Source organism: Pongo abelii, chromosome 4 (assembly GCF_028885655.2).
Source record: "Pongo abelii isolate AG06213 chromosome 4, NHGRI_mPonAbe1-v2.0_pri, whole genome shotgun sequence".
Taxonomy (NCBI): domain Eukaryota; kingdom Metazoa; phylum Chordata; class Mammalia; order Primates; family Hominidae; genus Pongo; species Pongo abelii.
Window position 1 is genome coordinate 55,478,642 of NC_071989.2, and position 72,089 is coordinate 55,550,730.

The window sequence follows — 72,089 nt, forward strand, 5'->3', positions numbered from 1 at the left end:
GTCTTCACATAAAAACTAGACAGAAGCATTCCAGGAAACTTCTGTATGATAAGTGCATTCAACTCACAGACTTGAACGTTCCTTTTGATAGAACTCTTTTGAAACACTCCTTTTGTAGAATTTGCAAGTGTTTATTTGGAGCGCTTTGAGGCCTCAGCTGGAAAAGGAAATATCTTCACGTAAGAACTAGACAGAAGCATTCTCAGAAACTTCTTTCTGATGAGTGCATTCAACACACAGACTTGAACCTTGCTTTTGAAAGAGCAGCTTTGAAACACTCTTTTCGTAGAATCTGCAAGTGGATATTTGGAGCGCTTTGAGGCCTATGCTGGGAAATGAAATCTCTTCACCTAAAAACTAGACAGAAGCATTCTGAGAAACTTCTGTCTGATGAGTGCATTCAACTCACAGACTTGAACGTTCCCTTTGATAGAAGAGTTTTGAAACACTCCTTTTGTAGAATCTGCAAGTGTTTATTCGGAGCACCTTGAGGCCTATGTTGGAAAAGGAAATATCTTCACATGAAAACTAGAGAGAAGGATTCTCAGAAACTTCTTTGTGATGAGTTCATTCAACTCACAGTGTTGAACCTACCAATTGATAGAGAAGTTTGGAAACACTCTTTTTGTAGAATCTGCAAGGGGATATTTGGAGCCGTTTGAGGCCTATGCTGGAAAAGGAAATATCTTCACATAAAAACTGAACAGAAGCATTCTCAGAAACTTCTTTGTGTTGAGTGCATTCAACTCGCAGACTTGAACTTACCTATAGAAAGAGCAGTTTTGAAACACTCCTTTTGTAGAATCTGCAAGTGTTTATTTGGAGCACTTTGAGGCCTATGTTGGAAAAGGAAAGATCTTCATATAGAAACTAGACGGAAGCATTCTCAGAAACTTCTTTGTGATGAGTGCATTCAACTCACAGAATTGAAGCTTCCTTTCGAAAGAGCAGTTTGGAAACACTCTTCTTATAGAATCTGCAAGTGGATATTTGGAGCGCTTTGTGGCCTATGCTGGGAAATGAAATCTCTTCACCTAAAAACTAGACGGAAGCATTCTGAGAATCTTCTTTGTGATGAGTGCATTCAACTCACAGACTTCAACGTTCCTTTTGATAGAACAGTTTTGAAACACTCCTTTTGTAGAGTCTGCAAGTGTTTATTCGGAGCACCTTGAGGCCTATGTTGGAAAAGGAAATATCCTCACATAAAAACTAGAGAGAAGGATTCTCAGAAACTTCTTTGTGATGAGTTCATTCAACTCACAGAGTTGAACCTACCAATTGATAGAGAAGTTTGGAAACACTCTTTTTGTAGAATCTGCAAGGGGATATTTGGAGCCGTTTGAGGCCTATGCTGGAAAAGGAAATATCGTCACATAAAAACTGAACAGAAGCATTCTCAGAAACTTCTTTGTGTTGAGTGCATTCAACTCACAGACTTGAACTTACCTATAGAAAGAGGAGTTTTGAAACACTCTTTTGGTAAAATCTGCAAGTGGTTATTTGGAGCACTTCGAGGCCTGTGCTGGGATATGGAATATCTTCACCTAAAAACTACAGAGAAGCATTCTCAGAAAGTTCTTCAGGATGCATTCATTCAACTCACAGAGTTGAACCTTCCTTTTGATAGAAGAGTTTTGAAACACTCTTTTTGTAGAATCTGCAAGAGGATATTTGGAGCGTTTTGAGGCCTATGCTGGAAAAGGAAATATCTTCACATAAAAACTAGACAGAAGCATTCTCAGAAACTTCTGTGTGATGAGTGCATTCAACTCACAGACTTGAACGTTCCTCTCGAAAGAGCAGTTTTGAAACACTCCTTTTGTAGAATCTGCAAGTGTTTATTTGGAGCGCTTTGAGGCCTATGTTGGAAAAGGAAATATCTTCACATAAAAACTAGACAGAAGCATTCTCAGAAACTTCTTTGTGATGAGTGCACTCTACTCACAGTGTTGAAGCTTGCTTTTGATAGAGCAGTTTTGAAACACTCTTTTGGTAGAATCTGCAAGTTGATACTTGGAGCGCTTTGAGGCCTATGCTGGAAAAGGAAATGTCTTCACATAAAAACTAGACAGAAGCATTCCAGGAAACTTCTGTATGATAAGTGCATTCAACTCACAGACTTGAACGTTCCTTTTGATAGAACTCTTTTGAAACACTCCTTTTGTAGAATTTGCAAGTGTTTATTGGGAGCGCTTTGAGGCCTCAGCTGGAAAAGGAAATATCTTCACGTAAGAACTAGACAGAAGCATTCTCAGAAACTTCTTTCCGATGAGTGCATTCAACACACAGACTTGAACCTTGCTTTTGAAAGAGCAGCTTTGCAACACTCTTTTCGTAGAATCTGCAAGTGGATATTTGGAGCGCTTTGAGGCCTATGCTGGGAAATGAAATCTCTTCACCTAAAAACTAGACAGAAGCATTCTGAGAAACTTCTGTGTGATGAGTGCATTCAACTCACAGACTTGAACGTTCCCTTTGATAGAACAGTTTTGAAACACTCCTTTTGTAGAATCTGCAAGTGTTTATTCGGAGCACCTTGAGGCCTATGTTGGAAAAGGAAATATCTTCACATGAAAACTAGAGAGAAGGATTCTCAGAAACTTCTTTGTGATGAGTTCATTCAACTCACAGTGTTGAACCTACCAATTGATAGAGAAGTTTGGAAACACTCTTTTTGTAGAATCTGCAAGGGGATATTTGGAGCCGTTTGAGGCCTATGCTGGAAAAGGAAATATCTTCACATAAAAACTGAACAGAAGCATTCTCAGAAACTTCTTTGTGTTGAGTGCATTCAACTCGCAGACTTGAACTTACCTATAGAAAGAGCAGTTTTGAAACACTCCTTTTCTAGAATCTGCAAGTGTTTATTTGGAGCACTTTGAGGCCTATGTTGGAAAAGGAAAGATCTTCATATAGAAACTAGACGGAAGCATTCTCAGAAACTTCTTTGTGATGAGTGCATTCAACTCACAGAATTGAAGCTTCCTTTCGAAAGAGCAGTTTGGAAACACTCTTCTTATAGAATCTGCAAGTGGATATTTGGAGCGCTTTGTGGCCTATGCTGGGAAATGAAATCTCTTCACCTAAAAACTAGACGGAAGCATTCTGAGAATCTTCTTTGTGATGAGTGCATTCAACTCACAGACTTCAACGTTCCTTTTGATAGAACAGTTTTGAAACACTCCTTTTGTAGAATCTGCAAGTGTTTATTCGGAGCACCTTGAGGCCTATGTTGGAAAAGGAAATATCCTCACATAAAAATTAGAGAGAAGGATTCTCAGAAACTTCTTTGTGATGAGTTCATTCAACTCACAGAGTTGAACCTACCAATTGATAGAGAAGTTTGGAAACACTCTTTTTGTAGAATCTGCAAGGGGATATTTGGAGCCGTTTGAGGCCTATGCTGGAAAAGGAAATATCTTCACATAAAAACTGAACAGAAGCATTCTCAGAAACTTCTTTGTGTTGAGTGCATTCAACTCACAGACTTGAACTTACCTATAGAAAGAGGAGTTTTGAAACACTCTTTTGGTAAAATCTGCAAGTGGTTATTTGGAGCACTTCGAGGCCTGTGCTGGGATATGGAATATCTTCACCTAAAAACTACAGAGAAGCATTCTCAGAAAGTTCTTCAGGATGCATTCATTCAACTCACAGAGTTGAACCTTCCTTTTGATAGAAGAGTTTTGAAACACTCTTTTTGTAGAATCTGCAAGAGGATATTTGGAGCGTTTTGAGGCCTATGCTGGAAAAGGAAATATCTTCACATAAAAACTAGACAGAAGCATTCTCAGAAACTTCTGTGTGATGAGTGCATTCAACTCACAGACTTGAACGTTCCTCTCGAAAGAGCAGTTTTGAAACACTCCTTTTGTAGAATCTGCAAGTGTTTATTTGGAGCGCTTTGAGGCCTATGTTGGAAAAGGAAATATCTTCACATAAAAACTAGACAGAAGCATTCTCAGAAACTTCTTTGTGATGAGTGCACTCTACTCACAGTGTTGAAGCTTGCTTTTGATAGAGCAGTTTTGAAACACTCTTTTGGTAGAATCTGCAAGTGGATACTTGGAGCGCTTTGAGGCCTATGCTGGAAAAGGAAATGTCTTCACATAAAAACTAGACAGAAGCATTCCAGGAAACTTCTGTATGATAAGTGCATTCAACTCACAGACTTGAACGTTCCTTTTGTTAGAACTCTTTTGAAACACTCCTTTTGTAGAATTTGCAAGTGTTTATTGGGAGCGCTTTGAGGCCTCAGCTGGAAAAGGAAATATCTTCACGTAAGAACTAGACAGAAGCATTCTCAGAAACTTCTTTCCGATGAGTGCATTCAACACACAGACTTGAACCTTGCTTTTGAAAGAGCAGCTTTGAAACACTCTTTTCGTAGAATCTGCAAGTGGATATTTGGAGCGCTTTGAGGCCTATGCTGGGAAATGAAATCTCTTCACCTAAAAACTAGACAGAAGCATTCTGAGAAACTTCTGTGTGATGAGTGCATTCAACTCACAGACTTGAACGTTCCCTTTGATAGAACAGTTTTGAAACACTCCTTTTGTAGAATCTGCAAGTGTTTATTCGGAGAACCTTGAGGCCTATGCTGGAAAAGGAAATATCTTCACATAAAAACTGAACAGAAGCATTCTGAGAAACTTCTTTGTGTTGAGTGCATTCAACTCACAGACTTGAACTTACCTACAGAAAGAGCAGTTTTGAAACACTCTTTTGGTAAAATCTGCAAGTGGTTATTTGGAGCACTTCGAGGCCTGTGCTGGGATATGGAATATCTTCACCTAAAAACTACAGAGAAGCATTCTTAGAAAGTTCTTCATGATGCATTCATTTAACTCACAGAGTGGAACCTTCCTTTTGATAGAACAGATTTGAAACACTCTTTTTGCAGAATCTGCAAGAAGATATATGGAGTGTTTTGAGGCCTATGCTGGAAATGGAATTATCTTCACATAAAATCTGGACAGAAGCATTCTCAGAAACTTCTGTGTGATGAGTGCATTCAACTCACAGACTTGAACGTTCCTCTCAAAAGAGCAGTTTTGAAACACTCCTTTTGTAGAATCTGTAAGTGTTTATTTGGAGCTCTTTGAGGCCTATGTTGGAAAAAGAAATATCTTCACATAAAAACTGGACAGAAGCATTCTCAGAAACTTCTTTGTGATGAGTGCATTCTACTCACAGTGTTGAAGCTTGCTTTTGATAGAGCAGTTTTGAAACACTCTTTTGGTAGAATCTGCAAGTGGATATTTGGAGCGCTTTGAGGCCTATGCTGGAAAAGGAAATGTCTTCACATAAAAACTAGACAGAAGCATTCCAGGAAACTTCTGTATGATAAGTGCATTCAACTCACAGACTTGAACGTTCCTTTTGATAGAACTCTTTTGAAACACTCCTTTTGTAGAATTTGCAAGTGTTTATTGGGAGCGCCTTGAGGCCTCAGCTGGAAAAGGAAATATCCTCACGTAAGAACTAGACAGAAGCATTCTCAGAAACTTCTTTCCGATGAGTGCATTCAACACACAGACTTGAACCTTGCTTTTGAAAGAGCAGCTTTGAAACACTCTTTTCGTAGAATCTGCAAGTGGATATTTGGAGCGCTTTGAGGCCTATGCTGGGAAATGAAATCTCTTCACCTAAAAACTAGACAGAAGCATTCTGAGAAACTTCTGTGTGATGAGTGCATTCAACTCACAGACTTGAACGTTCCCTTTGATAGAACAGTTTTGAAACACTCCTTTTGTAGAATCTGCAAGTGTTTATTCGGAGCACCTTGAGGCCTATGTTGGAAAAGGAAATATCTTCACATAAAAACTAGAGAGAAGGATTCTCAGAAACTTCTTTGTGATGAGTTCATTCAACTCACAGTGTTGAACCTACCAATTGATAGAGAAGTTTGGAAACACTCTTTTTGTAGAATCTGCAAGGGGATATTTGGAGCCGTTTGAGGCCTATGCTGGAAAAGGAAATATCTTCACATAAAAACTGAACAGAAGCATTCTCAGAAACTTCTTTGTGTTGAGTGCATTCAACTCGCAGACTTGAACTTACCTATAGAAAGAGCAGTTTTGAAACACTCCTTTTGTAGAATCTGCAAGTGTTTATTTGGAGCACTTTGAGGCCTATGTTGGAAAAGGAAAGATCTTCATATAGAAACTAGACGGAAGCATTCTCAGAAACTTCTTTGTGATGAGTGCATTCAACTCACAGAATTGAAGCTTCCTTTCGAAAGAGCAGTTTGGAAACACTCTTCTTATAGAATCTGCAAGTGGATATTTGGAGCGCTTTGTGGCCTATGCTGGGAAATGAAATCTCTTCACCTAAAAACTAGACGGAAGCATTCTGAGAATCTTCTTTGTGATGAGTGCATTCAACTCACAGACTTCAACGTTCCTTTTGATAGAACAGTTTTGAAACACTCCTTTTGTAGAATCTGCAAGTGTTTATTCGGAGCACCTTGAGGCCTATGTTGGAAAAGGAAATATCTTCACATAAAAACTAGAGAGAAGGATTCTCAGAAACTTCTTTGTGATGAGTTCATTCAACTCACAGAGTTGAACCTACCAATTGATAGAGAAGTTTGGAAACACTCTTTTTGTAGAATCTGCAAGGGGATATTTGGAGCCGTTTGAGGCCTATGCTGGAAAAGGAAATATCCTCACATAAAAACTGAACAGAAGCATTCTCAGAAACTTCTTTGGTTGAGTGCATTCAACTCACAGACTTGAACTTACGTATAGAAAGAGCAGTTTTGAAACACTCTTTTGGTAAAATCTGCAAGTGGTTATTTGGAGCACTTCGAGGCCTGTGCTGGGATATGGAATATCTTCACCTAAAAACTACAGAGAAGCATTCTCAGAAAGTTCTTCAGGATGCATTCATTCAACTCACAGAGTTGAACCTTCCTTTTGATAGAAGAGTTTTGAAACACTCTTTTTGTAGAATCTGCAAGAGGATATTTGGAGCGTTTTGAGGCCTATGCTGGAAAAGGAAATATCTTCACATAAAAACTAGACAGAAGCATTCTCAGAAACTTCTGTGTGATGAGTGCATTCAACTCACAGACTTGAACGTTCCTCTCAAAAGAGCAGTTTTGAAACACTCCTTTTGTAGAATCTGCAAGTGTTTATTTGGAGCGCTTTGAGGCCTATGTTGGAAAAGGAAATATCTTCACATAAAAACTAGACAGAAGCATTCTCAGAAACTTCTTTGTGATGAGTGCACTCTACTCACAGTGTTGAAGCTTGCTTTTGATAGAGCAGTTTTGAAACACTCTTTTGGTAGAATCTGCAAGTGGATACTTGGAGCGCTTTGAGGCCTATGCTGGAAAAGGAAATGTCTTCACATAAAAACTAGACAGAAGCATTCCAGGAAACTTCTGTATGATAAGTGCATTCAACTCACAGACTTGAACGTTCCTTTTGATAGAACTCTTTTGAAACACTCCTTTTGTAGAATTTGCAAGTGTTTATTGGGAGCGCTTTGAGGCCTCAGCTGGAAAAGGAAATATCTTCACGTAAGAACTAGACAGAAGCATTCTCAGAAACTTCTTTCCGATGAGTGCATTCAACACACAGACTTGAACCTTGCTTTTGAAAGAGCAGCTTTGAAACACTCTTTTCGTAGAATCTGCAAGTGGATATTTGGAGCGCTTTGAGGCCTATGCTGGGAAATGAAATCTCTTCACCTAAAAACTAGACAGAAGCATTCTGAGAAACTTCTGTGTGATGAGTGCATTCAACTCACAGACTTGAACGTTCCCTTTGATAGAACAGTTTTGAAACACTCCTTTTGTAGAATCTGCAAGTGTTTATTCGGAGCACCTTGAGGCCTATGCTGGAAAAGGAAATATCTTCACATAAAAACTGAACAGAAGCATTCTGAGAAACTTCTTTGTGTTGAGTGCATTCAACTCACAGACTTGAACTTACCTACAGAAAGAGCAGTTTTGAAACACTCTTTTGGTAAAATCTGCAAGTGGTTATTTGGAGCACTTCGAGGCCTGTGCTGGGATATGGAATATCTTCACCTAAAAACTACAGAGAAGCATTCTTAGAAACTTCTTCATGATGCATTCATTTAACTCACAGAGTGGAACCTTCCTTTTGATAGAACAGATTTGAAACACTCTTTTTGCAGAATCTGCAAGAAGATATTTGGAGTGTTTTGAGGCCTATGCTGGAAATGGAAATATCTTCACATAAAAACTAGACAGAAGCATTCTCAGAAACTTCTGTGTGATGAGTGCATTCAACTCACAGACTTGAACGTTCCTCTCAAAAGAGCAGTTTTGAAACACTCCTTTTGTAGAATCTGTAAGTGTTTATTTGGAGCTCTTTGAGGCCTATGTTGGAAAAAGAAATATCTTCACATAAAAACTGGACAGAAGCATTCTCAGAAACTTCTTTGTGATGAGTGCATTCTACTCACAGTGTTGAAGCTTGCTTTTGATAGAGCAGTTTTGAAACACTCTTTTGGTAGAATCTGCAAGTGGATATTTGGAGCGCTTTGAGGCCTATGCTGGAAAAGGAAATGTCTTCACATAAAAACTAGACAGAAGCATTCCAGGAAACTTCTGTATGATAAGTGCATTCAACTCACAGACTTGAACGTTCCTTTTGATAGAACTCTTTTGAAACACTCCTTTTGTAGAATTTGCAAGTGTTTATTGGGAGCGCTTTGAGGCCTCAGCTGGAAAAGGAAATATCTTCAGGTAAGAACTAGACAGAAGCATTCTCAGAAACTTCTTTCCGATGAGTGCATTCAACACACAGACTTGAACCTTGCTTTTGAAAGAGCAGCTTTGAAACACTCTTTTCGTAGAATCTGCAAGTGGATATTTGGAGCGCTTTGAGGCCTATGCTGGGAAATGAAATCTCTTCACCTAAAAACTAGACAGAAGCATTCTGAGAAACTTCTGTGTGATGAGTGCATTCAACTCACAGACTTGAACGTTCCCTTTGATAGAACAGTTTTGAAACACTCCTTTTGTAGAATCTGCAAGTGTTTATTCGGAGCACCTTGAGGCCTATGCTGGAAAAGGAAATATCTTCACATAAAAACTGAACAGAAGCATTCTGAGAAACTTCTTTGTGTTGAGTGCATTCAACTCACAGACTTGAACTTACCTACAGAAAGAGCAGTTTTGAAACACTCTTTTGGTAAAATCTGCAAGTGGTTATTTGGAGCACTTCGAGGCCTGTGCTGCGATATGGAATATCTTCACCTAAAAACTACAGAGAAGCATTCTTAGAAAGTTCTTCATGATGCATTCATTTAACTCACAGAGTGGAACCTTCCTTTTGATAGAACAGATTTGAAACACTCTTTTTGTAGAATCTGCAAGAGGATATTTGGAGTGTTTTCACTCCTACGCTGGAAATGGAAATATCGTCACATAAAAACTAGACAGAAGCATTCTCAGAAACTTCTGTGTGATGAGTGCATTCAACTCACAGACTTGAACGTTCCTCTCAAAAGAGCAGTTTTGAAACACTCCTTTTGTAGAATCTGCAAGTGTTTATTTGGAGCGCTTTGAGGCCTATGTTGGAAAAAGAAATATCTTCACATAAAAACTGGACAGAAGCATTCTCAGAAACTTCTTTGTGATGAGTGCATTCTACTCACAGTGTTGAAGCTTGCTTTTGATAGAGCAGTTTTGAAACACTCTTTTGGTAGAATCTGCAAGTGGATATTTGGAGCGCTTTGAGGCCTATGCTGGAAAAGGAAATGTCTTCACATAAAAACTAGACAGAAGCATTCCAGGAAACTTCTGTATGATAAGTGCATTCAACTCACAGACTTGAACGTTCCTTTTGATAGAACTCTTTTGAAACACTCCTTTTGTAGAATTTGCAAGTGTTTATTGGGAGCGCTTTGAGGCCTCAGCTGGAAAAGGAAATATCTTCACGTAAGAACTAGACAGAAGCATTCTCAGAAACTTCTTTCCGATGAGTGCATTCAACACACAGACTTGAACCTTGCTTTTGAAAGAGCAGCTTTGAAACACTCTTTTCGTAGAATCTGCAAGTGGATATTTGGGGCGCTTTGAGGCCTATGCTGGGAAATGAAATCTCTTCACCTAAAAACTAGACAGAAGCATTCTGAGAAACTTCTGTGTGATGAGTGCATTCAACTCACAGACTTGAACGTTCCCTTTGATAGAACAGTTTTGAAACACTCCTTTTGTAGAATCTGCAAGTGTTTATTCGGAGCACCTTGAGGCCTATGTTGGAAAAGGAAATATCTTCACATAAAAACTAGAGAGAAGGATTCTCAGAAACTTCTTTGTGATGAGTTCATTCAACTCACAGTGTTGAACCTACCAATTGATAGAGAAGTTTGGAAACACTCTTTTTGTAGAATCTGCAAGGGGATATTTGGAGCCGTTTGAGGCCTATGCTGGAAAAGGAAATATCTTCACATAAAAACTGAACAGAAGCATTCTCAGAAACTTCTTTGTGTTGAGTGCATTCAACTCGCAGACTTGAACTTACCTATAGAAAGAGCAGTTTTGAAACACTCCTTTTGTAGAATCTGCAAGTGTTTATTTGGAGCACTTTGAGGCCTATGTTGGAAAAGGAAAGATCTTCATATAGAAACTAGACGGAAGCATTCTCAGAAACTTCTTTGTGATGAGTGCATTCAACTCACAGAATTGAAGCTTCCTTTCGAAAGAGCAGTTTGGAAACACTCTTCTTATAGAATCTGCAAGTGGATATTTGCAGCGCTTTGTGGCCTATGCTGGGAAATGAAATCTCTTCACCTAAAAACTAGACGGAAGCATTCTGAGAATCTTCTTTGTGATGAGTGCATTCAACTCACAGACTTCAACGTTCCTTTTGATAGAACAGTTTTGAAACACTCCTTTTGTAGAATCTGCAAGTGTTTATTCGGAGCACCTTGAGGCCTATGTTGGAAAAGGAAATATCTTCACATAAAAACTAGAGAGAAGGATTCTCAGAAACTTCTTTGTGATGAGTTCATTCAACTCACAGTGTTGAACCTACCAATTGATAGAGAAGTTTGGAAACACTCTTTTTGTAGAATCTGCAAGGGGATATTTGGAGCCGTTTGAGGCCTATGCTGGAAAAGGAAATATCTTCACATAAAAACTGAACAGAAGCATTCTCAGAAACTTCTTTGTGTTGAGTGCATTCAACTCACAGACTTGAACTTACCTATAGAAAGAGCAGTTTTGAAACACTCTTTTGGTAAAATCTGCAAGTGGTTATTTGGAGCACTTCGAGGCCTGTGCTGGGATATGGAATATCTTCACCTAAAAACTACAGAGAAGCATTCTCAGAAAGTTCTTCAGGATGCATTCATTCAACTCACAGAGTTGAACCTTCCTTTTGATAGAAGAGTTTTGAAACACTCTTTTTGTAGAATCTGCAAGAGGATATTTGGAGCGTTTTGAGGCCTATGCTGGAAAAGGAAATATCTTCACATAAAAACTAGACAGAAGCATTCTCAGAAACTTCTGTGTGATGAGTGCATTCAACTCACAGACTTGAACGTTCCTCTCGAAAGAGCAGTTTTGAAACACTCCTTTTGTAGAATCTGCAAGTGTTTATTTGGAGCGCTTTGAGGCCTATGTTGGAAAAGGAAATATCTTCACATAAAAACTAGACAGAAGCATTCTCAGAAACTTCTTTGTGATGAGTGCACTCTACTCACAGTGTTGAAGCTTGCTTTTGATAGAGCAGTTTTGAAACACTCTTTTGGTAGAATCTGCAAGTGGATACTTGGAGCGCTTTGAGGCCTATGCTGGAAAAGGAAATGTCTTCACATAAAAACTAGACAGAAGCATTCCAGGAAACTTCTGTATGATAAGTGCATTCAACTCACAGACTTGAACGTTCCTTTTGATAGAACTCTTTTGAAACACTCCTTTTGTAGAATTTGCAAGTGTTTATTGGGAGCGCTTTGAGGCCTCAGCTGGAAAAGGAAATATCTTCACGTAAGAACTAGACAGAAGCATTCTCAGAAACTTCTTTCCGATGAGTGCATTCAACACACAGACTTGAACCTTGCTTTTGAAAGAGCAGCTTTGAAACACTCTTTTCGTAGAATCTGCAAGTGGATATTTGGAGCGCTTTGAGGCCTATGCTGGGAAATGAAATCTCTTCACCTAAAAACTAGACAAAAGCATTCTGAGAAACTTCTGTGTGATGAGTGCATTCAACTCACAGACTTGAACGTTCCCTTTGATAGAACAGTTTTGAAACACTCCTTTTGTAGAATCTGCAAGTGTTTATTCGGAGCACCTTGAGGCCTATGCTGGAAAAGGAAATATCTTCACATAAAAACTGAACAGAAGCATTCTGAGAAACTTCTTTGTGTTGAGTGCATTCAACTCACAGACTTGAACTTACCTACAGAAAGAGCAGTTTTGAAACACTCTTTTGGTAAAATCTGCAAGTGGTTATTTGGAGCACTTCGAGGCCTGTGCTGGGATATGGAATATCTTCACCTAAAAACTACAGAGAAGCATTCTTAGAAAGTTCTTCATGATGCATTCATTCAACTCACAGAGTGGAACCTTCCTTTTGATAGAACAGATTTGAAACACTCTTTTTGTAGAATCTGCAAGAGGATATTTGGAGTGTTTTGAGGCCTATGCTGGAAATGGAAATATCGTCACATAAAAACTAGACAGAAGCATTCTCAGAAACTTCTGTGTGATGAGTGCATTCAACTCACAGACTTGAACGTTCCTCTCAAAAGAGCAGTTTTGAAACACTCCTTTTGTAGAATCTGCAAGTGTTTATTTGGAGCGCTTTGAGGCCTATGTTGGAAAAAGAAATATCTTCCCATAAAAACTGGACAGAAGCATTCTCAGAAACTTCTTTGTGATGAGTGCATTCTACTCACAGTGTTGAAGCTTGCTTTTGATAGAGCAGTTTTGAAACACTCTTTTGGTAGAATCTGCAAGTGGATATTTGGAGCGCTTTGAGGCCTATGCTGGAAAAGGAAATGTCTTCACATAAAAACTAGACAGAAGCATTCCAGGAAACTTCTGTATGATAAGTGCATTCAACTCACAGACTTGAACGTTCCTTTTGATAGAACTCTTTTGAAACACTCCTTTTGTAGAATTTGCAAGTGTTTATTTGGAGCGCTTTGAGGCCTCAGCTGGAAAAGGAAATATCTTCACGTAAGAACTAGACAGAAGCATTCTCAGAAACTTCTTTCCGATGAGTGCATTCAACACACAGACTTGAACCTTGCTTTTGAAAGAGCAGCTTTGAAACACTCTTTTCGTAGAATCTGCAAGTGGACATTTGGAGCGCTTTGAGGCCTATGCTGGGAAATGAAATCTCTTCACCTAAAAACTAGACAGAAGCATTCTGAGAAACTTCTGTGTGATGAGTGCATTCAACTCACAGACTTGAACGTTCCCTTTGATAGAACAGTTTTGAAACACTCCTTTTGTAGAATCTGCAAGTGTTTATTCAGAGCACCTTGAGGCCTATGTTGGAAAAGGAAATATCTTCACATAAAAACTAGAGAGAAGGATTCTCAGAAACTTCTTTGTGATGAGTTCATTCAACTCACAGAGTTGAACCTACCAATTGATAGAGAAGTTTGGAAACACTCTTTTTGTAGAATCTGCAAGGGGATATTTGGAGCCGTTTGAGGCCTATGCTGGAAAAGGAAATATCTTCACATAAAAACTGAACAGAAGCATTCTCAGAAACTTCTTTGTGTTGAGTGCATTCAACTCACAGACTTGAACTTACCTATAGAAAGAGCAGTTTTGAAACACTCTTTTGGTAAAATCTGCAAGTGGTTATTTGGAGCACTTCGAGGCCTGTGCTGGGATATGGAATATCTTCACCTAAAAACTACAGAGAAGCATTCTCAGAAAGTTCTTCAGGATGCATTCATTCAACTCACAGAGTTGAACCTTCCTTTTGATAGAAGAGTTTTGAAACACTCTTTTTGTAGAATCTGCAAGAGGATATTTGGAGGGTTTTGAGGCCTATGCTGGAAAAGGAAATATCTTCACATAAAAACTAGACAGAAGCATTCTCAGAAACTTCTGTGTGATGAGTGCATTCAACTCACAGACTTGAACGTTCCTCTCGAAAGAGCAGTTTTGAAACACTCCTTTTGTAGAATCTGCAAGTGTTTATTTGGAGCGCTTTGAGGCCTATGTTGGAAAAGGAAATATCTTCACATAAAAACTAGACAGAAGCATTCTCAGAAACTTCTTTGTGATGAGTGCACTCTACTCACAGTGTTGAAGCTTGCTTTTGATAGAGCAGTTTTGAAACACTCTTTTGGTAGAATCTGCAAGTGGATACTTGGAGCGCTTTGAGGCCTATGCTGGAAAAGGAAATGTCTTCACATAAAAACTAGACAGAAGCATTCCAGGAAACTTCTGTATGATAAGTGCATTCAACTCACAGACTTGAACGTTCCTTTTGATAGAACTCTTTTGAAACACTCCTTTTGTAGAATTTGCAAGTGTTTATTGGGAGCGCTTTGAGGCCTCAGCTGGAAAAGGAAATATCTTCACGTAAGAACTAGACAGAAGCATTCTCAGAAACTTCTTTCCGATGAGTGCATTCAACACACAGACTTGAACCTTGCTTTTGAAAGAGCAGCTTTGAAACACTCTTTTCGTAGAATCTGCAAGTGGATATTTGGAGCGCTTTGAGGCCTATGCTGGGAAATGAAATCTCTTCACCTAAAAACTAGACAGAAGCATTCTGAGAAACTTCTGTGTGATGAGTGCATTCAACTCACAGACTTGAACGTTCCCTTTGATAGAACAGTTTTGAAACACTCCTTTTGTAGAATCTGCAAGTGTTTATTCGGAGCACCTTGAGGCCTATGCTGGAAAAGGAAATATCTTCACATAAAAACTGAACAGAAGCATTCTCAGAAACTTCTTCGTGTTGAGTGCATTCAACTCACAGACTTGAACTTACCTACAGAAAGAGCAGTTTTGAAACACTCTTTTGGTAAAATCTGCAAGTGGTTATTTGGAGCACTTCGAGGCCTGTGCTGGGATATGGAATATCTTCACCTAAAAACTACAGAGAAGCATTCTTAGAAAGTTCTTCATGATGCATTCATTTAACTCACAGAGTGGAACCTTCCTTTTGATAGAACAGATTTGAAACACTCTTTTTGTAGAATCTGCAAGAGGATATTTGGAGTGTTTTCACTCCTATGCTGGAAATGGAAATATCGTCACATAAAAACTAGACAGAAGCATTCTCAGAAACTTCTGTGTGATGAGTGCATTCAACTCACAGACTTGAACGTTCCTCTCAAAAGAGCAGTTTTGAAACACTCCTTTTGTAGAATCTGCAAGTGTTTATTTGGAGCGCTTTGAGGCCTATGTTGGAAAAAGAAATATCTTCACATAAAAACTGGACAGAAGCATTCTCAGAAACTTCTTTGTGATGAGTGCATTCTACTCACAGTGTTGAAGCTTGCTTTTGATAGAGCAGTTTTGAAACACTCTTTTGGTAGAATCTGCAAGTGGATATTTGGAGCGCTTTGAGGCCTATGCTGGAAAAGGAAATGTCTTCACATAAAAACTAGACAGAAGCATTCCAGGAAACTTCTGTATGATAAGTGCATTCAACTCACAGACTTGAACGTTCCTTTTGATAGAACTCTTTTGAAACACTCCTTTTGTAGAATTTGCAAGTGTTTATTTGGAGCGCTTTGAGGCCTCAGCTGGAAAAGGAAATATCTTCACGTAAGAACTAGACAGAAGCATTCTCAGAAACTTCTTTCTGATGAGTGCATTCAACACCCAGACTTGAACCTTGCTTTTGAAAGAGCAGCTTTGAAACACTCTTTTCGTAGAATCTGCAAGTGGATATTTGGGGCGCTTTGAGGCCTATGCTGGGAAATGAAATCTCTTCACCTAAAAACTAGACAGAAGCATTCTGAGAAACTTCTGTGTGATGAGTGCATTCAACTCACAGACTTGAACGTTCCCTTTGATAGAACAGTTTTGAAACACTCCTTTTGTAGAATCTGCAAGTGTTTATTCGGAGCACCTTGAGGCCTATGTTGGAAAAGGAAATATCTTCACATAAAAACTAGAGAGAAGGATTCTCAGAAACTTCTTTGTGATGAGTTCATTCAACTCACAGTGTTGAACCTACCAATTGATAGAGAAGTTTGGAAACACTCTTTTTGTAGAATCTGCAAGGGGATATTTGGAGCCGTTTGAGGCCTATGCTGGAAAAGGAAATATCTTCACATAAAAACTGAACAGAAGCATTCTCAGAAACTTCTTTGTGTTGAGTGCATTCAACTCGCAGACTTGAACTTACCTATAGAAAGAGCAGTTTTGAAACACTCCTTTTGTAGAATCTGCAAGTGTTTATTTGGAGCACTTTGAGGCCTATGTTGGAAAAGGAAAGATCTTCATATAGAAACTAGACGGAAGCATTCTCAGAAACTTCTTTGTGATGAGTGCATTCAACTCACAGAATTGAAGCTTCCTTTCAAAAGAGCAGTTTGGAAACACTCTTCTTATAGAATCTGCAAGTGGATATTTGGAGCGCTTTGTGGCCTATGCTGGGAAATGAAATCTCTTCACCTAAAAACTAGACGGAAGCATTCTGAGAATCTTCTTTGTGATGAGTGCATTCAACTCACAGACTTCAACGTTCCTTTTGATAGAACAGTTTTGAAACACTCCTTTTGTAGAATCTGCAAGTGTTTATTCGGAGCACCTTGAGGCCTATGTTGGAAAAGGAAATATCTTCACATAAAAACTAGAGAGAAGGATTCTCAGAAACTTCTTTGTGATGAGTTCATTCAACTCACAGAGTTGAACCTACCAATTGATAGAGAAGTTTGGAAACACTCTTTTTGTAGAATCTGCAAGTGGATATTTGGAGCCGTTTGAGGCCTATGCTGGAAAAGGAAATATCTTCACATAAAAACTGAACAGAAGCATTCTCAGAAACTTCTTTGTGTTGAGTGCATTCAACTCACAGACTTGAACTTACCTATAGAAAGAGCAGTTTTGAAACACTCTTTTGGTAAAATCTGCAAGTGGTTATTTGGAGCACTTCGAGGCCTGTGCTGGGATATGGAATATCTTCACCTAAAAACTACAGAGAAGCATTCTCAGAAAGTTCTTCAGGATGCATTCATTCAACTCACAGAGTTGAACCTTCCTTTTGATAGAAGAGTTTTGAAACACTCTTTTTCTAGAATCTGCAAGAGGATATTTGGAGCGTTTTGAGGCCTATGCTGGAAAAGGAAATATCTTCACATAAAAACTAGACAGAAGCATTCTCAGAAACTTCTGTGTGATGAGTGCATTCAACTCACAGACTTGAACGTTCCTCTCGAAAGAGCAGTTTTGAAACACTCCTTTTGTAGAATCTGCAAGTGTTTATTTGGAGCGCTTTGAGGCCTATGTTGGAAAAGGAAATATCTTCACATAAAAACTAGACAGAAGCATTCTCAGAAACTTCTTTGTGATGAGTGCACTCTACTCACAGTGTTGAAGCTTGCTTTTGATAGAGCAGTTTTGAAACACTCTTTTGGTAGAATCTGCAAGTGGATACTTGGAGCGCTTTGAGGCCTATGCTGGAAAAGGAAATGTCTTCACATAAAAACTAGACAGAAGCATTCCAGGAAACTTCTGTATGATAAGTGCATTCAACTCACAGACTTGAACGTTCCTTTTGATAGAACTCTTTTGAAACACTCCTTTTGTAGAATTTGCAAGTGTTTATTGGGAGCGCTTTGAGGCCTCAGCTGGAAAAGGAAATATCTTCACGTAAGAACTAGACAGAAGCATTCTCAGAAACTTCTTTCCGATGAGTGCATTCAACACACAGACTTGAACCTTGCTTTTGAAAGAGCAGCTTTGAAACACTCTTTTCGTAGAATCTGCAAGTGGATATTTGGAGCGCTTTGAGGCCTATGCTGGGAAATGAAATCTCTTCACCTAAAAACTAGACAAAAGCATTCTGAGAAACTTCTGTGTGATGAGTGCATTCAACTCACAGACTTGAACGTTCCCTTTGATAGAACAGTTTTGAAACACTCCTTTTGTAGAATCTGCAAGTGTTTATTCGGAGCACCTTGAGGCCTATGCTGGAAAAGGAAATATCTTCACATAAAAACTGAACAGAAGCATTCTGAGAAACTTCTTTGTGTTGAGTGCATTCAACTCACAGACTTGAACTTACCTACAGAAAGAGCAGTTTTGAAACACTCTTTTGGTAAAATCTGCAAGTGGTTATTTGGAGCACTTCGAGGCCTGTGCTGGGACATGGAATATCTTCACCTAAAAACTACAGAGAAGCATTCTTAGAAAGTTCTTCATGATGCATTCATTTAACTCACAGAGTGGAACCTTCCTTTTGATAGAACAGATTTGAAACACTCTTTTTGTAGAATCTGCAAGAGGATATTTGGAGTGTTTTGAGGCCTATGCTGGAAATGGAAATATCGTCACATAAAAACTAGACAGAAGCATTCTCAGAAACTTCTGTGTGATGAGTGCATTCAACTCACAGACTTGAACGTTCCTCTCAAAAGAGCAGTTTTGAAACACTCCTTTTGTAGAATCTGCAAGTGTTTATTTGGAGCGCTTTGAGGCCTATGTTGGAAAAAGAAATATTTTCCCATAAAAACTGGACAGAAGCATTCTCAGAAACTTCTTTGTGATGAGTGCATTCTACTCACAGTGTTGAAGCTTGCTTTTGATAGAGCAGTTTTGAAACACTCTTTTGGTAGAATCTGCAAGTGGATATTTGGAGCGCTTTGAGGCCTATGCTGGAAAAGGAAATGTCTTCACATAAAAACTAGACAGAAGCATTCCAGGAAACTTCTGTATGATAAGTGCATTCAACTCACAGACTTGAACGTTCCTTTTGATAGGACTCTTTTGAAACACTCCTTTTGTAGAATTTGCAAGTGTTTATTTGGAGCGCTTTGAGGCCTCAGCTGGAAAAGGAAATATCTTCACGTAAGAACTAGACAGAAGCATTCTCAGAAACTTCTTTCCGATGAGTGCATTCAACACACAGACTTGAACCTTGCTTTTGAAAGAGCAGCTTTGAAACACTCTTTTCGTAGAATCTGCAAGTGGACATTTGGAGCGCTTTGAGGCCTATGCTGGGAAATGAAATCTCTTCACCTAAAAACTAGACAGAAGCATTCTGAGAAACTTCTGTGTGATGAGTGCATTCAACTCACAGACTTGAACGTTCCCTTTGATAGAACAGTTTTGAAACACTCCTTTTGTAGAATCTGCAAGTGTTTATTCAGAGCACCTTGAGGCCTATGTTGGAAAAGGAAATATCTTCACATAAAAACTAGAGAGAAGGATTCTCAGAAACTTCTTTGTGATGAGTTCATTCAACTCACAGAGTTGAACCTACCAATTGATAGAGAAGTTTGGAAACACTCTTTTTGTAGAATCTGCAAGGGGATATTTGGAGCCGTTTGAGGCCTATGCTGGAAAAGGAAATATCTACACATAAAAACTGAACAGAAGCATTCTCAGAAACTTCTTTGTGTTGAGTGCATTCAACTCACAGACTTGAACTTACCTATAGAAAGAGCAGTTTTGAAACACTCTTTTGGTAAAATCTGCAAGTGGTTATTTGGAGCACTTCGAGGCCTGTGCTGGGATATGGAATATCTTCACCTAAAAACTACAGAGAAGCATTCTCAGAAAGTTCTTCAGGATGCATTCATTCAACTCACAGAGTTGAACCTTCCTTTTGATAGAAGAGTTTTGAAACACTCTTTTTGTAGAATCTGCAAGTGTTTATTTGGAGCGCTTTGAGGCCTATGTTGGAAAAGGAAATATCTTCACATAAAAACTAGACAGAAGCATTCTCAGAAACTTCTTTGTGATGAGTGCACTCTACTCACAGTGTTGAAGCTTGCTTTTGATAGAGCAGTTTTGAAACACTCTTTTGGTAGAATCTGCAAGTGGATACTTGGAGCGCTTTGAGGCCTATGCTGGAAAAGGAAATGTCTTCACATAAAAACTAGACAGAAGCATTCCAGGAAACTTCTGTATGATAAGGGCATTCAACTCACAGACTTGAACGTTCCTTTTGATAGAACTCTTTTGAAACACTCCTTTTGTAGAATTTGCAAGTGTTTATTGGGAGCGCTTTGAGGCCTCAGCTGGAAAAGGAAATATCTTCACGTAAGAACTAGACAGAAGCATTCTCAGAAACTTCTTTCCGATGAGTGCATTCAACACACAGACTTGAACCTTGCTTTTGAAAGAGCAGCTTTGCAACACTCTTTTCGTAGAATCTGCAAGTGGATATTTGGAGCGCTTTGAGGCCTATGCTGGGAAATGAAATCTCTTCACCTAAAAACTAGACAGAAGCATTCTGAGAAACTTCTGTGTGATGAGTGCATTCAACTCACAGACTTGAACGTTCCCTTTGATAGAACAGTTTTGAAACACTCCTTTTGTAGAATCTGCAAGTGTTTATTCGGAGAACCTTGAGGCCTATGCTGGAAAAGGAAATATCTTCACATAAAAACTGAACAGAAGCATTCTGAGAAACTTCTTTGTGTTGAGTGCATTCAACTCACAGACTTGAACTTACCTACAGAAAGAGCAGTTTTGAAACACTCTTTTGGTAAAATCTGCAAGTGGTTATTTGGAGCACTTCGAGGCCTGTGCTGGGATATGGAATATCTTCACCTAAAAACTACAGAGAAGCATTCTTAGAAAGTTCTTCATGATGCATTCATTTAACTCACAGAGTGGAACCTTCCTTTTGATAGAACAGATTTGAAACACTCTTTTTGCAGAATCTGCAAGAATATATTTGGAGTGATTTGAGGCCTATGCTGGAAATGGAAATATCTTCACATAAAAACTAGACAGAAGCATTCTCAGAAACTTCTGTGTGATGAGTGCATTCAACTCACAGACTTGAACGTTCCTCTCAAAAGAGCAGTTTTGAAACACTCCTTTTGTAGAATCTGTAAGTGTTTATTTGGAGCTCTTTGAGGCCTATGTTGGAAAAAGAAATATCTTCACATAAAAACTGGACAGAAGCATTCTCAGCAACTTCTTTGTGATGAGTGCATTCTACTCACAGTGTTGAAGCTTGCTTTTGATAGAGCAGTTTTGAAACACTCTTTTGGTAGAATCTGCAAGTGGATATTTGGAGCGCTTTGAGGCCTATGCTGGAAAAGGAAATGTCTTCACATAAAAACTAGACAGAAGCATTCCAGGAAACTTCTGTATGATAAATGCATTCAACTCACAGACTTGAACGTTCCTTTTGATAGAACTCTTTTGAAACACTCCTTTTGTAGAATTTGCAAGTGTTTATTGGGAGCGCTTTGAGGCCTCAGCTGGAAAAGGAAATATCTTCACGTAAGAACTAGACAGAAGCATTCTCAGAAACTTCTTTCCGATGAGTGCATTCAACACACAGACTTGAACCTTGCTTTTGAAAGAGCAGCTTTGAAACACTCTTTTCTTAGCATCTGCAGGTGGATATTTGGAGTGCTTTGAGGCCTATGCTGGGAAATGAAATCTCTTCACCTAAAAACTAGACAGAAGCATTCTGAGAAACTTCTGTGTGATGAGTGCATTCAACTCACAGACTTGAACGTTCCCTTTGATAGAACAGTTTTGAAACACTCCTTTTGTAGAATCTGCAAGTGTTTATTCGGAGCACCTTGAGGCCTATGTTGGAAAAGGAAATATCTTCACATAAAAACTAGAGAGAAGGATTCTCAGAAACTTCTTTGTGATGAGTTCATTCAACTCACAGTGTTGAACCTACCAATTGATAGAGAAGTTTGGAAACACTCTTTTTGTAGAATCTGCAAGGGGATATTTGGAGCCGTTTGAGGCCTATGCTGGAAAAGGAAATATCTTCACATAAAAACTGAACAGAAGCATTCTCAGAAACTTCTTTGTGTTGAGTGCATTCAACTCGCAGACTTGAACTTACCTATAGAAAGAGCAGTTTTGAAACACTCCTTTTGTAGAATCTGCAAGTGTTTATTTGGAGCACTTTGAGGCCTATGTTGGAAAAGGAAAGATCTTCATATAGAAACTAGACGGAAGCATTCTCAGAAACTTCTTTGTGATGAGTGCATTCAACTCACAGAATTGAAGCTTCCTTTCGAAAGAGCAGTTTGGAAACACTCTTCTTATAGAATCTGCAAGTGGATATTTGGAGCGCTTTGTGGCCTTTGCTGGGAAATGAAATCTCTTCACCTAAAAACTAGACGGAAGCATTCTGAGAATCTTCTTTGTGATGAGTGCATTCAACTCACAGACTTCAACGTTCCTTTTGATAGAACAGTTTTGAAACACTCCTTTTGTAGAATCTGCAAGTGTTTATTCGGAGCACCTTGAGGCCTATGTTGGAAAAGGAAATATCTTCACATAAAAACTAGAGAGAAGGATTCTCAGAAACTTCTTTGTGATGAGTTCATTCAACTCACAGTGTTGAACCTACCAATTGATAGAGAAGTTTGGAAACACTCTTTTTGTAGAATCTGCAAGGGGATATTTGGAGCCGTTTGAGGCCTATGCTGGAAAAGGAAATATCCTCACATAAAAACTGAACAGAAGCATTCTCAGAAACTTCTTTGTGTTGAGTGCATTCAACTCACAGACTTGAACTTACCTATAGAAAGAGCAGTTTTGAAACACTCTTTTGGTAAAATCTGCAAGTGGTTATTTGGAGCACTTCGAGGCCTGTGCTGGGATATGGAATATCTTCACCTAAAAACTACAGAGAAGCATTCTCAGAAAGTTCTTCAGGATGCATTCATTCAACTCACAGAGTTGAACCTTCCTTTTGATAGAAGAGTTTTGAAACACTCTTTTTGTAGAATCTGCAAGAGGATATTTGGAGCGTTTTGAGGCCTATGCTGGAAAAGGAAATATCTTCACATAAAAACTAGACAGAAGCATTCTCAGAAACTTCTGTGTGATGAGTGCATTCAACTCACAGACTTGAACTTTCCTCTCGAAAGAGCAGTTTTGAAACACTCCTTTTGTAGAATCTGCAAGTGTTTATTTGGAGCGCTTTGAGGCCTATGTTGGAAAAGGAAATATCTTCACATAAAAACTAGACAGAAGCATTCTCAGAAACTTCTTTGTGATGAGTGCACTCTACTCACAGTGTTGAAGCTTGCTTTTGATAGAGCAGTTTTGAAACACTCTTTTGGTAGAATCTGCAAGTGGATACTTGGAGCGCTTTGAGGCCTATGCTGGAAAAGGAAATGTCTTCACATAAAAACTAGACAGAAGCATTCCAGGAAACTTCTGTATGATAAGTGCATTCAACTCAGAGACTTGAACGTTCCTTTTGATAGAACTCTTTTGAAACACTCCTTTTGTAGAATTTGCAAGTGTTTATTGGGAGCGCTTTGAGGCCTCAGCTGGAAAAGGAAATATCTTCACGTAAGAACTAGACAGAAGCATTCTCAGAAACTTCTTTCCGATGAGTGCATTCAACACACAGACTTGAACCTTGCTTTTGAAAGAGCAGCTTTGAAACACTCTTTTCGTAGAATCTGCAAGTGGATATTTGGAGCGCTTTGAGGCCTATGCTGGGAAATGAAATCTCTTCACCTAAAAACTAGACAAAAGCATTCTGAGAAACTTCTGTGTGATGAGTGCATTCAACTCACAGACTTGAACGTTCCCTTTGATAGAACAGTTTTGAAACACTCCTTTTGTAGAATCTGCAAGTGTTTATTCGGAGCACCTTGAGGCCTATGCTGGAAAAGGAAATATCTTCACATAAAAACTGAACAGAAGCATTCTGAGAAACTTCTTTGTGTTGAGTGCATTCAACTCACAGACTTGAACTTACCTACAGAAAGAGCAGTTTTGAAACACTCTTTTGGTAAAATCTGCAAGTGGTTATTTGGAGCACTTCGAGGCCTGTGCTGGGATATGGAATATCTTCACCTAAAAACTACAGAGAAGCATTCTTAGAAAGTTCTTCATGATGCATTCATTTAACTCACAGAGTGGAACCTTCCTTTTGATAGAACAGATTTGAAACACTCTTTTTGTAGAATCTGCAAGAGGATATTTGGAGTGTTTTGAGGCCTATGCTGGAAATGGAAATATCGTCACATAAAAACTAGACAGAAGCATTCTCAGAAACTTCTGTGTGATGAGTGCATTCAACTCACAGACTTGAACGTTCCTCTCAAAAGAGCAGTTTTGAAACACTCCTTTTGTAGAATCTGCAAGTGTTTATTTGGAGCGCTTTGAGGCCTATGTTGGAAAAAGAAATATCTTCCCATAAAAACTGGACAGAAGCATTCTCAGAAACTTCTTTGTGATGAGTGCATTCTACTCACAGTGTTGAAGCTTGCTTTTGATAGAGCAGTTTTGAAACACTCTTTTGGTAGAATCTGCAAGTGGATATTTGGAGCGCTTTGAGGCCTATGCTGGAAAAGGAAATGTCTTCACATAAAAACTAGACAGAAGCATTCCAGGAAACTTCTGTATGATAAGTGCATTCAACTCACAGACTTGAACGTTCCTTTTGATAGAACTCTTTTGAAACACTCCTTTTGTAGAATTTGCAAGTGTTTATTTGGAGCGCTTTGAGGCCTCAGCTGGAAAAGGAAATATCTTCACGTAAGAACTAGACAGAAGCATTCTCAGAAACTTCTTTCCGATGAGTGCATTCAACACACAGACTTGAACCTTGCTTTTGAAAGAGCAGCTTTGAAACACTCTTTTCGTAGAATCTGCAAGTGGACATTTGGAGCGCTTTGAGGCCTATGCTGGGAAATGAAATCTCTTCACCTAAAAACTAGACAGAAGCATTCTGAGAAACTTCTGTGTGATGAGTGCATTCAACTCACAGACTTGAACGTTCCCTTTGATAGAACAGTTTTGAAACACTCCTTTTGTAGAATCTGCAAGTGTTTATTCAGAGCACCTTGAGGCCTATGTTGGAAAAGGAAATATCTTCACATAAAAACTAGAGAGAAGGATTCTCAGAAACTTCTTTGTGATGAGTTCATTCAACTCACAGTGTTGAACCTACCAATTGATAGAGAAGTTTGGAAACACTCTTTTTGTAGAATCTGCAAGGGGATATTTGGAGCCGTTTGAGGCCTATGCTGGAAAAGGAAATATCTTCACATAAAAACTGAACAGAAGCATTCTCAGAAACTTCTTTGTGTTGAGTGCATTCAACTCGCAGACTTGAACTTACCTATAGAAAGAGCAGTTTTGAAACACTCCTTTTGTAGAATCTGCAAGTGTTTATTTGGAGCACTTTGAGGCCTATGTTGGAAAAGGAAAGATCTTCATATAGAAACTAGACGGAAGCACTCGCAGAAACTTCTTTGTGATGAGTGCATTCAACTCACAGAATTGAAGCTTCCTTTCGAAAGAGCAGTTTGGAAACACTCTTCTTATAGAATCTGCAAGTGGATATTTGGAGCGCTTTGTGGCCTTTGCTGGGAAATGAAATCTCTTCACCTAAAAACTAGACGGAAGCATTCTGAGAATCTTCTTTGTGATGAGTGCATTCAACTCACAGACTTCAACGTTCCTTTTGATAGAACAGTTTTGAAACACTCCTTTTGTAGAATCTGCAAGTGTTTATTCGGAGCACCTTGAGGCCTATGTTGGAAAAGGAAATATCTTCACATAAAAACTAGAGAGAAGGATTCTCAGAAACTTCTTTGTGATGAGTTCATTCAACTCACAGAGTTGAACCTACCAATTGATAGAGAAGTTTGGAAACACTCTTTTTGTAGAATCTGCAAGGGGATATTTGGAGCCGTTTGAGGCCTATGCTGGAAAAGGAAATATCCTCACATAAAAACTGAACAGAAGCATTCTCAGAAACTTCTTTGTGTTGAGTGCATTCAACTCACAGACTTGAACTTACCTATAGAAAGAGCAGTTTTGAAACACTCTTTTGGTAAAATCTGCAAGTGGTTATTTGGAGCACTTCGAGGCCTGTGCTGGGATATGGAATATCTTCACCTAAAAACTACAGAGAAGCATTCTCAGAAAGTTCTTCAGGATGCATTCATTCAACTCACAGAGTTGAACCTTCCTTTTGATAGAAGAGTTTTGAAACACTCTTTTTGTAGAATCTGCAAGAGGATATTTGGAGCGTTTTGAGGCCTATGCTGGAAAAGGAAATATCTTCACATAAAAACTAGACAGAAGCATTCTCAGAAACTTCTGTGTGATGAGTGCATTCAACTAACAGACTTGAACGTTCCTCTCGAAAGAGCAGTTTTGAAACACTCCTTTTGTAGAATCTGCAAGTGTTTATTTGGAGCGCTTTGAGGCCTATGTTGGAAAAGGAAATATCTTCACATAAAAACTAGACAGAAGCATTCTCAGAAACTTCTTTGTGATGAGTGCACTCTACTCACAGTGTTGAAGCTTGCTTTTGATAGAGCAGTTTTGAAACACTCTTTTGGTAGAATCTGCAAGTGGATACTTGGAGCGCTTTGAGGCCTATGCTGGAAAAGGAAATGTCTTCACATAAAAACTAGACAGAAGCATTCCAGGAAACTTCTGTATGATAAGTGCATTCAACTCACAGACTTGAACGTTCCTTTTGATAGAACTCTTTTGAAACACTCCTTTTGTAGAATTTGCAAGTGTTTATTGGGAGCGCTTTGAGGCCTCAGCTGGAAAAGGAAATATCTTCACGTAAGAACTAGACAGAAGCATTCTCAGAAACTTCTTTCCGATGAGTGCATTCAACACACAGACTTGAACCTTGCTTTTGAAAGAGCAGCTTTGAAACACTCTTTTCGTAGAATCTGCAAGTGGATATTTGGAGCGCTTTGAGGCCTATGCTGGGAAATGAAATCTCTTCACCTAAAAACTAGACAAAAGCATTCTGAGAAACTTCTGTGTGATGAGTGCATTCAACTCACAGACTTGAACGTTCCCTTTGATAGAACAGTTTTGAAACACTCCTTTTGTAGAATCTGCAAGTGTTTATTCGGAGCACCTTGAGGAATATGCTGGAAAAGGAAATATCTTCACATAAAAACTGAACAGAAGCATTCTGAGAAACTTCTTTGTGTTGAGTGCATTCAACTCACAGACTTGAACTTACCTACAGAAAGAGCAGTTTTGAAACACTCTTTTGGTAAAATCTGCAAGTGGTTATTTGGAGCACTTCGAGGCCTGTGCTGGGATATGGAATATCTTCACCTAAAAACTACAGAGAAGCATTCTTAGAAAGTTCTTCATGATGCATTCATTTAACTCACAGAGTGGAACCTTCCTTTTGATAGAACAGATTTGAAACACTCTTTTTGTAGAATCTGCAAGAGGATATTTGGAGTGTTTTGAGGCCTATGCTGGAAATGGAAATATCGTCACATAAAAACTAGACAGAAGCATTCTCAGAAACTTCTGTGTGATGAGTGCATTCAACTCACAGACTTGAACGTTCCTCTCAAAAGAGCAGTTTTGAAACACTCCTTTTGTAGAATCTGCAAGTGTTTATTTGGAGCGCTTTGAGGCCTATGTTGGAAAAAGAAATATCTTCCCATAAAAACTGGACAGAAGCATTCTCAGAAACTTCTTTGTGATGAGTGCATTCTACTCACAGTGTTGAAGCTTGCTTTTGATAGAGCAGTTTTGAAACACTCTTTTGGTAGAATCTGCAAGTGGATATTTGGAGCGCTTTGAGGCCTATGCTGGAAAAGGAAATGTCTTCACATAAAAACTAGACAGAAGCATTCCAGGAAACTTCTGTATGATAAGTGCATTCAACTCACAGACTTGAACGTTCCTTTTGATAGAACTCTTTTGAAACACTCCTTTTGTAGAATTTGCAAGTGTTTATTTGGAGCGCTTTGAGGCCTCAGCTGGAAAAGGAAATATCTTCACGTAAGAACTAGACAGAAGCATTCTCAGAAACTTCTTTCCGATGAGTGCATTCAACACACAGACTTGAACCTTGCTTTTGAAAGAGCAGCTTTGAAACACTCTTTTCGTAGAATCTGCAAGTGGACATTTGGAGCGCTTTGAGGCCTATGCTGGGAAATGAAATCTCTTCACCTAAAAACTAGACAGAAGCATTCTGAGAAACTTCTGTGTGATGAGTGCATTCAACTCACAGACTTGAACGTTCCCTTTGATAGAACAGTTTTGAAACACTCCTTTTGTAGAATCTGCAAGTGTTTATTCAGAGCACCTTGAGGCCTATGTTGGAAAAGGAAATATCTTCACATAAAAACTAGAGAGAAGGATTCTCAGAAACTTCTTTGTGATGAGTTCATTCAACTCACAGAGTTGAACCTACCAATTGATAGAGAAGTTTGGAAACACTCTTTTTGTAGAATCTGCAAGGGGATATTTGGAGCCGTTTGAGGCCTATGCTGGAAAAGGAAATATCTTCACATAAAAACTGAACAGAAGCATTCTCAGAAACTTCTTTGTGTTGAGTGCATTCAACTCACAGACTTGAACTTACCTATAGAAAGAGCAGTTTTGAAACACTCTTTTGGTAAAATCTGCAAGTGGTTATTTGGAGCACTTCGAGGCCTGTGCTGGGATATGGAATATCTTCACCTAAAAACTACAGAGAAGCATTCTCAGAAAGTTCTTCAGGATGCATTCATTCAACTCACAGAGTTGAACCTTCCTTTTGATAGAAGAGTTTTGAAACACTCTTTTTGTAGAATCTGCAAGAGGATATTTGGAGCGTTTTGAGGCCTATGCTGGAAAAGGAAATATCTTCACATAAAAACTAGACAGAAGCATTCTCAGAAACTTCTGTGTGATGAGTGCATTCAACTCACAGACTTGAACGTTCCTCTCGAAAGAGCAGTTTTGAAACACTCCTTTTGTAGAATCTGCAAGTGTTTATTTGGAGCGCTTTGAGGCCTATGTTGGAAAAGGAAATATCTTCACATAAAAACTAGACAGAAGCATTCTCAGAAACTTCTTTGTGATGAGTGCACTCTACTCACAGTGTTGAAGCTTGCTTTTGATAGAGCAGTTTTGAAACACTCTTTTGGTAGAATCTGCAAGTGGATACTTGGAGCGCTTTGAGGCCTATGCTGGAAAAGGAAATGTCTTCACATAAAAACTAGACAGAAGCATTCCAGGAAACTTCTGTATGATAAGTGCATTCAACTCACAGACTTGAACGTTCCTTTTGATAGAACTCTTTTGAAACACTCCTTTTGTAGAATTTGCAAGTGTTTATTGGGAGCGCTTTGAGGCCTCAGCTGGAAAAGGAAATATCTTCACGTAAGAACTAGACAGAAGCATTCTCAGAAACTTCTTTCCGATGAGTGCATTCAACACACAGACTTGAACCTTGCTTTTGAAAGAGCAGCTTTGAAACACTCTTTTCGTAGAATCTGCAAGTGGATATTTGGAGCGCTTTGAGGCCTATGCTGGGAAATGAAATCTCTTCACCTAAAAACTAGACAGAAGCATTCTGAGAAACTTCTGTGTGATGAGTGCATTCAACTCACAGACTTGAACGTTCCCTTTGATAGAACAGTTTTGAAACACTCCTTTTGTAGAATCTGCAAGTGTTTATTCAGAGCACCTTGAGGCCTATGCTGGAAAAGGAAATATCTTCACATAAAAACTGAACAGAAGCATTCTGAGAAACTTCTTTGTGTTGAGTGCATTCAACTCACAGACTTGAACTTATCTACAGAAAGAGCAGTTTTGAAACACTCTTTTGGTAAAATCTGCAAGTGGTTATTTGGAGCACTTCGAGGCCTGTGCTGGGATATGGAATATCTTCACCTAAAAACTACAGAGAAGCATTCTTAGAAAGTTCTTCATGATGCATTCATTTAACTCACAGAGTGGAACCTTCCTTTTGATAGAACAGATTTGAAACACTCTTTTTGTAGAATCTGCAAGAGGATATTTGAAGTGTTTTCACTCCTATGCTGGAAATGGAAATATCGTCACATAAAAACTAGACAGAAGCATTCTCAGAAACTTCTGTGTGATGAGTGCATTCAACTCACAGACTTGAACGTTCCTCTCAAAAGAGCAGTTTTGAAACACTCCTTTTGTAGAATCTGCAAGTGTTTATTTGGAGCGCTTTGAGGCCTATGTTGGAAAAAGAAATATCTTCACATAAAAACTGGACAGAAGCATTCTCAGAAACTTCTTTGTGATGAGTGCATTCTACTCACAGTGTTGAAGCTTGCTTTTGATAGAGCAGTTTTGAAACACTCTTTTGGTAGAATCTGCAAGTGGATATTTGGAGCGCTTTGAGGCCTATGCTGGAAAAGGAAATGTCTTCACATAAAAACTAGACAGAAGCATTCCAGGAAACTTCTGTATGATAAGTGCATTCAACTCACAGACTTGAACGTTCCTTTTGATAGAACTCTTTTGAAACACTCCTTTTGTAGAATTTGCAAGTGTTTATTGGGAGCGCTTTGAGGCCTCAGCAGGAAAAGGAAATATCTTCACGTAAGAACTAGACAGAAGCATTCTCAGAAACTTCTTTCCGATGAGTGCATTCAACACACAGACTTGAACCTTGCTTTTGAAAGAGCAGCTTTGAAACACTCTTTTCGTAGAATCTGCAAGTGGATATTTGGGGCGCTTTGAGGCCTATGCTGGGAAATGAAATCTCTTCACCTAAAAACTAGACAGAAGCATTCTGAGAAACTTCTGTGTGATGAGTGCATTCAACTCACAGACTTGAACGTTCCCTTTGACAGAACAGTTTTGAAACACTCCTTTTGTAGAATCTGCAAGTGTTTATTCGGAGCACCTTGAGGCCTATGTTGGAAAAGGAAATATCTTCACATAAAAACTAGAGAGAAGGATTCTCAGAAACTTCTTTGTGATGAGTTCATTCAACTCACAGTGTTGAACCTACCAATTGATAGAGAAGTTTGGAAACACTCTTTTTGTAGAATCTGCAAGGGGATATTTGGAGCCGTTTGAGGCCTATGCTGGAAAAGGAAATATCTTCACATAAAAACTGAACAGAAGCATTCTCAGAAACTTCTTTGTGTTGAGTGCATTCAACTCGCAGACTTGAACTTACCTATAGAAAGAGCAGTTTTGAAACACTCCTTTTGTAGAATCTGCAAGTGTTTATTTGGAGCACTTTGAGGCCTATGTTGGAAAAGGAAAGATCTTCATATAGAAACTAGACGGAAGCATTCTCAGAAACTTCTTTGTGATGAGTGCATTCAACTCACAGAATTGAAGCTTCCTTTCGAAAGAGCAGTTTGGAAACACTCTTCTTATAGAATCTGCAAGTGGATATTTGGAGCGCTTTGTGGCCTATGCTGGGAAATGAAATCTCTTCACCTAAAAACTAGACGGAAGCATTCTGAGAATCTTCTTTGTGATGAGTGCATTCAACTCACAGACTTCAACGTTCCTTTTGATAGAACAGTTTTGAAACACTCCTTTTGTAGAATCTGCAAGTGTTTATTCGGAGCACCTTGAGGCCTATGTTGGAAAAGGAAATATCTTCACATAAAAACTAGAGAGAAGGATTCTCAGAAACTTCTTTGTGATGAGTTCATTCAACTCACAGAGTTGAACCTACCAATTGATAGAGAAGTTTGGAAACACTCTTTTTGTAGAATCTGCAAGGGGATATTTGGAGCCGTTTGAGGCCTATGCTGGAAAAGGAAATATCTTCACATAAAAACTGAACAGAAGCATTCTCAGAAACTTCTTTGTGTTGAGTGCATTCAACTCACAGACTTGAACTTACCTATAGAAAGAGCAGTTTTGAAACACTCTTTTGGTAAAATCTGCAAGTGGTTATTTGGAGCACTTCGAGGCCTGTGCTGGGATATGGAATATCTTCACCTAAAAACTACAGAGAAGCATTCTCAGAAAGTTCTTCAGGATGCATTCATTCAACTCACAGAGTTGAACCTTCCTTTTGATAGAAGAGTTTTGAAACACTCTTTTTGTAGAATCTGCAAGTGTTTATTTGGAGCGCTTTGAGGCCTATGTTGGAAAAGGAAATATCTTCACATAAAAACTAGACAGAAGCATTCTCAGAAACTTCTTTGTGATGAGTGCACTCTACTCACAGTGTTGAAGCTTGCTTTTGATAGAGCAGTTTTGAAACACTCTTTTGGTAGAATCTGCAAGTGGATACTTGGAGCGCTTTGAGGCCTATGCTGGAAAAGTAAATGTCTTCACATAAAAACTAGACAGAAGCATTCCAGGAAACTTCTGTATGATAAGGGCATTCAACTCACAGACTTGAACGTTCCTTTTGATAGAACTCTTTTGAAACACTCCTTTTGTAGAATTTGCAAGTGTTTATTGGGAGCGCTTTGAGGCCTCAGCTGGAAAAGGAAATATCTTCACGTAAGAACTAGACAGAAGCATTCTCAGAAACTTCTTTCCGATGAGTGCATTCAACACACAGACTTGAACCTTGCTTTTGAAAGAGCAGCTTTGAAACACTCTTTTCGTAGAATCTGCAAGTGGATATTTGGAGCGCTTTGAGGCCTATGCTGGGAAATGAAATCTCTTCACCTAAAAACTAGACAGAAGCATTCTGAGAAACTTCTGTGTGATGAGTGCATTCAACTCACAGACTTGAACGTTCCCTTTGATAGAACAGTTTTGAAACACTCCTTTTGTAGAATCTGCAAGTGTTTATTCGGAGCACCTAGAGGCCTATGCTGGAAAAGGAAATATCTTCACATAAAAACTGAACAGAAGCATTCTGAGAAACTTCTTTGTGTTGAGTGCATTCAACTCACAGACTTGAACTTACCTACAGAAAGAGCAGTTTTGAAACACTCTTTTGGTAAAATCTGCAAGTGGTTATTTGGAGCACTTCGAGGCCTGTGCTGGGATATGGAATATCTTCACCTAAAAACTACAGAGAAGCATTCTTAGAAAGTTCTTCATGATGCATTCATTCAACTCACAGAGTTGAACCTTCCTTTTGATAGAAGAGTTTTGAAACACTCTTTTTGTAGAATCTGCAAGAGGATATTTGGAGCGTTTTGAGGCCTATGCTGGAAAAGGAAATATCTTCACATAAAAACTAGACAGAAGCATTCTCAGAAACTTCTGTGTGATGAGTGCATTCAACTCACAGACTTGAACGTTCCTCTCGAAAGAGCGGTTTTGAAACACTCCTTTTGTAGAATCTGCAAGTGTTTATTTGGAGCGCTTTGAGGCCTATGTTGGAAAAGGAAATATCTTCACATAAAAACTAGACAGAAGCATTCTCAGAAACTTCTTTGTGATGAGTGCACTCTACTCACAGTGTTGAAGCTTGCTTTTGATAGAGCAGTTTTGAAACACTCTTTTGGTAGAATCTGCAAGTGGATACTTGGAGCGCTTTGAGGCCTATGCTGGAAAAGGAAATGTCTTCACATAAAAACTAGACAGAAGCATTCCAGGAAACTTCTGTATGATAAGTGCATTCAACTCACAGACTTGAACGTTCCTTTTGATAGAACTCTTTTGAAACACTCCTTTTGTAGAATTTGCAAGTGTTTATTGGGAGCGCTTTGAGGCCTCAGCTGGAAAAGGAAATATCTTCACGTAAGAACTAGACAGAAGCATTCTCAGAAACTTCTTTCTGATGAGTGCATTCAACACACAGACTTGAACCTTGCTTTTGAAAGAGCAGCTTTGAAACACTCTTTTCGTAGAATCTGCAAGTGGATATTTGGAGCGCTTTGAGGCCTATGCTGGGAAATGAAACCTCTTCACCTAAAAACTAGACAGAAGCATTCTGAGAAACTTCTGTGTGATGAGTGCATTCAACTCACAGACTTGAACGTTCCCTTTGATAGAACAGTTTTGAAACACTCCTTTTGTAGAATCTGCAAGTGTTTATTCGGAGCACCTTGAGGCCTATGCGGGAAAAGGAAATATCTTCACATAAAAACTGAACAGAAGCATTCTGAGAAACTTCTTTGTGTTGAGTGCATTCAACTCACAGACTTGAACTTACCTACAGAAAGAGCAGTTTTGAAACACTCTTTTGGTAAAATCTGCAAGTGGTTATTTGGAGCACTTCGAGGCCTGTGCTGGGATATGGAATGTCTTCACCTAAAAACTACAGAGAAGCATTCTTAGAATGTTCTTCATGATGCATTCATTTAACTCACAGAGTGGAACCTTCCTTTTCATAGAACAGATTTGAAACACTCTTTTTGTAGAATCTGCAAGAAGATATTTGGAGTGTTTTGAGGCCTATGCTGGAAATGGAAATATCTTCACATAAAAACTGGACAGAAGCATTCTGAGAAACTTCTGTGTGATGAGTGCATTCAACTCACAGACTTGAACGTTCCCTTTGATAGAACAGTTTTGAAACACTCCTTTTGTAGAATCTGCAAGTGTTTATTCGGAGCACCTTGAGGCCTATGCTGGAAAAGGAAATATCTTCACATAAAAACTGAACAGAAGCATTCTGAGAAACTTCTTTGTGTTGAGTGCATTCAACTCACAGACTTGAACTTACCTACAGAAAGAGCAGTTTTGAAACACTCTTTTGGTAAAATCTGCAAGTGGTTATTTGGAGCACTTCGAGGCCTGTGCTGGGGTATGGAATATCTTCACCTAAAAACTGCAGAGAAGCATTCTTAGAAAGTTCTTCATGATGCATTCATTTAACTCACAGAGTGGAACCTTCCTTTTGATAGAACAGATTTGAAACACTCTTTTTGTAGAATCTGCAAGAGGATATTTGGAGTGTTTTGAGGCCTATGCTGGAAATGGAAATATCGTCACATAAAAACTAGACAGAAGCATTCTCAGAAACTTCTGTGTGATCAGTGCATTCAACTCACAGACTTGAACGTTCCTCTCAAAAGAGCAGTTTTGAAACACTCCTTTTGTAGAATCTGCAAGTGTTTATTTGGAGCGCTTTGAGGCCTATGTTGGAAAAAGAAATATCTTCACATAAAAACTGGACAGAAGCATTCTCAGAAACTTCTTTGTGATGAGTGCATTCTACTCACAGTGTTGAAGCTTGCTTTTGATAGAGCAGTTTTGAAACACTCTTTTGGTAGAATCTGCAAGTGGATATTTGGAGCGCTTTGAGGCCTATGCTGGAAAAGGAAATGTCTTCACATAAAAACTAGACAGAAGCATTCCAGGAAACTTCTGTATGATAAGTGCATTCAACTCACAGACTTGAACGTTCCTTTTGATAGAACTCTTTTGAAACACTCCTTTTGTAGAATTTGCAAGTGTTTATTTGGAGCGCTTTGAGGCCTCAGCTGGAAAAGGAAATATCTTCACGTAAGAACTAGACAGAAGCATTCTCAGAAACTTCTTTTCGATGAGTGCATTCAACACACAGACTTGAACCTTGCTTTTGAAAGAGCAGCTTTGAAACACTCTTTTCGTAGAATCTGCAAGTGGATATTTGGAGCGCTTTGAGGCCTATGCTGGGAAATGAAATCTCTTCACCTAAAAACTAGACAGAAGCATTCTGAGAAACTTCTGTGTGATGAGTGCATTCAACTCACAGACTTGAACGTTCCCTTTGATAGAACAGTTTTGAAACACTCCTTTTGTAGAATCTGCAAGTGTTTATTCGGAGCACCTTGAGGCCTATGTTGGAAAAGGAAATATCTTCACATAAAAACTAGAGAGAAGGATTCTCAGAAACTTCTTTGGATGAGTTCATTCAACTCACAGTGTTGAACCTACCAATTGATAGAGAAGTTTGGAAACACTCTTTTTGTAGAATCTGCAAGGGGATATTTGGAGCCGTTTGAGGCCTATGCTGGAAAAGGAAATATCTTCACATAAAAACTGAACAGAAGCATTCTCAGAAACTTCTTTGTGTTGAGTGCATTCAACTCGCAGACTTGAACTTACCTATAGAAAGAGCGGTTTTGAAACACTCCTTTTGTAGAATCTGCAAGTGTTTATTTGGAGCACTTTGAGGCCTATGTTGGAAAAGGAAAGATCTTCATATAGAAACTAGACGGAAGCATTCTCAGAAACTTCTTTGTGATGAGTGCATTCAACTCACAGAATTGAAGCTTCCTTTCAAAAGAGCAGTTTGGAAACACTCTTCTTATAGAATCTGCAAGTGGATATTTGGAGCGCTTTGTGGCCTTTGCTGGGAAATGAAATCTCTTCACCTAAAAACTAGACGGAAGCATTCTGAGAATCTTCTTTGTGATGAGTGCATTCAACTCACAGACTTCAACGTTCCTTTTGATAGAACAGTTTTGAAACACTCCTTTTGTAGAATCTGCAAGTGTTTATTCGGAGCACCTTGAGGCCTATGTTGGAAAAGGAAATATCTTCACATAAAAACTAGAGAGAAGGATTCTCAGAAACTTCTTTGTGATGAGTTCATTCAACTCACAGAGTTGAACCTACCAATTGTTAGAGAAGTTTGGAAACACTCTTTTTGTAGAATCTGCAAGGGGATATTTGGAGCCGTTTGAGGCCTATGCTGGAAAAGGAAATATCTTCACATAAAAACTGAACAGAAGCATTCTCAGAAACTTCTTTATGTTGAGTGCATTCAACTCACAGACTTGAACTTACCTATAGAAAGAGCAGTTTTGAAACACTCTTTTGGTAAAATCTGCAAGTGGTTATTTGGAGCACTTCGAGGCCTGTGCTGGGATATGGAATATCTTCACCTAAACACTACAGAGAAGCATTCTCAGAAAGTTCTTCAGGATGCATTCATTCAACTCACAGAGTTGAACCTTCCTTTTGATAGAAGAGTTTTGAAACACTCTTTTTGTAGAATCTGCAAGAGGATATTTGGAGCGTTTTGAGGCCTATGCTGGAAAAGGAAATATCTTCACATAAAAACTAGACAGAAGCATTCTCAGAAACTTCTGTGTGATGAGTGCATTCAACTCACAGACTTGAACGTTCCTCTCGAAAGAGCAGTTTTGAAACACTCCTTTTGTAGAATCTGCAAGTGTTTATTTGGAGCGCTTTGAGGCCTATGTTGGAAAAGGAAATATCTTCACATAAAAACTAGACAGAAGCATTCTCAGAAACTTCTTTGTGATGAGTGCACTCTACTCACAGTGTTGAAGCTTGCTTTTGATAGAGCAGTTTTGAAACACTCTTTTGGTAGAATCTGCAAGTGGATACTTGGAGCGCTTTGAGGCCTATGCTGGAAAAGGAAATGTCTTCACATAAAAACTAGACAGAAGCATTCCAGGAAACTTCTGTATGATAAGTGCATTCAACTCACAGACTTGAACGTTCCTTTTGATAGAACTCTTTTGAAACACTCCTTTTGTAGAATTTGCAAGTGTTTATTGGGAGCGCTTTGAGGCCTCAGCTGGAAAAGGAAATATCTTCACGTAAGAACTAGACAGAAGCATTCTCAGAAACTTCTTTCCGATGAGTGCATTCAACACACAGACTTGAACCTTGCTTTTGAAAGAGCAGCTTTGAAACACTCTTTTCGTAGAATCTGCAAGTGGATATTTGGAGCGCTTTGAGGCCTATGCTGGGAAATGAAACCTCTTCACCTAAAAACTAGACAGAAGCATTCTGAGAAACTTCTGTGTGATGAGTGCATTCAACTCACAGACTTGAACGTTCCCTTTGATAGAACAGTTTTGAAACACTCCTTTTGTAGAATCTGCAAGTGTTTATTCGGAGCACCTTGAGGCCTATGCTGGAAAAGGAAATATCTTCACATAAAAACTGAACAGAAGCATTCTGAGAAACTTCTTTGTGTTGAGTGCATTCAACTCACAGACTTGAACTTACCTACAGAAAGAGCAGTTTTGAAACACTCTTTTGGTAAAATCTGCAAGTGGTTATTTGGAGCACTTCGAGGCCTGTGCTGGGATATGGAATATCTTCACCTAAAAACTGCAGAGAAGCATTCTTAGAAAGTTCTTCATGATGCATTCATTTAACTCACAGAGTGGAACCTTCCTTTTGATAGAACAGATTTGAAAAACTCTTTTTGTAGAATCTGCAAGAGGATATTTGGAGTGTTTTGAGGCCTATGCTGGAAATGGAAATATCGTCACATAAAAACTAGACAGAAGCATTCTCAGAAACTTCTGTGTGATGAGTGCATTCAACTCACAGACTTGAACGTTCCTCTCAAAAGAGCAGTTTTGAAACACTCCTTTTGTAGAATCTGCAAGTGTTTATTTGGAGCGCTTTGAGGCCTATGTTGGAAAAAGAAATATCTTCACATAAAAACTGGACAGAAGCATTCTCAGAAACTTCTTTGTGATGAGTGCATTCTACTCACAGTGTTGAAGCTTGCTTTTGATAGAGCAGTTTTGAAACACTCTTTTGGTAGAATCTGCAAGTGGATATTTGGAGCGCTTTGAGGCCTATGCTGGAAAAGGAAATGTCTTCACATAAAAACTAGACAGAAGCATTCCAGGAAACTTCTGTATGATAAGTGCATTCAACTCACAGACTTGAACGTTCCTTTTGATAGAACTCTTTTGAAACACTCCTTTTGTAGAATTTGCAAGTGTTTATTTGGAGCGCTTTGAGGCCTCAGCTGGAAAAGGAAATATCTTCACGTAAGAACTAGACAGAAGCATTCTCAGAAACTTCTTTCCGATGAGTGCATTCAACACACAGACTTGAACCTTGCTTTTGAAAGAGCAGCTTTGAAACACTCTTTTCGTAGAATCTGCAAGTGGATATTTGGAGCGCTTTGAGGCCTATGCTGGGAAATGAAATCTCTTCACCTAAAAACTAGACAGAAGCATTCTGAGAAACTTCTGTGTGATGAGTGCATTCAACTCACAGACTTGAACGTTCCCTTTGATAGAACAGTTTTGAAACACTCCTTTTGTAGAATCTGCAAGTGTTTATTCGGAGCACCTTGAGGCCTATGTTGGAAAAGGAAATATCTTCACATAAAAACTAGAGAGAAGGATTCTCAGAAACTTCTTTGTGATGAGTTCATTCAACTCACAGTGTTGAACCTACCAATTGATAGAGAAGTTTGGAAACACTCTTTTTGTAGAATCTGCAAGGGGATATTTGGAGCCGTTTGAGGCCTATGCTGGAAAAGGAAATATCTTCACATAAAAACTGAACAGAAGCATTCTCAGAAACTTCTTTGTGTTGAGTGCATTCAACTCGCAGACTTGAACTTACCTATAGAAAGAGCAGTTTTGAAACACTCCTTTTGTAGAATCTGCAAGTGTTTATTTGGAGCACTTTGAGGCCTATGTTGGAAAAGGAAAGATCTTCATATAGAAACTAGACGGAAGCATTCTCAGAAACTTCTTTGTGATGAGTGCATTCAACTCACAGAATTGAAGCTTCCTTTCGAAAGAGCAGTTTGGAAACACTCTTCTTATAGAATCTGCAAGTGGATATTTGGAGCGCTTTGTGGCCTATGCTGGGAAATGAAATCTCTTCACCTAAAAACTAGACGGAAGCATTCTGAGAATCTTCTTTGTGATGAGTGCATTCAACTCACAGACTTCAACGTTCCTTTTGATAGAACAGTTTTGAAACACTCCTTTTGTAGAATCTGCAAGTGTTTATTCGGAGCACCTTGAGGCCTATGTTGGAAAAGGAAATATCTTCACATAAAAACTAGAGAGAAGGATTCTCAGAAACTTCTTTGTGATGAGTTCATTCAACTCACAGAGTTGAACCTACCAATTGTTAGAGAAGTTTGGAAACACTCTTTTTGTAGAATCTGCAAGGGGATATTTGGAGCCGTTTGAGGCCTATGCTGGAAAAGGAAATATCTTCACATAAAAACTGAACAGAAGCATTCTCAGAAACTTCTTTGTGTTGAGTGCATTCAACTCACAGACTTGAACTTACCTATAGAAAGAGCAGTTTTGAAACACTCTTTTGGTAAAATCTGCAAGTGGTTATTTGGAGCACTTCGAGGCCTGTGCTGGGATATGGAATATCTTCACCTAAACACTACAGAGAAGCATTCTCAGAAAGTTCTTCAGGATGCATTCATTCAACTCACAGAGTTGAACCTTCCTTTTGATAGAAGAGTTTTGAAACACTCTTTTTGTAGAATCTGCAAGAGGATATTTGGAGCGTTTTGAGGCCTATGCTGGAAAAGGAAATATCTTCACATAAAAACTAGACAGAAGCATTCTCAGAAACTTCTGTGTGATGAGTGCATTCAACTCACAGACTTGAACGTTCCTCTCGAAAGAGCAGTTTTGAAACACTCCTTTTGTAGAATCTGCAAGTGTTTATTTGGAGCGCTTTGAGGCCTATGTTGGAGAAGGAAATATCTTCACATAAAAACTAGACAGAAGCATTCTCAGAAACTTCTTTGTGATGAGTGCACTCTACTCACAGTGTTGAAGCTTGCTTTTGATAGAGCAGTTTTGAAACACTCTTTTGGTAGAATCTGCAAGTGGATACTTGGAGCGCTTTGAGGCCTATGCTGGAAAAGGAAATGTCTTCACATAAAAACTAGACAGAAGCATTCCAGGAAACTTCTGTATGATAAGTGCATTCAACTCACAGACTTGAACGTTCCTTTTGATAGAACTCTTTTGAAACACTCCTTTTGTAGAATTTGCAAGTGTTTATTGGGAGCGCTTTGAGGCCTCAGCTGGAAAAGGAAATATCTTCACGTAAGAACTAGACAGAAGCATTCTCAGAAACTTCTTTCCGATGAGTGCATTCAACACACAGACTTGAACCTTGCTTTTGAAAGAGCAGCTTTGAAACACTCTTTTCGTAGAATCTGCAAGTGGATATTTGGAGCGCTTTGAGGCCTATGCTGGGAAATGAAATCTCTTCACCTAAAAACTAGACAAAAGCATTCTGAGAAACTTCTGTGTGATGAGTGCATTCAACTCACAGACTTGAACGTTCCCTTTGATAGAACAGTTTTGAAACACTCCTTTTGTAGAATCTGCAAGTGTTTATTCGGAGCACCTTGAGGCCTATGTTGGAAAAGGAAATATCTTCACATAAAAACTGAACAGAAGCATTCTGAGAAACTTCTTTGTGTTGAGTGCATTCAACTCACAGACTTGAACTTACCTACAGAAAGAGCAGTTTTGAAACACTCTTTTGGTAAAATCTGCAAGTGGTTATTTGGAGCACTTCGAGGCCTGTGCTGGGATATGGAATATATTCACCTTAAAACTACAGAGAAGCATTCTTAGAAAGTTCTTCATGATGCATTCATTTAACTCACAGAGTGGAACCTTCCTTTTGATAGAACAGATTTGAACCACTCTTTTTGTAGAATCTGCAAGAGGATATTTGGAGTGTTTTGAGGCCTATGCTGGAAATGGAAATATCGTCACATAAAAACTAGACAGAAGCATTCTCAGAAACTTCTGTGTGATCAGTGCATTCAACTCACAGACTTGAACGTTCCTCTCAAAATAGCAGTTTTGAAACACTCCTTTTGTAGAATCTGCAAGTGTTTATTTGGAGCGCTTTGAGGCCTATGTTGGAAAAAGAAATATCTTCACATAAAAACTGGACAGAAGCATTCTCAGAAACTTCTTTGTGATGAGTGCATTCTACTCACAGTGTTGAAGCTTGCTTTTGATAGAGCAGTTTTGAAACACTCTTTTGGTAGAATCTGCAAGTGGATATTTGGAGCGCTTTGAGGCCTATGCTGGAAAAGGAAATGTCTTCACATAAAAACTAGACAGAAGCATTCCAGGAAACTTCTGTATGATAAGTGCATTCAACTCACAGACTTGAACGTTCCTTTTGATAGAACTCTTTTGAAACACTCCTTTTGTAGAATTTGCAAGTGTTTATTTGGAGCGCTTTGAGGCCTCAGCTGGAAAAGGAAATATCTTCACGTAAGAACTAGACAGAAGCATTCTCAGAAACTTCTTTCCGATGAGTGCATTCAACACACAGACTTGAACCTTGCTTTTGAAAGAGCAGCTTTGAAACACTCTTTTCGTAGAATCTGCAAGTGGATATTTGGAGCGCTTTGAGGCCTATGCTGGGAAATGAAATCTCTTCACCTAAAAACTAGACAGAAGCATTCTGAGAAACTTCTGTGTGATGAGTGCATTCAACTCACAGACTTGAACGTTCCCTTTGATAGAACAGTTTTGAAACACTCCTTTTGTAGAATCTGCAAGTGTTTATTCGGAGCACCTTGGGGCCTATGTTGGAAAAGGAAATATCTTCACATAAAAACTAGAGAGAAGGATTCTCAGAAACTTCTTTGTGATGAGTTCATTCAACTCACAGTGTTGAACCTACCAATTGATAGAGAAGTTTGGAAACACTCTTTTTGTAGAATCTGCAAGGGGATATTTGGAGCCGTTTGAGGCCTATGCTGGAAAAGGAAATATCTTCACATAAAAACTGAACAGAAGCATTCTCAGAAACTTCTTTGTGTTGAGTGCATTCAACTCGCAGACTTGAACTTACCTATAGAAAGAGCAGTTTTGAAACACTCCTTTTGTAGAATCTGCAAGTGTTTATTTGGAGCACTTTGAGGCCTATGTTGGAAAAGGAAAGATCTTCATATAGAAACTAGACGGAAGCATTCTCAGAAACTTCTTTGTGATGAGTGCATTCAACTCACAGACTTCAACGTTCCTTTTGATAGAACAGTTTTGAAACACTCCTTTTGTAGAATCTGCAAGTGTTTATTCGGAGCACCTTGAGGCCTATGTTGGAAAAGGAAATATCTTCACATAAAAACTAGAGAGAAGGATTCTCAGAAACTTCTTTGTGATGAGTTCATTCAACTCACAGAGTTGAACCTACCAATTGATAGAGAAGTTTGGAAACACTCTTTTTGTAGAATCTGCAAGGGGATATTTGGAGCCGTTTGAGGCCTATGCTGGAAAAGGAAATATCTTCACATAAAAACTGAACAGAGGCATTCTCAGAAACTTCTTTGTGTTGAGTGCATTCAACTCACAGACTTGAACTTACCTATAGAAAGAGCAGTTTTGAAACACTCTTTTGGTAAAATCTGCAAGTGGTTATTTGGAGCACTTCGAGGCCTGTGCTGGGATATGGAATATCTTCACCTAAAAACTACAGAGAAGCATTCTCAGAAAGTTCTTCAGGATGCATTCATTCAACTCACAGAGTTGAACCTTCCTTTTGATAGAAGAGTTTTGAAACACTCTTTTTGTAGAATCTGCAAGAGGATATTTGGAGCGTTTTGAGGCCTATGCTGGAAAAGGAAATATCTTCACATAAAAACTAGACAGAAGCATTCTCAGAAACTTCTGTGTGATGAGTGCATTCAACTCACAGACTTGAACGTTCCTCTCGAAAGAGCAGTTTTGAAACACTCCTTTTGTAGAATCTGCAAGTGTTTATTTGGAGCGCTTTGAGGCCTATGTTGGAAAAGGAAATATCTTCACATAAAAACTAGACAGAAGCATTCTCAGAAACTTCTTTGTGATGAGTGCACTCTACTCACAGTGTTGAAGCTTGCTTTTGATAGAGCAGTTTTGAAACACTCTTTTGGTAGAATCTGCAAGTGGATACTTGGAGCGCTTTGAGGCCTATGCTGGAAAAGGAAATGTCTTCACATAAAAACTAGACAGAAGCATTCCAGGAAACTTCTGTATGATAAGTGCATTCAACTCACAGACTTGAACGTTCCTTTTGATAGAACTCTTTTGAAACACTCCTTTTGTAGAATTTGCAAGTGTTTATTGGGAGCGCTTTGAGGCCTCAGCTGGAAAAGGAAATATCTTCACGTAAGAACTAGACAGAAGCATTCTCAGAAACTTCTTTCCGATGAGTGCATTCAACACACAGACTTGAACCTTGCTTTTGAAAGAGCAGCTTTGAAACACTCTTTTCGTAGAATCTGCAAGTGGATATTTGGAGCGCTTTGAGGCCTATGCTGGGAAATGAAATCTCTTCACCTAAAAACTAGACAGAAGCATTCTGAGAAACTTCTGTGTGATGAGTGCATTCAACTCACAGACTTGAACGTTCCCTTTGATAGAACAGTTTTGAAACACTCCTTTTGTAGAATCTGCAAGTGTTTATTCGGAGCACCTTGAGGCCTATGTTGGAAAAGGAAATATCTTCACATGAAAACTAGAGAGAAGGATTCTCAGAAACTTCTTTGTGATGAGTTCATTCAACTCACAGTGTTGAACCTACCAATTGATAGAGAAGTTTGGAAACACTCTTTTTGTAGAATCTGCAAGGGGATATTTGGAGCCGTTTGAGGCCTATGCTGGAAAAGGAAATATCTTCACATAAAAACTGAACAGAAGCATTCTCAGAAACTTCTTTGTGTTGAGTGCATTCAACTCGCAGACTTGAACTTACCTATAGAAAGAGCAGTTTTGAAACACTCCTTTTCTAGAATCTGCAAGTGTTTATTTGGAGCACTTTGAGGCCTATGTTGGAAAAGGAAAGATCTTCATATAGAAACTAGACGGAAGCATTCTCAGAAACTTCTTTGTGATGAGTGCATTCAACTCACAGAATTGAAGCTTCCTTTCGAAAGAGCAGTTTGGAAACACTCTTCTTATAGAATCTGCAAGTGGATATTTGGAGCGCTTTGTGGCCTATGCTGGGAAATGAAATCTCTTCACCTAAAAACTAGACGGAAGCATTCTGAGAATCTTCTTTGTGATGAGTGCATTCAACTCACAGACTTCAACGTTCCTTTTGATAGAACAGTTTTGAAACACTCCTTTTGTAGAATCTGCAAGTGTTTATTCGGAGCACCTTGAGGCCTATGTTGGAAAAGGAAATATCCTCACATAAAAATTAGAGAGAAGGATTCTCAGAAACTTCTTTGTGATGAGTTCATTCAACTCACAGAGTTGAACCTACCAATTGATAGAGAAGTTTGGAAACACTCTTTTTGTAGAATCTGCAAGGGGATATTTGGAGCCGTTTGAGGCCTATGCTGGAAAAGGAAATATCTTCACATAAAAACTGAACAGAAGCATTCTCAGAAACTTCTTTGTGTTGAGTGCATTCAACTCACAGACTTGAACTTACCTATAGAAAGAGGAGTTTTGAAACACTCTTTTGGTAAAATCTGCAAGTGGTTATTTGGAGCACTTCGAGGCCTGTGCTGGGATATGGAATATCTTCACCTAAAAACTACAGAGAAGCATTCTCAGAAAGTTCTTCAGGATGCATTCATTCAACTCACAGAGTTGAACCTTCCTTTTGATAGAAGAGTTTTGAAACACTCTTTTTGTAGAATCTGCAAGAGGATATTTGGAGCGTTTTGAGGCCTATGCTGGAAAAGGAAATATCTTCACATAAAAACTAGACAGAAGCATTCTCAGAAACTTCTGTGTGATGAGTGCATTCAACTCACAGACTTGAACGTTCCTCTCGAAAGAGCAGTTTTGAAACACTCCTTTTGTAGAATCTGCAAGTGTTTATTTGGAGCGCTTTGAGGCCTATGTTGGAAAAGGAAATATCTTCACATAAAAACTAGACAGAAGCATTCTCAGAAACTTCTTTGTGATGAGTGCACTCTACTCACAGTGTTGAAGCTTGCTTTTGATAGAGCAGTTTTGAAACACTCTTTTGGTAGAATCTGCAAGTGGATACTTGGAGCGCTTTGAGGCCTATGCTGGAAAAGGAAATGTCTTCACATAAAAACTAGACAGAAGCATTCCAGGAAACTTCTGTATGATAAGTGCATTCAACTCACAGACTTGAACGTTCCTTTTGTTAGAACTCTTTTGAAACACTCCTTTTGTAGAATTTGCAAGTGTTTATTGGGAGCGCTTTGAGGCCTCAGCTGGAAAAGGAAATATCTTCACGTAAGAACTAGACAGAAGCATTCTCAGAAACTTCTTTCCGATGAGTGCATTCAACACACAGACTTGAACCTTGCTTTTGAAAGAGCAGCTTTGAAACACTCTTTTCGTAGAATCTGCAAGTGGATATTTGGAGCGCTTTGAGGCCTATGCTGGGAAATGAAATCTCTTCACCTAAAAACTAGACAGAAGCATTCTGAGAAACTTCTGTGTGATGAGTGCATTCAACTCACAGACTTGAACGTTCCCTTTGATAGAACAGTTTTGAAACACTCCTTTTGTAGAATCTGCAAGTGTTTATTCGGAGAACCTTGAGGCCTATGCTGGAAAAGGAAATATCTTCACATAAAAACTGAACAGAAGCATTCTGAGAAACTTCTTTGTGTTGAGTGCATTCAACTCACAGACTTGAACTTACCTACAGAAAGAGCAGTTTTGAAACACTCTTTTGGTAAAATCTGCAAGTGGTTATTTGGAGCACTTCGAGGCCTGTGCTGGGATATGGAATATCTTCACCTAAAAACTACAGAGAAGCATTCTTAGAAAGTTCTTCATGATGCATTCATTTAACTCACAGAGTGGAACCTTCCTTTTGATAGAACAGATTTGAAACACTCTTTTTGCAGAATCTGCAAGAAGATATATGGAGTGTTTTGAGGCCTATGCTGGAAATGGAATTATCTTCACATAAAAACTGGACAGAAGCATTCTCAGAAACTTCTGTGTGATGAGTGCATTCAACTCACAGACTTGAACGTTCCTCTCAAAAGAGCAGTTTTGAAACACTCCTTTTGTAGAATCTGTAAGTGTTTATTTGGAGCTCTTTGAGGCCTATGTTGGAAAAAGAAATATCTTCACATAAAAACTGGACAGAAGCATTCTCAGAAACTTCTTTGTGATGAGTGCATTCTACTCACAGTGTTGAAGCTTGCTTTTGATAGAGCAGTTTTGAAACACTCTTTTGGTAGAATCTGCAAGTGGATATTTGGAGCGCTTTGAGGCCTATGCTGGAAAAGGAAATGTCTTCACATAAAAACTAGACAGAAGCATTCCAGGAAACTTCTGTATGATAAGTGCATTCAACTCACAGACTTGAACGTTCCTTTTGATAGAACTCTTTTGAAACACTCCTTTTGTAGAATTTGCAAGTGTTTATTGGGAGCGCCTTGAGGCCTCAGCTGGAAAAGGAAATATCCTCACGTAAGAACTAGACAGAAGCATTCTCAGAAACTTCTTTCCGATGAGTGCATTCAACACACAGACTTGAACCTTGCTTTTGAAAGAGCAGCTTTGAAACACTCTTTTCGTAGAATCTGCAAGTGGATATTTGGAGCGCTTTGAGGCCTATGCTGGGAAATGAAATCTCTTCACCTAAAAACTAGACAGAAGCATTCTGAGAAACTTCTGTGTGATGAGTGCATTCAACTCACAGACTTGAACGTTCCCTTTGATAGAACAGTTTTGAAACACTCCTTTTGTAGAATCTGCAAGTGTTTATTCGGAGCACCTTGAGGCCTATGTTGGAAAAGGAAATATCTTCACATAAAAACTAGAGAGAAGGATTCTCAGAAACTTCTTTGTGATGAGTTCATTCAACTCACAGTGTTGAACCTACCAATTGATAGAGAAGTTTGGAAACACTCTTTTTGTAGAATCTGCAAGGGGATATTTGGAGCCGTTTGAGGCCTATGCTGGAAAAGGAAATATCTTCACATAAAAACTGAACAGAAGCATTCTCAGAAACTTCTTTGTGTTGAGTGCATTCAACTCGCAGACTTGAACTTACCTATAGAAAGAGCAGTTTTGAAACACTCCTTTTGTAGAATCTGCAAGTGTTTATTTGGAGCACTTTGAGGCCTATGTTGGAAAAGGAAAGATCTTCATATAGAAACTAGACGGAAGCATTCTCAGAAACTTCTTTGTGATGAGTGCATTCAACTCACAGAATTGAAGCTTCCTTTCGAAAGAGCAGTTTGGAAACACTCTTCTTATAGAATCTGCAAGTGGATATTTGGAGCGCTTTGTGGCCTATGCTGGGAAATGAAATCTCTTCACCTAAAAACTAGACGGAAGCATTCTGAGAATCTTCTTTGTGATGAGTGCATTCAACTCACAGACTTCAACGTTCCTTTTGATAGAACAGTTTTGAAACACTCCTTTTGTAGAATCTGCAAGTGTTTATTCGGAGCACCTTGAGGCCTATGTTGGAAAAGGAAATATCTTCACATAAAAACTAGAGAGAAGGATTCTCAGAAACTTCTTTGTGATGAGTTCATTCAACTCACAGAGTTGAACCTACCAATTGATAGAGAAGTTTGGAAACACTCTTTTTGTAGAATCTGCAAGGGGATATTTGGAGCCGTTTGAGGCCTATGCTGGAAAAGGAAATATCCTCACATAAAAACTGAACAGAAGCATTCTCAGAAACTTCTTTGGTTGAGTGCATTCAACTCACAGACTTGAACTTACGTATAGAAAGAGCAGTTTTGAAACACTCTTTTGGTAAAATCTGCAAGTGGTTATTTGGAGCACTTCGAGGCCTGTGCTGGGATATGGAATATCTTCACCTAAAAACTACAGAGAAGCATTCTCAGAAAGTTCTTCAGGATGCATTCATTCAACTCACAGAGTTGAACCTTCCTTTTGATAGAAGAGTTTTGAAACACTCTTTTTGTAGAATCTGCAAGAGGATATTTGGAGCGTTTTGAGGCCTATGCTGGAAAAGGAAATATCTTCACATAAAAACTAGACAGAAGCATTCTCAGAAACTTCTGTGTGATGAGTGCATTCAACTCACAGACTTGAACGTTCCTCTCAAAAGAGCAGTTTTGAAACACTCCTTTTGTAGAATCTGCAAGTGTTTATTTGGAGCGCTTTGAGGCCTATGTTGGAAAAGGAAATATCTTCACATAAAAACTAGACAGAAGCATTCTCAGAAACTTCTTTGTGATGAGTGCACTCTACTCACAGTGTTGAAGCTTGCTTTTGATAGAGCAGTTTTGAAACACTCTTTTGGTAGAATCTGCAAGTGGATACTTGGAGCGCTTTGAGGCCTATGCTGGAAAAGGAAATGTCTTCACATAAAAACTAGACAGAAGCATTCCAGGAAACTTCTGTATGATAAGTGCATTCAACTCACAGACTTGAACGTTCCTTTTGATAGAACTCTTTTGAAACACTCCTTTTGTAGAATTTGCAAGTGTTTATTGGGAGCGCTTTGAGGCCTCAGCTGGAAAAGGAAATATCTTCACGTAAGAACTAGACAGAAGCATTCTCAGAAACTTCTTTCCGATGAGTGCATTCAACACACAGACTTGAACCTTGCTTTTGAAAGAGCAGCTTTGAAACACTCTTTTCGTAGAATCTGCAAGTGGATATTTGGAGCGCTTTGAGGCCTATGCTGGGAAATGAAATCTCTTCACCTAAAAACTAGACAGAAGCATTCTGAGAAACTTCTGTGTGATGAGTGCATTCAACTCACAGACTTGAACGTTCCCTTTGGTAGAACAGTTTTGAAACACTCCTTTTGTAGAATCTGCAAGTGTTTATTCGGAGCACCTTGAGGCCTATGCTGGAAAAGGAAATATCTTCACATAAAAACTGAACAGAAGCATTCTCAGAAACTTCTTTGTGTTGAGTGCATTCAACTCACAGACTTGAACTTACCTACAGAAAGAGCAGTTTTGAAACACTCTTTTGGTAAAATCTGCAAGTGGTTATTTGGAGCACTTCGAGGCCTGTGCTGGGATATGGAATATCTTCACCTAAAAACTACAGAGAAGCATTCTTAGAAACTTCTTCATGATGCATTCATTTAACTCACAGAGTGGAACCTTCCTTTTGATAGAACAGATTTGAAACACTCTTTTTGCAGAATCTGCAAGAAGATATTTGGAGTGTTTTGAGGCCTATGCTGGAAATGGAAATATCTTCACATAAAAACTAGACAGAAGCATTCTCAGAAACTTCTGTGTGATGAGTGCATTCAACTCACAGACTTGAACGTTCCTCTCAAAAGAGCAGTTTTGAAACACTCCTTTTGTAGAATCTGTAAGTGTTTATTTGGAGCTCTTTGAGGCCTATGTTGGAAAAAGAAATATCTTCACATAAAAACTGGACAGAAGCATTCTCAGAAACTTCTTTGTGATGAGTGCATTCTACTCACAGTGTTGAAGCTTGCTTTTGATAGAGCAGTTTTGAAACACTCTTTTGGTAGAATCTGCAAGTGGATATTTGGAGCGCTTTGAGGCCTATGCTGGAAAAGGAAATGTCTTCACATAAAAACTAGACAGAAGCATTCCAGGAAACTTCTGTATGATAAGTGCATTCAACTCACAGACTTGAACGTTCCTTTTGATAGAACTCTTTTGAAACACTCCTTTTGTAGAATTTGCAAGTGTTTATTGGGAGCGCTTTGAGGCCTCAGCTGGAAAAGGAAATATCTTCACGTAAGAACTAGACAGAAGCATTCTCAGAAACTTCTTTCCGATGAGTGCATTCAACACACAGACTTGAACCTTGCTTTTGAAAGAGCAGCTTTGAAACACTCTTTTCGTAGAATCTGCAAGTGGATATTTGGAGCGCTTTGAGGCCTATGCTGGGAAATGAAATCTCTTCACCTAAAAACTAGACAGAAGCATTCTGAGAAACTTCTGTGTGATGAGTGCATTCAACTCACAGACTTGAACGTTCCCTTTGATAGAACAGTTTTGAAACACTCCTTTTGTAGAATCTGCAAGTGTTTATTCGGAGCACCTTGAGGCCTATGCTGGAAAAGGAAATATCTTCACATAAAAACTGAACAGAAGCATTCTGAGAAACTTCTTTGTGTTGAGTGCATTCAACTCACAGACTTGAACTTACCTACAGAAAGAGCAGTTTTGAAACACTCTTTTGGTAAAATCTGCAAGTGGTTATTTGGAGCACTTCGAGGCCTGTGCTGCGATATGGAATATCTTCACCTAAAAACTACAGAGAAGCATTCTTAGAAAGTTCTTCATGATGCATTCATTTAACTCACAGAGTGGAACCTTCCTTTTGATAGAACAGATTTGAAACACTCTTTTTGTAGAATCTGCAAGAGGATATTTGGAGTGTTTTCACTCCTACGCTGGAAATGGAAATATCGTCACATAAAAACTAGACAGAAGCATTCTCAGAAACTTCTGTGTGATGAGTGCATTCAACTCACAGACTTGAACGTTCCTCTCAAAAGAGCAGTTTTGAAACACTCCTTTTGTAGAATCTGCAAGTGTTTATTTGGAGCGCTTTGAGGCCTATGTTGGAAAAAGAAATATCTTCACATAAAAACTGGACAGAAGCATTCTCAGAAACTTCTTTGTGATGAGTGCATTCTACTCACAGTGTTGAAGCTTGCTTTTGATAGAGCAGTTTTGAAACACTCTTTTGGTAGAATCTGCAAGTGGATATTTGGAGCGCTTTGAGGCCTATGCTGGAAAAGGAAATGTCTTCACATAAAAACTAGACAGAAGCATTCCAGGAAACTTCTGTATGATAAGTGCATTCAACTCACAGACTTGAACGTTCCTTTTGATAGAACTCTTTTGAAACACTCCTTTTGTAGAATTTGCAAGTGTTTATTGGGAGCGCTTTGAGGCCTCAGCTGGAAAAGGAAATATCTTCACGTAAGAACTAGACAGAAGCATTCTCAGAAACTTCTTTCCGATGAGTGCATTCAACACACAGACTTGAACCTTGCTTTTGAAAGAGCAGCTTTGAAACACTCTTTTCGTAGAATCTGCAAGTGGATATTTGGGGCGCTTTGAGGCCTATGCTGGGAAATGAAATCTCTTCACCTAAAAACTAGACAGAAGCATTCTGAGAAACTTCTGTGTGATGAGTGCATTCAACTCACAGACTTGAACGTTCCCTTTGATAGAACAGTTTTGAAACACTCCTTTTGTAGAATCTGCAAGTGTTTATTCGGAGCACCTTGAGGCCTATGTTGGAAAAGGAAATATCTTCACATAAAAACTAGAGAGAAGGATTCTCAGAAACTTCTTTGTGATGAGTTCATTCAACTCACAGTGTTGAACCTACCAATTGATAGAGAAGTTTGGAAACACTCTTTTTGTAGAATCTGCAAGGGGATATTTGGAGCCGTTTGAGGCCTATGCTGGAAAAGGAAATATCTTCACATAAAAACTGAACAGAAGCATTCTCAGAAACTTCTTTGTGTTGAGTGCATTCAACTCGCAGACTTGAACTTACCTATAGAAAGAGCAGTTTTGAAACACTCCTTTTGTAGAATCTGCAAGTGTTTATTTGGAGCACTTTGAGGCCTATGTTGGAAAAGGAAAGATCTTCATATAGAAACTAGACGGAAGCATTCTCAGAAACTTCTTTGTGATGAGTGCATTCAACTCACAGAATTGAAGCTTCCTTTCGAAAGAGCAGTTTGGAAACACTCTTCTTATAGAATCTGCAAGTGGATATTTGCAGCGCTTTGTGGCCTATGCTGGGAAATGAAATCTCTTCACCTAAAAACTAGACGGAAGCATTCTGAGAATCTTCTTTGTGATGAGTGCATTCAACTCACAGACTTCAACGTTCCTTTTGATAGAACAGTTTTGAAACACTCCTTTTGTAGAATCTGCAAGTGTTTATTCGGAGCACCTTGAGGCCTATGTTGGAAAAGGAAATATCTTCACATAAAAACTAGAGAGAAGGATTCTCAGAAACTTCTTTGTGATGAGTTCATTCAACTCACAGAGTTGAACCTACCAATTGATAGAGAAGTTTGGAAACACTCTTTTTGTAGAATCTGCAAGGGGATATTTGGAGCCGTTTGAGGCCTATGCTGGAAAAGGAAATATCTTCACATAAAAACTGAACAGAAGCATTCTCAGAAACTTCTTTGTGTTGAGTGCATTCAACTCACAGACTTGAACTTACCTATAGAAAGAGCAGTTTTGAAACACTCTTTTGGTAAAATCTGCAAGTGGTTATTTGGAGCACTTCGAGGCCTGTGCTGGGATATGGAATATCTTCACCTAAAAACTACAGAGAAGCATTCTCAGAAAGTTCTTCAGGATGCATTCATTCAACTCACAGAGTTGAACCTTCCTTTTGATAGAAGAGTTTTGAAACACTCTTTTTGTAGAATCTGCAAGAGGATATTTGGAGCGTTTTGAGGCCTATGCTGGAAAAGGAAATATCTTCACATAAAAACTAGACAGAAGCATTCTCAGAAACTTCTGTGTGATGAGTGCATTCAACTCACAGACTTGAACGTTCCTCTCGAAAGAGCAGTTTTGAAACACTCCTTTTGTAGAATCTGCAAGTGTTTATTTGGAGCGCTTTGAGGCCTATGTTGGAAAAGGAAATATCTTCACATAAAAACTAGACAGAAGCATTCTCAGAAACTTCTTTGTGATGAGTGCACTCTACTCACAGTGTTGAAGCTTGCTTTTGATAGAGCAGTTTTGAAACACTCTTTTGGTAGAATCTGCAAGTGGATACTTGGAGCGCTTTGAGGCCTATGCTGGAAAAGGAAATGTCTTCACATAAAAACTAGACAGAAGCATTCCAGGAAACTTCTGTATGATAAGTGCATTCAACTCACAGACTTGAACGTTCCTTTTGATAGAACTCTTTTGAAACACTCCTTTTGTAGAATTTGCAAGTGTTTATTGGGAGCGCTTTGAGGCCTCAGCTGGAAAAGGAAATATCTTCACGTAAGAACTAGACAGAAGCATTCTCAGAAACTTCTTTCCGATGAGTGCATTCAACACACAGACTTGAACCTTGCTTTTGAAAGAGCAGCTTTGAAACACTCTTTTCGTAGAATCTGCAAGTGGATATTTGGAGCGCTTTGAGGCCTATGCTGGGAAATGAAATCTCTTCACCTAAAAACTAGACAAAAGCATTCTGAGAAACTTCTGTGTGATGAGTGCATTCAACTCACAGACTTGAACGTTCCCTTTGATAGAACAGTTTTGAAACACTCCTTTTGTAGAATCTGCAAGTGTTTATTCGGAGCACCTTGAGGCCTATGCTGGAAAAGGAAATATCTTCACATAAAAACTGAACAGAAGCATTCTGAGAAACTTCTTTGTGTTGAGTGCATTCAACTCACAGACTTGAACTTACCTACAGAAAGAGCAGTTTTGAAACACTCTTTTGGTAAAATCTGCAAGTGGTTATTTGGAGCACTTCGAGGCCTGTGCTGGGATATGGAATATCTTCACCTAAAAACTACAGAGAAGCATTCTTAGAAAGTTCTTCATGATGCATTCATTCAACTCACAGAGTGGAACCTTCCTTTTGATAGAACAGATTTGAAACACTCTTTTTGTAGAATCTGCAAGAGGATATTTGGAGTGTTTTGAGGCCTATGCTGGAAATGGAAATATCGTCACATAAAAACTAGACAGAAGCATTCTCAGAAACTTCTGTGTGATGAGTGCATTCAACTCACAGACTTGAACGTTCCTCTCAAAAGAGCAGTTTTGAAACACTCCTTTTGTAGAATCTGCAAGTGTTTATTTGGAGCGCTTTGAGGCCTATGTTGGAAAAAGAAATATCTTCCCATAAAAACTGGACAGAAGCATTCTCAGAAACTTCTTTGTGATGAGTGCATTCTACTCACAGTGTTGAAGCTTGCTTTTGATAGAGCAGTTTTGAAACACTCTTTTGGTAGAATCTGCAAGTGGATATTTGGAGCGCTTTGAGGCCTATGCTGGAAAAGGAAATGTCTTCACATAAAAACTAGACAGAAGCATTCCAGGAAACTTCTGTATGATAAGTGCATTCAACTCACAGACTTGAACGTTCCTTTTGATAGAACTCTTTTGAAACACTCCTTTTGTAGAATTTGCAAGTGTTTATTTGGAGCGCTTTGAGGCCTCAGCTGGAAAAGGAAATATCTTCACGTAAGAACTAGACAGAAGCATTCTCAGAAACTTCTTTCCGATGAGTGCATTCAACACACAGACTTGAACCTTGCTTTTGAAAGAGCAGCTTTGAAACACTCTTTTCGTAGAATCTGCAAGTGGACATTTGGAGCGCTTTGAGGCCTATGCTGGGAAATGAAATCTCTTCACCTAAAAACTAGACAGAAGCATTCTGAGAAACTTCTGTGTGATGAGTGCATTCAACTCACAGACTTGAACGTTCCCTTTGATAGAACAGTTTTGAAACACTCCTTTTGTAGAATCTGCAAGTGTTTATTCAGAGCACCTTGAGGCCTATGTTGGAAAAGGAAATATCTTCACATAAAAACTAGAGAGAAGGATTCTCAGAAACTTCTTTGTGATGAGTTCATTCAACTCACAGAGTTGAACCTACCAATTGATAGAGAAGTTTGGAAACACTCTTTTTGTAGAATCTGCAAGGGGATATTTGGAGCCGTTTGAGGCCTATGCTGGAAAAGGAAATATCTTCACATAAAAACTGAACAGAAGCATTCTCAGAAACTTCTTTGTGTTGAGTGCATTCAACTCACAGACTTGAACTTACCTATAGAAAGAGCAGTTTTGAAACACTCTTTTGGTAAAATCTGCAAGTGGTTATTTGGAGCACTTCGAGGCCTGTGCTGGGATATGGAATATCTTCACCTAAAAACTACAGAGAAGCATTCTCAGAAAGTTCTTCAGGATGCATTCATTCAACTCACAGAGTTGAACCTTCCTTTTGATAGAAGAGTTTTGAAACACTCTTTTTGTAGAATCTGCAAGAGGATATTTGGAGGGTTTTGAGGCCTATGCTGGAAAAGGAAATATCTTCACATAAAAACTAGACAGAAGCATTCTCAGAAACTTCTGTGTGATGAGTGCATTCAACTCACAGACTTGAACGTTCCTCTCGAAAGAGCAGTTTAGAAACACTCCTTTTGTAGAATCTGCAAGTGTTTATTTGGAGCGCTTTGAGGCCTATGTTGGAAAAGGAAATATCTTCACATAAAAACTAGACAGAAGCATTCTCAGAAACTTCTTTGTGATGAGTGCACTCTACTCACAGTGTTGAAGCTTGCTTTTGATAGAGCAGTTTTGAAACACTCTTTTGGTAGAATCTGCAAGTGGATACTTGGAGCGCTTTGAGGCCTATGCTGGAAAAGGAAATGTCTTCACATAAAAACTAGACAGAAGCATTCCAGGAAACTTCTGTATGATAAGTGCATTCAACTCACAGACTTGAACGTTCCTTTTGATAGAACTCTTTTGAAACACTCCTTTTGTAGAATTTGCAAGTGTTTATTGGGAGCGCTTTGAGGCCTCAGCTGGAAAAGGAAATATCTTCACGTAAGAACTAGACAGAAGCATTCTCAGAAACTTCTTTCCGATGAGTGCATTCAACACACAGACTTGAACCTTGCTTTTGAAAGAGCAGCTTTGAAACACTCTTTTCGTAGAATCTGCAAGTGGATATTTGGAGCGCTTTGAGGCCTATGCTGGGAAATGAAATCTCTTCACCTAAAAACTAGACAGAAGCATTCTGAGAAACTTCTGTGTGATGAGTGCATTCAACTCACAGACTTGAACGTTCCCTTTGATAGAACAGTTTTGAAACACTCCTTTTGTAGAATCTGCAAGTGTTTATTCGGAGCACCTTGAGGCCTATGCTGGAAAAGGAAATATCTTCACATAAAAACTGAACAGAAGCATTCTCAGAAACTTCTTCGTGTTGAGTGCATTCAACTCACAGACTTGAACTTACCTACAGAAAGAGCAGTTTTGAAACACTCTTTTGGTAAAATCTGCAAGTGGTTATTTGGAGCACTTCGAGGCCTGTGCTGGGATATGGAATATCTTCACCTAAAAACTACAGAGAAGCATTCTTAGAAAGTTCTTCATGATGCATTCATTTAACTCACAGAGTGGAACCTTCCTTTTGATAGAACAGATTTGAAACACTCTTTTTGTAGAATCTGCAAGAGGATATTTGGAGTGTTTTCACTCCTATGCTGGAAATGGAAATATCGTCACATAAAAACTAGACAGAAGCATTCTCAGAAACTTCTGTGTGATGAGTGCATTCAACTCACAGACTTGAACGTTCCTCTCAAAAGAGCAGTTTTGAAACACTCCTTTTGTAGAATCTGCAAGTGTTTATTTGGAGCGCTTTGAGGCCTATGTTGGAAAAAGAAATATCTTCACATAAAAACTGGACAGAAGCATTCTCAGAAACTTCTTTGTGATGAGTGCATTCTACTCACAGTGTTGAAGCTTGCTTTTGATAGAGCAGTTTTGAAACACTCTTTTGGTAGAATCTGCAAGTGGATATTTGGAGCGCTTTGAGGCCTATGCTGGAAAAGGAAATGTCTTCACATAAAAACTAGACAGAAGCATTCCAGGAAACTTCTGTATGATAAGTGCATTCAACTCACAGACTTGAACGTTCCTTTTGATAGAACTCTTTTGAAACACTCCTTTTGTAGAATTTGCAAGTGTTTATTGGGAGCGCTTTGAGGCCTCAGCTGGAAAAGGAAATATCTTCACGTAAGAACTAGACAGAAGCATTCTCAGAAACTTCTTTCTGATGAGTGCATTCAACACCCAGACTTGAACCTTGCTTTTGAAAGAGCAGCTTTGAAACACTCTTTTCGTAGAATCTGCAAGTGGATATTTGGGGCGCTTTGAGGCCTATGCTGGGAAATGAAATCTCTTCACCTAAAAACTAGACAGAAGCATTCTGAGAAACTTCTGTGTGATGAGTGCATTCAACTCACAGACTTGAACGTTCCCTTTGATAGAACAGTTTTGAAACACTCCTTTTGTAGAATCTGCAAGTGTTTATTCGGAGCACCTTGAGGCCTATGTTGGAAAAGGAAATATCTTCACATAAAAACTAGAGAGAAGGATTCTCAGAAACTTCTTTGTGATGAGTTCATTCAACTCACAGTGTTGAACCTACCAATTGATAGAGAAGTTTGGAAACACTCTTTTTGTAGAATCTGCAAGGGGATATTTGGAGCCGTTTGAGGCCTATGCTGGAAAAGGAAATATCTTCACATAAAAACTGAACAGAAGCATTCTCAGAAACTTCTTTGTGTTGAGTGCATTCAACTCGCAGACTTGAACTTACCTATAGAAAGAGCAGTTTTGAAACACTCCTTTTGTAGAATCTGCAAGTGTTTATTTGGAGCACTTTGAGGCCTATGTTGGAAAAGGAAAGATCTTCATATAGAAACTAGACGGAAGCATTCTCAGAAACTTCTTTGTGATGAGTGCATTCAACTCACAGAATTGAAGCTTCCTTTCGAAAGAGCAGTTTGGAAACACTCTTCTTATAGAATCTGCAAGTGGATATTTGGAGCGCTTTGTGGCCTATGCTGGGAAATGAAATCTCTTCACCTAAAAACTAGACGGAAGCATTCTGAGAATCTTCTTTGTGATGAGTGCATTCAACTCACAGACTTCAACGTTCCTTTTGATAGAACAGTTTTGAAACACTCCTTTTGTAGAATCTGCAAGTGTTTATTCGGAGCACCTTGAGGCCTATGTTGGAAAAGGAAATATCTTCACATAAAAACTAGAGAGAAGGATTCTCAGAAACTTCTTTGTGATGAGTTCATTCAACTCACAGAGTTGAACCTACCAATTGATAGAGAAGTTTGGAAACACTCTTTTTGTAGAATCTGCAAGTGGATATTTGGAGCCGTTTGAGGCCTATGCTGGAAAAGGAAATATCTTCACATAAAAACTGAACAGAAGCATTCTCAGAAACTTCTTTGTGTTGAGTGCATTCAACTCACAGACTTGAACTTACCTATAGAAAGAGCAGTTTTGAAACACTCTTTTGGTAAAATCTGCAAGTGGTTATTTGGAGCACTTCGAGGCCTGTGCTGGGATATGGAATATCTTCACCTAAAAACTACAGAGAAGCATTCTCAGAAAGTTCTTCAGGATGCATTCATTCAACTCACAGAGTTGAACCTTCCTTTTGATAGAAGAGTTTTGAAACACTCTTTTTCTAGAATCTGCAAGAGGATATTTGGAGCGTTTTGAGGCCTATGCTGGAAAAGGAAATATCTTCACATAAAAACTAGACAGAAGCATTCTCAGAAACTTCTGTGTGATGAGTGCATTCAACTCACAGACTTGAACGTTCCTCTCGAAAGAGCAGTTTTGAAACACTCCTTTTGTAGAATCTGCAAGTGTTTATTTGGAGCGCTTTGAGGCCTATGTTGGAAAAGGAAATATCTTCACATAAAAACTAGACAGAAGCATTCTCAGAAACTTCTTTGTGATGAGTGCACTCTACTCACAGTGTTGAAGCTTGCTTTTGATAGAGCAGTTTTGAAACACTCTTTTGGTAGAATCTGCAAGTGGATACTTGGAGCGCTTTGAGGCCTATGCTGGAAAAGGAAATGTCTTCACATAAAAACTAGACAGAAGCATTCCAGGAAACTTCTGTATGATAAGGGCATTCAACTCACAGACTTGAACGTTCCTTTTGATAGAACTCTTTTGAAACACTCCTTTTGTAGAATTTGCAAGTGTTTATTGGGAGCGCTTTGAGGCCTCAGCTGGAAAAGGAAATATCTTCACGTAAGAACTAGACAGAAGCATTCTCAGAAACTTCTTTCCGATGAGTGCATTCAACACACAGACTTGAACCTTGCTTTTGAAAGAGCAGCTTTGCAACACTCTTTTCGTAGAATCTGCAAGTGGATATTTGGAGCGCTTTGAGGCCTATGCTGGGAAATGAAATCTCTTCACCTAAAAACTAGACAGAAGCATTCTGAGAAACTTCTGTGTGATGAGTGCATTCAACTCACAGACTTGAACGTTCCCTTTGATAGAACAGTTTTGAAACACTCCTTTTGTAGAATCTGCAAGTGTTTATTCGGAGAACCTTGAGGCCTATGCTGGAAAAGGAAATATCTTCACATAAAAACTGAACAGAAGCATTCTGAGAAACTTCTTTGTGTTGAGTGCATTCAACTCACAGACTTGAACTTACCTACAGAAAGAGCAGTTTTGAAACACTCTTTTGGTAAAATCTGCAAGTGGTTATTTGGAGCACTTCGAGGCCTGTGCTGGGATATGGAATATCTTCACCTAAAAACTACAGAGAAGCATTCTTAGAAAGTTCTTCATGATGCATTCATTTAACTCACAGAGTGGAACCTTCCTTTTGATAGAACAGATTTGAAACACTCTTTTTGCAGAATCTGCAAGAATATATTTGGAGTGATTTGAGGCCTATGCTGGAAATGGAAATATCTTCACATAAAAACTAGACAGAAGCATTCTCAGAAACTTCTGTGTGATGAGTGCATTCAACTCACAGACTTGAACGTTCCTCTCAAAAGAGCAGTTTTGAAACACTCCTTTTGTAGAATCTGTAAGTGTTTATTTGGAGCTCTTTGAGGCCTATGTTGGAAAAAGAAATATCTTCACATAAAAACTGGACAGAAGCATTCTCAGCAACTTCTTTGTGATGAGTGCATTCTACTCACAGTGTTGAAGCTTGCTTTTGATAGAGCAGTTTTGAAACACTCTTTTGGTAGAATCTGCAAGTGGATATTTGGAGCGCTTTGAGGCCTATGCTGGAAAAGGAAATGTCTTCACATAAAAACTAGACAGAAGCATTCCAGGAAACTTCTGTATGATAAATGCATTCAACTCACAGACTTGAACGTTCCTTTTGATAGAACTCTTTTGAAACACTCCTTTTGTAGAATTTGCAAGTGTTTATTGGGAGCGCTTTGAGGCCTCAGCTGGAAAAGGAAATATCTTCACGTAAGAACTAGACAGAAGCATTCTCAGAAACTTCTTTCCGATGAGTGCATTCAACACACAGACTTGAACCTTGCTTTTGAAAGAGCAGCTTTGAAACACTCTTTTCGTAGCATCTGCAGGTGGATATTTGGAGTGCTTTGAGGCCTATGCTGGGAAATGAAATCTCTTCACCTAAAAACTAGACAGAAGCATTCTGAGAAACTTCTGTGTGATGAGTGCATTCAACTCACAGACTTGAACGTTCCCTTTGATAGAACAGTTTTGAAACACTCCTTTTGTAGAATCTGCAAGTGTTTATTCGGAGCACCTTGAGGCCTATGTTGGAAAAGGAAATATCTTCACATAAAAACTAGAGAGAAGGATTCTCAGAAACTTCTTTGTGATGAGTTCATTCAACTCACAGTGTTGAACCTACCAATTGATAGAGAAGTTTGGAAACACTCTTTTTGTAGAATCTGCAAGGGGATATTTGGAGCCGTTTGAGGCCTATGCTGGAAAAGGAAATATCTTCACATAAAAACTGAACAGAAGCATTCTCAGAAACTTCTTTGTGTTGAGTGCATTCAACTCGCAGACTTGAACTTACCTATAGAAAGAGCAGTTTTGAAACACTCCTTTTGTAGAATCTGCAAGTGTTTATTTGGAGCACTTTGAGGCCTATGTTGGAAAAGGAAAGATCTTCATATAGAAACTAGACGGAAGCATTCTCAGAAACTTCTTTGTGATGAGTGCATTCAACTCACAGAATTGAAGCTTCCTTTCGAAAGAGCAGTTTGGAAACACTCTTCTTATAGAATCTGCAAGTGGATATTTGGAGCGCTTTGTGGCCTTTGCTGGGAAATGAAATCTCTTCACCTAAAAACTAGACGGAAGCATTCTGAGAATCTTCTTTGTGATGAGTGCATTCAACTCACAGACTTCAACGTTCCTTTTGATAGAACAGTTTTGAAACACTCCTTTTGTAGAATCTGCAAGTGTTTATTCGGAGCACCTTGAGGCCTATGTTGGAAAAGGAAATATCTTCACATAAAAACTAGAGAGAAGGATTCTCAGAAACTTCTTTGTGATGAGTTCATTCAACTCACAGTGTTGAACCTACCAATTGATAGAGAAGTTTGGAAACACTCTTTTTGTAGAATCTGCAAGGGGATATTTGGAGCCGTTTGAGGCCTATGCTGGAAAAGGAAATATCCTCACATAAAAACTGAACAGAAGCATTCTCAGAAACTTCTTTGTGTTGAGTGCATTCAACTCACAGACTTGAACTTACCTATAGAAAGAGCAGTTTTGAAACACTCTTTTGGTAAAATCTGCAAGTGGTTATTTGGAGCACTTCGAGGCCTGTGCTGGGATATGGAATATCTTCACCTAAAAACTACAGAGAAGCATTCTCAGAAAGTTCTTCAGGATGCATTCATTCAACTCACAGAGTTGAACCTTCCTTTTGATAGAAGAGTTTTGAAACACTCTTTTTGTAGAATCTGCAAGAGGATATTTGGAGCGTTTTGAGGCCTATGCTGGAAAAGGAAATATCTTCACATAAAAACTAGACAGAAGCATTCTCAGAAACTTCTGTGTGATGAGTGCATTCAACTCACAGACTTGAACTTTCCTCTCGAAAGAGCAGTTTTGAAACACTCCTTTTGTAGAATCTGCAAGTGTTTATTTGGAGCGCTTTGAGGCCTATGTTGGAAAAGGAAATATCTTCACATAAAAACTAGACAGAAGCATTCTCAGAAACTTCTTTGTGATGAGTGCACTCTACTCACAGTGTTGAAGCTTGCTTTTGATAGAGCAGTTTTGAAACACTCTTTTGGTAGAATCTGCAAGTGGATACTTGGAGCGCTTTGAGGCCTATGCTGGAAAAGGAAATGTCTTCACATAAAAACTAGACAGAAGCATTCCAGGAAACTTCTGTATGATAAGTGCATTCAACTCAGAGACTTGAACGTTCCTTTTGATAGAACTCTTTTGAAACACTCCTTTTGTAGAATTTGCAAGTGTTTATTGGGAGCGCTTTGAGGCCTCAGCTGGAAAAGGAAATATCTTCACGTAAGAACTAGACAGAAGCATTCTCAGAAACTTCTTTCCGATGAGTGCATTCAACACACAGACTTGAACCTTGCTTTTGAAAGAGCAGCTTTGAAACACTCTTTTCGTAGAATCTGCAAGTGGATATTTGGAGCGCTTTGAGGCCTATGCTGGGAAATGAAATCTCTTCACCTAAAAACTAGACAAAAGCATTCTGAGAAACTTCTGTGTGATGAGTGCATTCAACTCACAGACTTGAACGTTCCCTTTGATAGAACAGTTTTGAAACACTCCTTTTGTAGAATCTGCAAGTGTTTATTCGGAGCACCTTGAGGCCTATGCTGGAAAAGGAAATATCTTCACATAAAAACTGAACAGAAGCATTCTGAGAAACTTCTTTGTGTTGAGTGCATTCAACTCACAGACTTGAACTTACCTACAGAAAGAGCAGTTTTGAAACACTCTTTTGGTAAAATCTGCAAGTGGTTATTTGGAGCACTTCGAGGCCTGTGCTGGGATATGGAATATCTTCACCTAAAAACTACAGAGAAGCATTCTTAGAAAGTTCTTCATGATGCATTCATTTAACTCACAGAGTGGAACCTTCCTTTTGATAGAACAGATTTGAAACACTCTTTTTGTAGAATCTGCAAGAGGATATTTGGAGTGTTTTGAGGCCTATGCTGGAAATGGAAATATCGTCACATAAAAACTAGACAGAAGCATTCTCAGAAACTTCTGTGTGATGAGTGCATTCAACTCACAGACTTGAACGTTCCTCTCAAAAGAGCAGTTTTGAAACACTCCTTTTGTAGAATCTGCAAGTGTTTATTTGGAGCGCTTTGAGGCCTATGTTGGAAAAAGAAATATCTTCCCATAAAAACTGGACAGAAGCATTCTCAGAAACTTCTTTGTGATGAGTGCATTCTACTCACAGTGTTGAAGCTTGCTTTTGATAGAGCAGTTTTGAAACACTCTTTTGGTAGAATCTGCAAGTGGATATTTGGAGCGCTTTGAGGCCTATGCTGGAAAAGGAAATGTCTTCACATAAAAACTAGACAGAAGCATTCCAGGAAACTTCTGTATGATAAGTGCATTCAACTCACAGACTTGAACGTTCCTTTTGATAGAACTCTTTTGAAACACTCCTTTTGTAGAATTTGCAAGTGTTTATTTGGAGCGCTTTGAGGCCTCAGCTGGAAAAGGAAATATCTTCACGTAAGAACTAGACAGAAGCATTCTCAGAAACTTCTTTCCGATGAGTGCATTCAACACACAGACTTGAACCTTGCTTTTGAAAGAGCAGCTTTGAAACACTCTTTTCGTAGAATCTGCAAGTGGACATTTGGAGCGCTTTGAGGCCTATGCTGGGAAATGAAATCTCTTCACCTAAAAACTAGACAGAAGCATTCTGAGAAACTTCTGTGTGATGAGTGCATTCAACTCACAGACTTGAACGTTCCCTTTGATAGAACAGTTTTGAAACACTCCTTTTGTAGAATCTGCAAGTGTTTATTCAGAGCACCTTGAGGCCTATGTTGGAAAAGGAAATATCTTCACATAAAAACTAGAGAGAAGGATTCTCAGAAACTTCTTTGTGATGAGTTCATTCAACTCACAGTGTTGAACCTACCAATTGATAGAGAAGTTTGGAAACACTCTTTTTGTAGAATCTGCAAGGGGATATTTGGAGCCGTTTGAGGCCTATGCTGGAAAAGGAAATATCTTCACATAAAAACTGAACAGAAGCATTCTCAGAAACTTCTTTGTGTTGAGTGCATTCAACTCGCAGACTTGAACTTACCTATAGAAAGAGCAGTTTTGAAACACTCCTTTTGTAGAATCTGCAAGTGTTTATTTGGAGCACTTTGAGGCCTATGTTGGAAAAGGAAAGATCTTCATATAGAAACTAGACGGAAGCACTCGCAGAAACTTCTTTGTGATGAGTGCATTCAACTCACAGAATTGAAGCTTCCTTTCGAAAGAGCAGTTTGGAAACACTCTTCTTATAGAATCTGCAAGTGGATATTTGGAGCGCTTTGTGGCCTTTGCTGGGAAATGAAATCTCTTCACCTAAAAACTAGACGGAAGCATTCTGAGAATCTTCTTTGTGATGAGTGCATTCAACTCACAGACTTCAACGTTCCTTTTGATAGAACAGTTTTGAAACACTCCTTTTGTAGAATCTGCAAGTGTTTATTCGGAGCACCTTGAGGCCTATGTTGGAAAAGGAAATATCTTCACATAAAAACTAGAGAGAAGGATTCTCAGAAACTTCTTTGTGATGAGTTCATTCAACTCACAGAGTTGAACCTACCAATTGATAGAGAAGTTTGGAAACACTCTTTTTGTAGAATCTGCAAGGGGATATTTGGAGCCGTTTGAGGCCTATGCTGGAAAAGGAAATATCCTCACATAAAAACTGAACAGAAGCATTCTCAGAAACTTCTTTGTGTTGAGTGCATTCAACTCACAGACTTGAACTTACCTATAGAAAGAGCAGTTTTGAAACACTCTTTTGGTAAAATCTGCAAGTGGTTATTTGGAGCACTTCGAGGCCTGTGCTGGGATATGGAATATCTTCACCTAAAAACTACAGAGAAGCATTCTCAGAAAGTTCTTCAGGATGCATTCATTCAACTCACAGAGTTGAACCTTCCTTTTGATAGAAGAGTTTTGAAACACTCTTTTTGTAGAATCTGCAAGAGGATATTTGGAGCGTTTTGAGGCCTATGCTGGAAAAGGAAATATCTTCACATAAAAACTAGACAGAAGCATTCTCAGAAACTTCTGTGTGATGAGTGCATTCAACTAACAGACTTGAACGTTCCTCTCGAAAGAGCAGTTTAGAAACACTCCTTTTGTAGAATCTGCAAGTGTTTATTTGGAGCGCTTTGAGGCCTATGTTGGAAAAGGAAATATCTTCACATAAAAACTAGACAGAAGCATTCTCAGAAACTTCTTTGTGATGAGTGCACTCTACTCACAGTGTTGAAGCTTGCTTTTGATAGAGCAGTTTTGAAACACTCTTTTGGTAGAATCTGCAAGTGGATACTTGGAGCGCTTTGAGGCCTATGCTGGAAAAGGAAATGTCTTCACATAAAAACTAGACAGAAGCATTCCAGGAAACTTCTGTATGATAAGTGCATTCAACTCAGAGACTTGAACGTTCCTTTTGATAGAACTCTTTTGAAACACTCCTTTTGTAGAATTTGCAAGTGTTTATTGGGAGCGCTTTGAGGCCTCAGCTGGAAAAGGAAATATCTTCACGTAAGAACTAGACAGAAGCATTCTCAGAAACTTCTTTCCGATGAGTGCATTCAACACACAGACTTGAACCTTGCTTTTGAAAGAGCAGCTTTGAAACACTCTTTTCGTAGAATCTGCAAGTGGATATTTGGAGCGCTTTGAGGCCTATGCTGGGAAATGAAATCTCTTCACCTAAAAACTAGACAAAAGCATTCTGAGAAACTTCTGTGTGATGAGTGCATTCAACTCACAGACTTGAACGTTCCCTTTGATAGAACAGTTTTGAAACACTCCTTTTGTAGAATCTGCAAGTGTTTATTCGGAGCACCTTGAGGCCTATGCTGGAAAAGGAAATATCTTCACATAAAAACTGAACAGAAGCATTCTGAGAAACTTCTTTGTGTTGAGTGCATTCAACTCACAGACTTGAACTTACCTACAGAAAGAGCAGTTTTGAAACACTCTTTTGGTAAAATCTGCAAGTGGTTATTTGGAGCACTTCGAGGCCTGTGCTGGGATATGGAATATCTTCACCTAAAAACTACAGAGAAGCATTCTTAGAAAGTTCTTCATGATGCATTCATTTAACTCACAGAGTGGAACCTTCCTTTTGATAGAACAGATTTGAAACACTCTTTTTGTAGAATCTGCAAGAGGATATTTGGAGTGTTTTGAGGCCTATGCTGGAAATGGAAATATCTTCACATAAAAACTAGACAGAAGCATTCTCAGAAACTTCTGTGTGATGAGTGCATTCAACTCACAGACTTGAACGTTCCTCTCAAAAGAGCAGTTTTGAAACACTCCTTTTGTAGAATCTGCAAGTGTTTATTTGGAGCGCTTTGAGGCCTATGTTGGAAAAAGAAATATCTTCCCATAAAAACTGGACAGAAGCATTCTCAGAAACTTCTTTGTGATGAGTGCATTCTACTCACAGTGTTGAAGCTTGCTTTTGATAGAGCAGTTTTGAAACACTCTTTTGGTAGAATCTGCAAGTGGATATTTGGAGCGCTTTGAGGCCTATGCTGGAAAAGGAAATGTCTTCACATAAAAACTAGACAGAAGCATTCCAGGAAACTTCTGTATGATAAGTGCATTCAACTCACAGACTTGAACGTTCCTTTTGATAGAACTCTTTTGAAACACTCCTTTTGTAGAATTTGCAAGTGTTTATTTGGAGCGCTTTGAGGCCTCAGCTGGAAAAGGAAATATCTTCACGTAAGAACTAGACAGAAGCATTCTCAGAAACTTCTTTCCGATGAGTGCATTCAACACACAGACTTGAACCTTGCTTTTGAAAGAGCAGCTTTGAAACACTCTTTTCGTAGAATCTGCAAGTGGACATTTGGAGCGCTTTGAGGCCTATGCTGGGAAATGAAATCTCTTCACCTAAAAACTAGACAGAAGCATTCTGAGAAACTTCTGTGTGATGAGTGCATTCAACTCACAGACTTGAACGTTCCCTTTGATAGAACAGTTTTGAAACACTCCTTTTGTAGAATCTGCAAGTGTTTATTCAGAGCACCTTGAGGCCTATGTTGGAAAAGGAAATATCTTCACATAAAAACTAGAGAGAAGGATTCTCAGAAACTTCTTTGTGATGAGTTCATTCAACTCACAGTGTTGAACCTACCAATTGATAGAGAAGTTTGGAAACACTCTTTTTGTAGAATCTGCAAGGGGATATTTGGAGCCGTTTGAGGCCTATGCTGGAAAAGGAAATATCTTCACATAAAAACTGAACAGAAGCATTCTCAGAAACTTCTTTGTGTTGAGTGCATTCAACTCGCAGACTTGAACTTACCTATAGAAAGAGCAGTTTTGAAACACTCCTTTTGTAGAATCTGCAAGTGTTTATTTGGAGCACTTTGAGGCCTATGTTGGAAAAGGAAAGATCTTCATATAGAAACTAGACGGAAGCACTCGCAGAAACTTCTTTGTGATGAGTGCATTCAACTCACAGAATTGAAGCTTCCTTTCGAAAGAGCAGTTTGGAAACACTCTTCTTATAGAATCTGCAAGTGGATATTTGGAGCGCTTTGTGGCCTTTGCTGGGAAATGAAATCTCTTCACCTAAAAACTAGACGGAAGCATTCTGAGAATCTTCTTTGTGATGAGTGCATTCAACTCACAGACTTCAACGTTCCTTTTGATAGAACAGTTTTGAAACACTCCTTTTGTAGAATCTGCAAGTGTTTATTCGGAGCACCTTGAGGCCTATGTTGGAAAAGGAAATATCTTCACATAAAAACTAGAGAGAAGGATTCTCAGAAACTTCTTTGTGATGAGTTCATTCAACTCACAGAGTTGAACCTACCAATTGATAGAGAAGTTTGGAAACACTCTTTTTGTAGAATCTGCAAGGGGATATTTGGAGCCGTTTGAGGCCTATGCTGGAAAAGGAAATATCCTCACATAAAAACTGAACAGAAGCATTCTCAGAAACTTCTTTGTGTTGAGTGCATTCAACTCACAGACTTGAACTTACCTATAGAAAGAGCAGTTTTGAAACACTCTTTTGGTAAAATCTGCAAGTGGTTATTTGGAGCACTTCGAGGCCTGTGCTGGGATATGGAATATCTTCACCTAAAAACTACAGAGAAGCATTCTCAGAAAGTTCTTCAGGATGCATTCATTCAACTCACAGAGTTGAACCTTCCTTTTGATAGAAGAGTTTTGAAACACTCTTTTTGTAGAATCTGCAAGAGGATATTTGGAGCGTTTTGAGGCCTACGCTGGAAAAGGAAATATCTTCACATAAAAACTAGACAGAAGCATTCTCAGAAACTTCTGTGTGATGAGTGCATTCAACTAACAGACTTGAACGTTCCTCTCGAAAGAGCAGTTTTGAAACACTCCTTTTGTAGAATCTGCAAGTGTTTATTTGGAGCGCTTTGAGGCCTATGTTGGAAAAGGAAATATCTTCACATAAAAACTAGACAGAAGCATTCTCAGAAACTTCTTTGTGATGAGTGCACTCTACTCACAGTGTTGAAGCTTGCTTTTGATAGAGCAGTTTTGAAACACTCTTTTGGTAGAATCTGCAAGTGGATACTTGGAGCGCTTTGAGGCCTATGCTGGAAAAGGAAATGTCTTCACATAAAAACTAGACAGAAGCATTCCAGGAAACTTCTGTATGATAAGTGCATTCAACTCACAGACTTGAACGTTCCTTTTGATAGAACTCTTTTGAAACACTCCTTTTGTAGAATTTGCAAGTGTTTATTGGGAGCGCTTTGAGGCCTCAGCTGGAAAAGGAAATATCTTCACGTAAGAACTAGACAGAAGCATTCTCAGAAACTTCTTTCCGATGAGTGCATTCAACACACAGACTTGAACCTTGCTTTTGAAAGAGCAGCTTTGAAACACTCTTTTCGTAGAATCTGCAAGTGGATATTTGGAGCGCTTTGAGGCCTATGCTGGGAAATGAAATCTCTTCACCTAAAAACTAGACAAAAGCATTCTGAGAAACTTCTGTGTGATGAGTGCATTCAACTCACAGACTTGAACGTTCCCTTTGATAGAACAGTTTTGAAACACTCCTTTTGTAGAATCTGCAAGTGTTTATTCGGAGCACCTTGAGGCCTATGCTGGAAAAGGAAATATCTTCACATAAAAACTGAACAGAAGCATTCTGAGAAACTTCTTTGTGTTGAGTGCATTCAACTCACAGACTTGAACTTACCTACAGAAAGAGCAGTTTTGAAACACTCTTTTGGTAAAATCTGCAAGTGGTTATTTGGAGCACTTCGAGGCCTGTGCTGGGATATGGAATATCTTCACCTAAAAACTACAGAGAAGCATTCTTAGAAAGTTCTTCATGATGCATTCATTTAACTCACAGAGTGGAACCTTCCTTTTGATAGAACAGATTTGAAACACTCTTTTTGTAGAATCTGCAAGAGGATATTTGGAGTGTTTTGAGGCCTATGCTGGAAATGGAAATATCGTCACATAAAAACTAGACAGAAGCATTCTCAGAAACTTCTGTGTGATGAGTGCATTCAACTCACAGACTTGAACGTTCCTCTCAAAAGAGCAGTTTTGAAACACTCCTTTTGTAGAATCTGCAAGTGTTTATTTGGAGCGCTTTGAGGCCTATGTTGGAAAAAGAAATATCTTCCCATAAAAACTGGACAGAAGCATTCTCAGAAACTTCTTTGTGATGAGTGCATTCTACTCACAGTGTTGAAGCTTGCTTTTGATAGAGCAGTTTTGAAACACTCTTTTGGTAGAATCTGCAAGTGGATATTTGGAGCGCTTTGAGGCCTATGCTGGAAAAGGAAATGTCTTCACATAAAAACTAGACAGAAGCATTCCAGGAAACTTCTGTATGATAAGTGCATTCAACTCACAGACTTGAACGTTCCTTTTGATAGAACTCTTTTGAAACACTCCTTTTGTAGAATTTGCAAGTGTTTATTTGGAGCGCTTTGAGGCCTCAGCTGGAAAAGGAAATATCTTCACGTAAGAACTAGACAGAAGCATTCTCAGAAACTTCTTTCCGATGAGTGCATTCAACACACAGACTTGAACCTTGCTTTTGAAAGAGCAGCTTTGAAACACTCTTTTCGTAGAATCTGCAAGTGGACATTTGGAGCGCTTTGAGGCCTATGCTGGGAAATGAAATCTCTTCACCTAAAAACTAGACAGAAGCATTCTGAGAAACTTCTGTGTGATGAGTGCATTCAACTCACAGACTTGAACGTTCCCTTTGATAGAACAGTTTTGAAACACTCCTTTTGTAGAATCTGCAAGTGTTTATTCAGAGCACCTTGAGGCCTATGTTGGAAAAGGAAATATCTTCACATAAAAACTAGAGAGAAGGATTCTCAGAAACTTCTTTGTGATGAGTTCATTCAACTCACAGAGTTGAACCTACCAATTGATAGAGAAGTTTGGAAACACTCTTTTTGTAGAATCTGCAAGGGGATATTTGGAGCCGTTTGAGGCCTATGCTGGAAAAGGAAATATCTTCACATAAAAACTGAACAGAAGCATTCTCAGAAACTTCTTTGTGTTGAGTGCATTCAACTCACAGACTTGAACTTACCTATAGAAAGAGCAGTTTTGAAACACTCTTTTGGTAAAATCTGCAAGTGGTTATTTGGAGCACTTCGAGGCCTGTGCTGGGATATGGAATATCTTCACCTAAAAACTACAGAGAAGCATTCTCAGAAAGTTCTTCAGGATGCATTCATTCAACTCACAGAGTTGAACCTTCCTTTTGATAGAAGAGTTTTGAAACACTCTTTTTGTAGAATCTGCAAGAGGATATTTGGAGCGTTTTGAGGCCTATGCTGGAAAAGGAAATATCTTCACATAAAAACTAGACAGAAGCATTCTCAGAAACTTCTGTGTGATGAGTGCATTCAACTCACAGACTTGAACGTTCCTCTCGAAAGAGCAGTTTTGAAACACTCCTTTTGTAGAATCTGCAAGTGTTTATTTGGAGCGCTTTGAGGCCTATGTTGGAAAAGGAAATATCTTCACATAAAAACTAGACAGAAGCATTCTCAGAAACTTCTTTGTGATGAGTGCACTCTACTCACAGTGTTGAAGCTTGCTTTTGATAGAGCAGTTTTGAAACACTCTTTTGGTAGAATCTGCAAGTGGATACTTGGAGCGCTTTGAGGCCTATGCTGGAAAAGGAAATGTCTTCACATAAAAACTAGACAGAAGCATTCCAGGAAACTTCTGTATGATAAGGGCATTCAACTCACAGACTTGAACGTTCCTTTTGATAGAACTCTTTTGAAACACTCCTTTTGTAGAATTTGCAAGTGTTTATTGGGAGCGCTTTGAGGCCTCAGCTGGAAAAGGAAATATCTTCACGTAAGAACTAGACAGAAGCATTCTCAGAAACTTCTTTCCGATGAGTGCATTCAACACACAGACTTGAACCTTGCTTTTGAAAGAGCAGCTTTGAAACACTCTTTTCGTAGAATCTGCAAGTGGATATTTGGAGCGCTTTGAGGCCTATGCTGGGAAATGAAATCTCTTCACCTAAAAACTAGACAGAAGCATTCTGAGAAACTTCTGTGTGATGAGTGCATTCAACTCACAGACTTGAACGTTCCCTTTGATAGAACAGTTTTGAAACACTCCTTTTGTAGAATCTGCAAGTGTTTATTCGGAGCACCTAGAGGCCTATGCTGGAAAAGGAAATATCTTCACATAAAAACTGAACAGAAGCATTCTGAGAAACTTCTTTGTGTTGAGTGCATTCAACTCACAGACTTGAACTTACCTACAGAAAGAGCAGTTTTGAAACACTCTTTTGGTAAAATCTGCAAGTGGTTATTTGGAGCACTTCGAGGCCTGTGCTGGGATATGGAATATCTTCACCTAAAAACTACAGAGAAGCATTCTTAGAAAGTTCTTCATGATGCATTCATTCAACTCACAGAGTTGAACCTTCCTTTTGATAGAAGAGTTTTG